Consider the following 72,089-nt stretch of genomic DNA (forward strand, 5'->3'; position numbering starts at 1 on the left):
ACTATATATATATATGACAAATACATTAAATAAATAAGATATTTCTCGAAAGTTGAAAAAAAGTTATTTCTCTATATTTATATTTCAAATGTATGTTAAGCTGGTTAGTGTCTTCTTAAGTTGTGTGAGGCTTCAGATTTTGGACATCCTTTGGGTTTATGATCAATGTGAGGATTTGTTTTGTTTGTAATCATATGGGGTAGAGTAAATGAAATAAATGACGAGGATAGAAAATCCTATGCATGGTCTTGTACCATGGTCCATCTTTGTGCTTAGTGATTCCCATTGTAAATAATAGAAACAATTTTTTTAAAGCTATATTGTCCTCTAGTTGTGGTGGTACATTTTGGCATGATATTGGCTGCTATATTTCGTTGTAGAACACAAATTGAGGATGCTCTCGTACAACAATCAATAAAGAGGCTTGGGGTAGTTATTTGATTGATTCGGTTGATTCAACACTTCTTTATGACCAAGAATCACATTTGCATAGGTCACATAAGAGAGCATAGACCTATATATAATGGAATGGCTATCAATATGTGTGGTAGGGAACTAATGGTTTTGGAAAAACTCAGAATATATTGTGGTGTAGATAAATACCTCACAGTATACCTCACCTAAGAAAGGAAGGGCGAGGCCCTTATTGCTATTACGAAAGAATTGGAAATTCTCAAGAATTAGTATGCAAGAGAAGTGAAGAGCTCCCATATCTTGTGTATATGTATGGGTTAGTCTGCTAGATGGATGGGCGTTCCTTGCCCAATGCTGGCCTGTGCGGATAAATATGGGTAGTTTGGTATTATTCTTATGTTTCGTTTAAGCAATTTTGCGGGGTGGTCTAAGCAACATAGTACAACAAGAAAATACAAATATTGAAATAAGAAGCAAAACCAAATATGAAAACGTGCTAAGTGACACCATATAGCCTTCCTAAGTGGAATCGTTCTATGATGCAAGCGTTGTGGTAATGGCTCATCAATGGTTCCATCTGATTTGGCCCCGTAATTTGATGCCAAATGGTTTGATTAATTGATTGCAAGTGGCACAATAGCTCACTTGGCAATGGGGTTAGATTTGATGCCAAGTGGTCCTCTGTTTTGGATGCCAAGTAAGTGGACCATACTTAAGTGTTAAGGGCATATTCATGCTTCAAACTAAGATTGCCTTCAAATATCTAACTATACCAAGTCTGCTAAAGGTGTTCCCCACTTTTGTAGGGGTTTCTAAGTTATCAACCTTATTAGGTGCTTCCAACCCCTAAGGGGAGGTGACATTTCCAAGGTTAATCCTTCAATCAATAGGTGTTGGCATAGGTAAATGGCAATGGAGGGGAAAAATTTCATGACCAAGAGGCATGTTCAAGTGGGATCAACAAATGGGAATCCACATCTTGAGAGTATATATGTAATGGAAGCAACAATTGTGGATGCCTGAGTTACTTTGTTTGGCTCGCTTTTTCTACCAAAAATAAAGGCTCTAGTGGGCTTTTTATTTCTTTTTGATAATGCTTTGTATTTTGGTGCATAACTCAAGGATCAAAACTCGCTCTTTATGATATAGCATTTAATTACCCCTTAAGATGAAGCAATTTATTGGTCATCAAGGTTGGGACATGCAAGTGTTCCTTTTGATGAGATGAAGCATCAAGTGCTCAGGAACTGGGTGATTGCTAATGAGAAGGGTAGAGGTCATGTTAGGATTTTGCTCACATGCTAACTTATGTCTCGACCATGTTTTGCATTTCAATCTTCTTTTTCTTTCATTGTGGCCAACTATGATGTTACATTCTTTAAGGCGTTGACTTCTAGGTCAATGTTTTTTGGCCCTACTCAAGTATGTGGATAAGAGAGTGCCAAATCCTAATGAACTAGTAACATTTGAACCCGAAGCATGGAGATGATGTCAAGGGCTAATAATGTGACATGGAAAGTGTTAAGTATGCTAAAAGGGAGAATATACACGCTATTTCAATCTAGGTCTTCTACATAGTGCCCCTTCTATACCCTAATGTCTTAGGGGAGGTCCCACTTGACTAGGGCTAAAGATTAACCCTTTGGTAAGGTGATAGAAGAAACTTACAATCATGATCAATCAATAATCTAGATTACCCTTTTATCCATACTAAATGCCCAAAACATTAAATGCACCCTATTGCACAATGCTCAAAGTACTTGTTGAGTGGTAGTCTATCTTTAACCTATTTGGTAAGGTGAGAGAATAAACTTACAATCAAGATCAATTAATCATCCAGATTATTTTTTTATCCATACTAAATGCCCAAAACATTAAGTACATGTTGAATGGTAGCTCACCTTCACTCAAGAGAAATGCTAGATGGTGAGAGGTGTAATGATTGGGGCAGGTGGTGGAGCTGTCATATCATCATCCTCAAGCTATGTGTAGGATTTCTGGTTACATGGTTGTCCAAAATAGGAGAAAAATTCTCCTCCTAAAGCGACTTTTGCACAACATCAATTTATTGATTTGGTTTGGTACAATAACTCTTATAGCTAAAAAAAGTTCTTAAAAGATTGAATGTTGGTAAAAGTGTATGTGGAATTGCACATTAACAAGTCCCTTTTGCTTCAAAATCAAAGCTTTACGTGAATAAAATAAATCCCCAAGAACAACAATCCATCTAAGGCATAGCTCAAGTGTCAGGGTATTGCTACTTGAACACATCCTCTTTGTTTGAAAATGTATGGCATTTGAGAATGATCACTAATTTAAATGAAATCTCTTCCAACAATTGTATTGAAGTTTTCCAAAAATTCCGTTTTACCTTATGATTGTGTTCCAAATTGTTATTAAGCCAAATATCGATTTCACTAAATATATTTACTTATTCGTTTGTGTTAGATATCTTAAAACGCGACAACTAATCTATTAACTATGCTAAGTAAAGAGTTGAAAACTCAACTTTAACTTCAATCCAAAAATATACAAAGTTTTCTAACTAGCATGCAATGGAACAAATGGAGACCAAGGCACCATAAAATTGTACATAACAAATTTTACCCAGAAAACCCCCAATTGGGTAAAACCTTCCAACATGGTGGCTTTTATTCGGTTGCTTCAACAGAAGTATTTTTTAGAAAAATATTACAAAGAAGGGAAAACATCCCTTTGGCTCTACAAATTCCTCAACATGTTGAGACACCCTCGCTTAGCGTCATGACCTATTCACCTTGCACATTGTAAAAATTTGTACAACTAAATATGGCTTGAGTACGACCCCTTTTGCGCCCTTAATATGTCTTGGCTAATTTAGAATGGATGCTAGGTAATATTTGAGGCTTATATGCCTCCCTTTCTCCCTTAATCTGCGTTGATTTGAAGCCCTATTTCGTTGAAACCCCTTAGCCTGAAGTGTCCTCTTCTTGCTGCGTTTAGCCACCATGTCTCTAGTGTGTGAATGAACCAAGTGAGTGCCCTTTTCCCCTCCTAGAAATTGACGTGAGCCCACCAATCCCACAATTGGTTGAGATTAAGTCTTAGATCACTGAGATCGTTTCACTTTTTGACTACAAGAGAAATTAAATTTCTCCCAAGTCAAATGATAAGATAAAGGTAGACCTGTGCCTTGGTCCACATGTTGGTCCCTTTGCCAAACTTAGTGCACCTCTAACTTTGGCTGAACCATTCCTCCTCTAACTCCATTTAACAATTTGAATCTCCATAGAAAGGCCAAAGCTTTTCTTTTATTGTTTCTCTGGTTGAAGCCTTAGTGACATATAATGCGACAATCTCAACTTTGCCTTAGCTTCAAATGTAAATTGGATATGCGACATGCAAATTGTAATTTGTATTTTTTCTTTTGCTTAGTTTTCTAATAATATTAATTAATATATGAAATTGTTGAATTATTTTTAAATAAAATCATTCACTATTCATTAATAACTAAATTAGTTCTTAACATTGTAAAACATATTCTTAAAACATAAATTAACTATTTTATACTTATTACTCACACACACACAAAATACATTAAATGAATAATATTTTTGTTGAAAGTTTAAAAACTCCTTACATTATCTTGGCATTTTGAGTGCATGTTAAAATGGTCAGTGTCCTCTTAGGTTGTGTGAGGCTTTAGATTTTGGACCTCTTGGGTTTATGATCAATGCAAGGATTTGTGACAAATTTGATTTGTTCGTAAGTAGATGGGGCAAAGTAAACAAAATAAATGAGGAGGATAGAAAATTCTATGCATGCTATAGAACAATCCTACACCACGGTCTATCATTGTGCTTAGTGATTCCCATTGTAAATAACAAAAATGAATTTTTTAAAGCTATACTGTCCTCCAACAGTGGCAATACATTTTGGCATGATATTGGCCGCTATATTTTGTTGTAGAACACAAATTGAGGGTGCTCTTGTACCACAATCAATAGAGAGGCCTCAAGCAATTATTTGATTGATTCAGTGGATTCAACACTTTTTTATGACCAAGAATCACGCCTGCATAGGCCAGAGAAGGGAGTAGGGACCTATATAAAATGGAATGGCTATCCATATGTGTGGTAAGGAAGTAATGGCTCTGGAAAAACTTAGAATGTACGAAGGTCTAAATAATTACATCATAGTATACCTCACTTATACAAGGAAGGGTCCCTATTATTATTATGAAATAAGTGGAAACTCTCAGGAATTAATATCCAAGACAAGTGGAGATCTCCTCTACCTTGTGTATATTTATGGGTAAGTCGGCCAAACAAATAGGTGTTACTTGTGCAACCCTGCCCTGTGCTAATAAATATGGGAAGGTTAGTATTATTCTTAGGTTTCGTTCAAGCAATTTTTTGGGGGGGCCTAAGCAACATAATACAAGTAGGGAAATAAAAATATTGAAACGAGAAGCAAAACCAAGCCCGGAAATGTGCCAAGTGGCATTTGTATGATGCAAGCAATGTGGTAATGGCTCATCAATGGTGACCTTTGGTTTGGCCCCGTAATTTGATGTCAAACAATTTGATTATTTGATTCCAAGTGGCACAATAGCTCACTTGGAAATGGGGTCAGATTTGAAGCCAAATGGTTCCACTATTTGATACCAAGTGGTGTTGTATCTGATGCCAAGTGGTCCTCTGTTTTGGATGCCAAGTAAGTGGATCATACTTAAGTGTTAAGGTCATATTCATGCTTCAAACTGTGATCACCTTCAAATATCTAACTAGACCAAGTGTGGTAAAGGTGTTCACCACTTTTGTAGGGGTGGCTAAGTAGTCAACTCTATTAGGTGCTTCCAACCCCCAAGAGGAGGTGACATTTCCAAGGTTAATCCTTCAATCAATAGGCGTTGGTATAAGTAAGTGGCAATGGAGGGGAAAAATTCCATGGCCAAGAGGCATGGTCAAGTCAGACCAGCGAGTGAGAATCCACATCCTTACTATATAGATGTAATGAAGGCAACAATTGTGGATGCATGAGTTACTCCGTTGGCTCGCTTTTTCTGCCAAAAAGAGGTAAAGGCTTTAATGGGCCTTTTATTTCTATCGATAGTGCTTTCCATTTTGGTGCATAACTCAAGGATCAAAGCTTGATCTTTATGATATAGCATTTAATTACCCCTTTAAGATGAAGCAATTTATTGCTCATTAGGGTTGGGACATGCAAGTGATCCTTTTTATGAGACGAAGCATCAAGTGCTTAGGAATTAGGTGATTGCTAATGAGAAGGGTCGAGATCATGTTAGGCTTTTGCTCACATGCTAACATATGTCTCAACCATGTTTTGCATTTCAATATTCTTTTTCTTTCATTGTGGCCATATTATGCTTTTACATTCTTTTAGTCACATTGACTTCTAGGGCAATGTTTTCTGACCCTACTCAAGAATGTGGATAAGAGAGTGCCAAATCCAAATGAACCAGTGGCAGTTGGACCCGAAGAATGTGTTGAGAAATCTATGGGGCAATAAATAGGATGATTTCTCTTTTTCGTGATATGTGCTTGCGATGTCTTTTTACTTTTTCTTATTAAATTTTTCACTTATTATAATGTTTGTGTATCATCAAACAACTACCAAAACAATAAGAGCAATAGTAGACAAGAACACAAAATGTAGGCTGCGAGCCACGACCAAAACCTCTCCAGAGAAGAGGAAAACCAACATATCTCTTCTCTTCTTATAGATTCTTCTACTGAAGAATTCCAAGACCTCTAGACCAATACCAATACCCTCCAAGGCCAAGTCCAACCCTTAGGAATGATGTGCTTCATTTGTCGAATTCAAACCCAATGAAGTATCTTCCAGCAACACAACTTCGACCCTTAGCTTCAGAATTTCGACCTCTATTGCAAGTCTGAAATTTTCAGCCCTCCCAGTAGTAGTTGATGCCACACATGTGAGCTTATTCTAGCCTCCCAAGGCTTCTTTAGACCTTCGTTTGGATTTCTCCTTCTTCTGGTGCTTGAGGATGACTTAGTGTGACCTTCGCTAAGCTTCTTTCTCTTCTTTCTTCAAGATCGAACTTGGAGAAGAAAAACCCTGATCCAACAACAAAAACCCTAGCCTTCCTTCACACGCGTGAGAGAGAAATAGTCCAGAAAGAGGTCTTCTTCATCCTCTTCCTTCTTTGTTGCCTTCTTGCTCTTCTTCTTCACTTGGATGAGTGAGTGATGAATGTCTTCCAAGGAGGTTGAGTTACCTCCTTTATATAGGCTTCTAAAGGTGGACGTGGCGAGACCAATGATTTATAGACACCATCATCATTGTCTCTCAAGGTACATACCCCACATGGGTGTTCACAGAGTATGTCCTTCCTTGGATTATTGTTATCTTGGATAGCTAGTCCTCAAAGAATAGAGGTCCTTCACTTCTCTTATCTTGGATGCCCTACCCCATCCTCAAAGACTATCGGATGGCAAATGCTTACCCAATCTCCCGTTCTGTCTTCCGAAGTGAAGACAAGAATGATGTGCCTATCTCTCCCTCTCAACTAGGGAGGATATATCAACCAAACCAAGCTTGTCTCTCAAATACACAAGCTTCTTATTAGGAAGAGATTTTGTCAATATGTCAGCGACCTGCTCATCAATGGAGATATACTGTAGCTACAACACACCATCTTGTACTAGCTTTCGAATATAGTTATACTTGTTGTTGATATGCTTTGTCTTTCCATGAGACGCTAGGTCTTCAGACAATCTTATACAACTAGTGTTATCACAATGTATCACTGTAGGGTCCATTGGTCCTTCAAATAAGTCAGACAACAACTTCCTGAACCAAACAACTTCTTTGCTTGTTGTTGACATGCTTTGTCTTTCGATGAAACGCTGGTTCTTTAAACAATCTTATACAACTGGTGTTATCACAATGTATCACTGTAGGGTTAATTGGTCCTTCAAATAAGTCAGACAACAACTTCCTGAAGCAGACAAATTCTCTGCTTGATGTTGATATGCTTTGTCTTTGCATGAAACACTGGGTCTTCAGACAATCTTATACAATTGGTGTTATCACAATGTATCACGGTAGGGTCCATTGGCCCTTCAAATAAGTCGGACAACAACTTCCTGAACTAGATAACTTCTTTGCTTACTTCACAGGTTGCAATATATTTAGCCTCGACGCTACTCAAAGCAACCGTATCTTGTTTTATGCTCATCCATGAGATCATGGAGGATCCAAAACTAAAACATCCTCCTGTAGTTAGTGCTTCTTCGATCTTGCTCATTGCCTCTCCAGTCGGAATTTGTATATCCAATCAAGTGGACATCATTACTCTTATCATATTTTAGGTAGTAGTGGATTGTTCCTTGCATATATCTGAGTATGTGCTTAGCAGCTATCCATTGATCATGTTGTGGTTCCACTTGAAACTAACTGAGAACATTCACTGCAAAACATGTATGTTCGAGTATTCACCAAGTACATTAGTGAGTCAATCAATTGTCTATACTTGGTAGGATCCACTGGGCTAGATTCAAAACTCCTTAGTCTCTTCAAGTTTGTGATCACCGGGGTTGTCATTGGTTTGAAATCTATCATGTCAAACCTCTTCAACATCTCGATGACATACTTCCCTTGAACTAGGTAGATCTCATCAGGTCCCTACTGTTGAGAAATCTAATAGGGTGGAAAGTTAATAGATTTCTCTTATTATGACATTATCTTGTGATGGTTATTATTATTATTCTTTCTTTCGATTTATCTTTTCCTTGTCATCAAGACTAATGCCAAACAACAAATAGAAGAGGACACAAGATGTAGGCACGCAGCCAGGGAAAAACGCCACTCGAGGGGAAAACTCGGTCAATAATTCTTCCTTCAATAGATTCAAAACAAGATGAGATGACCAAGACCTTCACAACCTAGCCTAGAGACTCCCTCCACTAAGTCAACCTTGTTTATTTTTCTCCAGCTCTTAGTCCTTAGCACATGTTCTTTGCAACAATGAGATAACCTCTACAAATTTCCGTGAGATGCGTCTAACATGCTTTGGTTCTTTATGTAATGACACAATTCAATAAACATATGATAACTCAGCCACATAACAAAGATATGTCTCGTTCTTGTAATGATATCCCTATACTTTTAGTGACATCCTTGTATTCGTTCTTGTAGATGTAGCAACACAGTCCTCTAATATTGGCACACACTGTTCTGTAATATGATACTGTGGAGATAACCCAAGCTTCGGTCGAACAATGGTGACCAATATTGCAATACAATCATGCCTTCGGTCTTGTGGTGACAACCCTAACATCAGTACACCGAATTCCCTCAGAAATCTTCACTGAAATTTCCAGACTTCATTACTGATGTACACCGAATTTGTATCTCTGAAATTCACTGAATAATTATCTTCCTTAATAACCGAACTTGTCTTTGAGATATACTGAAACTCTGTCTCTTGGATCCACCGAAATCTTCTCTGCGATTTTGAACAAAGTTACATCTCCACTACATTGTTGTTTCATCGATCTTCTACGAACTAATTCTCTGAAATTGATCTGAACTTTTTCTCATTGTATTTTGAGCGAAGTCCTTATGCTTATATATATAGTTGTTTCCTACTGAAATAAGTCGACATGAGGTTGTTTGGATAAGCCAACTTGTAGATAATTAATCTGAAGGCGGACATGCAAGGAAACTTGATGGAGGAGTCTTTGACCAAACAAAATTTGACTTTGAATTAAATAAACAATCTTAAAGCCTACAATGGAGGCTTGACCTATAACAATTTACCCAAGCATGAAATCCATGCTTTAACAAGTCAATTCAATCAATAATAATTTTTTTTTGCTTTCTTTTGACAAGTATATTTCATTTTGACTCGTACAATTATGAAGACCGAATCTAGTTACATTCTTCAACCCCTGCTAGAATTCTAGTCCCAAATAATAGTGCGTCAACCCAAGATCCTTCATATCGAATTTTGCTGCTAGTTGCTTTTTGCATTCTTCAATTCGACCTTCCACACCTGTCAAGAGAAGATCATCCACTTATAGAAGAATGATTACAGGTTCACCCTTTACAACCTTGAAGTAAAGGTTTGGATCAACAAAACTTTTTGTGAAGCCCTATCTTTGAAGGTATGCATCCATCCTTGCATACCATGCCCTTGGTGCCTGCTTAAGGCCATATAATGCCTTTTTCAATCTACAAACATATGCCTCTATATTTGACTTCAAATCCCAAGGGTTGTTCTATATAGACTTCCTCATCAATTGTGCCATTCAGGAATGTAGTTTTAACATCCATTTGATGTATATTTCATCCCATCGATGCTGACAAAGAGACTAATGATCGAATAGTTGTATACCTTGTTGTTGGAGCAAATGTCTCTTCGTAATCGATGCCTTGTTGTTGAGAGAAGCCTCTAGCCACAAATCTTGTTTTATATTTGTCAATACTTCCATTTGTTGCATGTTTAATCTTGTACAACCACTTGGAAGTTATCACATACTTGTCTTCAAGCCTAGTTATGATTTCTCATATTCCATTCCTCATTATCGATTGGCATTCTTTGTTCATAGCATCTTTCCATTCTTTATGTTTGACAACTTTTTCAAAAGTGAATGGTTCAGTTTCTATTAATTTTGACATATATGTTGCATACCCTGAATACCTATTTCTTTTCTTACTTTCCCTAAATGTGCCCTTAGCAGCGCCATGTCCCTTTGCGTCCAATAGAGTAGATTTTAACTAGTTAGGTCTCTTTCTAGTCTTAGGAATTACCACATGTTGTATAGGTTCAGTGGGACCTTCATATTCATGGCTTGATTCTTCTTCCTCCCCAGTGACTTCTTCTTCAAATATTAGAAGTTCTTCATCATCAAAGTCCATATGAAGATCCTTTAACTTCTTAAATGCAATACTTTCATCAAATATTACATTTTGATTGACTTCTATTTAGTGTCGTTTTATGTAGATCCTATAGGCCTTAGAAGAATTAATGTAGCCAACAAAAGTTCCCTTCATGCCTAATGGATCTAACTTCTTTCTCTTATCGTTTGGTATATGAATATAAACAAGACAACCAAAAATTCTGAGATGATCTATGCTTGGTTTCTTCCCAGTGAATACTTTTTTAGGAGTCAAGTTATCTAGTTACTTGTGGGGACTTAGATTTTGTATATATACAGTTGTTTTTGTTGCTTCACCCCACATGAATTTTGGAAAATCTTGATCATGTAGCTTTGCTTTCATGCTTTCTTCAATGGACCGATTCTTTCGTTTTGCAACTCCATTTTTCTCGGGATTGTTTGGGACTATTAGCTCCCTCTTAATCCCAAACTCCTTACAAAAGGCTATAACTTCTTTCGAAGTATATTCTCCTCCATTATGAAATCTTAATATCTTGATTCTCCTTTCTGTAAGGTTCTCTACTTCAGCTTTGAATTCTTGAAATTTGGTAAATACTTCATCCTTGGATTTCATTAAGTAAACCCAAGTTCTCCTTGAATGGCCATCTATGAATGTTACATAGTATAGATGGCCTCCAAGTGGTTTTGGAGTCATATGACCACAAACATTGAAATGGATAAGATCCAAGATTTATTTTGACCTTGAAGCACTGCTTCCAAATTGTCTCTTGGTGCTTACCCAATGCACATCCCTTGCAAACTCCTTCACAATCTTCTTTCAATTCGGGGATGCCATTTACTATGGTATTTAGGGTTGGAAGGATTTTGTAGTGGAGATGACCAAATATTCTATGCCAAAGTTCACATGGGCTAACTTCAATGTGAACCAAAGCTTGAGTGAGGGGAGTTATCAACCTATAGAGTCTTCCTTCATGAATCCCAATCATTGTAGCATCTTCTATGCTTGATTTTTTACCCCATACTACAACCTTTCCATCAATGAATGTAATTTGATCACCCTTGTCGTTGAAGCATGAAATGGAAAGTAAATTTTTGTGCAAACCTGGAACAAATAAGATATTGTTCAGATGAATGTTTCCTCTATTTTCCAGCTCAATCAAAGTTGATCCAATTCCTCTCACATGGTAGCTTTTATTATCACATTTCCCGTATCCAAGCAAGCTTACTGGAATGATTACCTCTCCCCGAAGAGCACTTTATCCAAAAGAAGGGAAAGCAAGCCTTCAAGCCTTGAGAAACTGAGAGGGTCGCTATCCTTTCATCTATAAGGAAGGGGGTAGTTAGTTATATATGAGCATGTGGTAGTTTAGGTTCAGTGAGTTTCGTGTCTCCTTGACTATAAGGTAAGACCCCAATTACCCCAAACAGATATTGCTGCTCTGCGAAGGCAGAATGACGGGGGTCGAGCGTTCGTTACCTCACCCTCACCATATGAATAGTGAGTGACCCCATGAAAAAGTAGAAGTTCTACAGAGTAAGAGGACTTCCCTTTCGATAATGTCTTCGATTGCTTATGTTGACCAGTAATATGCCTCGATGCTCCACTGTCAATCACCCAAATATCCTCATCTTGAAATGTGCCAATAAGTGTTGAGAATAATCCTTCATCCTTTGTAGATGTCCCGAACAATGCTTAGAGAAAAATAAGAGATCCCATACTTCTTTGATTCCCTTCTTGAGATGACTTGCCACCTTTGAACACTTCTTTAGGAACTTCTTCAGTGTAGTAGAGATCTTCATTATGCCCTTAGCCAACCTTAGAGCTTTGATACCATGTTGAGAAATCCATAGGGCAATAGATAGGATGATTTCTCTTTTTTCTTGATAACTGCTTGTGATGTCTTTTTATTTTTTCTTGCTTATTAGTTTCTTCACTTATTATTATGTTTGTGTATCATCAAACAACTACTAAAACAAGAAGAACAATAGTAGACAAGAACACAGAATGTAGGCTTCAAGCCAGGGCCGAAACCTCTCCACTTGAGAGGAAAACCCACAAATCTATTCTCTTCTTATAGATTCTTCTATTGACGAATTCCAAGACCTCTAGACCAATACCAATATCCTTAGAGACCAAGTCCAACCCTTCTGGATGATGTGCTTCCTTTGTCGAAGTCAAACCTAGTCAAATCTCTTCCAGAAGCACAATTTTGACCTCCAACTTTAGAATTTTGGCCTCTACTGCAGGACCAAAATTTTCGACCCTCCCAACAACAGTTGTTGCCACACGTGTGAGCTTATTCTTGCCTCCCAAGGCTTCTTTAGACCTTCGGTTAGATTTCTCCTTCTTCTGATGCTTGAGGATGGCCTAATGTGACCTTCACTGACCTTCATTCTCTTCTTTCTTCAAGATCTAACCTACAAAATAAAAATGCTAATCCAACAACAAAAACCCTAGTCTTCCTTCACGTGTGAGAAAGAAATAGCCCAGAAACAAGTCTTCTTCGTCCTCTTCCTTCTTCATTGCCTTCTTGCTCTTCTTCTTCACTTGGATGAGTGAGTGATGAATGTCTTCCAAGGAGGTCGAGTTCCCTCCTTTATATAGGCTTCTAAAGGTGGACGTGGCTCCTCAAAATAGGTCGACTTCCTAGCTGCTAGGCCGACTTGGTCTTGAAGGGTATTTTGACACTTTTAATGATAAAAATAATTTTCTTTACAAGTTACAATGTGCCCGATGGGGTCTTCAACTTATGACAATGACTCTTTTGACTTCTTGACCTAGGACAAACCCTAGAAGCACTCAATGGGTGCTTGACCTATAAAATAAAAGACCTTGAGCATGAAACCCATGCTCCAAAAATAATAATAATAATTTTCTTTCATTTTACAATATACAAGAATCAAAAGTACATTTCATATTTATGAAGACCGAACCTAGTTACACATTTTTCAATAGATTTGAAATGATATTACGGGCTAACAATGTGACATGGAAAGTGTCAATTATGGTAAAAGGGAGAATGAACACACTATTTCAATAAATTTCTTCCACGTAGGGCTCCTCTTATAACCCTAAGGCGTTAGGGGAAATCTCACTTGACTAGAGGACTAAAGTTAACTCCTCTGGTAAGGTGAGAGAAGAAAATTACAAACATGATCAATCAATCATGTAGATTACCTGGTTATCTATACTAAATGCCCAAAACATTAAGTAAATGCACCCGATTGCACAATGATCAAAGTACCTGTTGAGTGGTAGCCTATCTTTAACCTCTTTGGTAAGGTGAGAGAATAAACTTATAGTCAAGATCAATCAATCATTTTTTTTTCTTTTATCTATACTAAATGCCCAAAACATTAAGTACCTATTGAGTGGTAAGTCACCATCATTCAAGAGAAATGCCAGATGGTGAGAGGTGTAATGACTGGGGCAGATGTTCGACTTGTCATATCATCATCATCAAGCAATGTGTAGGGTTGTTGGCTAGATGATTGTCCAAAATAGGAGGATTTTTTTCTTGTTATGAAGCAAATTTTGCACATCATCAATTTATTGATTTGGTATCATACAATGAGCCAAAAAAGTTCTTAATGTTAGAAAATCGAAAAGGCATAATATTTTTTCTCTAGTTGATAATTACTTGTGATATTTTTGAATTCTTATTATCTTTCTTATGTTCTTTTATCTTAGTTCACCAAGGACGTCAGATGTAGGCACTCAGCCACATATAAAATCCTTTTATAGGGGAAAAACAAGACCCTAGACCGAGACCATTTGAGATGGGCCAAGACCATTTGTTAGAACTCTTCCTCCAGTGAATTCAATTTGAGATAGACCAAGACCCTATACCAACAAACCTTCCTCCTCAACCAAGTTAGCCTTCCAGGTTGATTTAGTAGTCTTGTTTTATATAACAACTTCAACCCAACAACAACACATAATTTCGGCTTCCCAATGATAGAACTTCGACCCCAACTACAGAATTTCAGCCCAGCTTCAGTGCTGCAGTTTTTAGCCCCTTCAATAGCTTGACAACTTCGCATGTGAGAGAGAGAGAGAGAGAGAGAGAGAGAGAGAGAGAGAGAATTTCAACTTTTTGTACTTGAAAGAGACCCCCTTCTCCTTCTTTAGCCCTTTCCACCTTCTTCCTTGAATTTCACAATTTTTACCGCCCCAACAACTGCAAATAGAACTGGGTGAATGAGAGTGACAAATCAGGTCAAGTCGCTGCCTTTATATAGTGTTTTGGCCACTCAATTTAGGCCAACTTGTCCACTTGGAGGCCGACTTGGTGGAGGAGGCCTAATTGACCAATTTTACAATAAAATAAATTCCTTCTTTGAGAAATATAGCCCAAGAAGGTTCTTTTACATTATGACGATTGAGGACGATAATATATATATATATATATATATATATATATATATATATATGCTAGATGACGATTGAGGACGATAATATATATATATATATATATATATATATATATATGCTAGAATTCAATATTAACAGTTGCAGTTGTTTCAAGCTTGTAAGTATAACAAGCTATACTTACAAGAAGGGTTGAGTGACCATTCATTATTGGCCAATAGGCATGAGCTTTAGTTTTAGGAAACTTAATTGTAACTATTTTCAATTTGTAATAAGGTCTATGAAGGATCTATCATATATAATTCTCTTTATAGCATTTTTTTTCTTCATATTTGTTGCTAAAGATGACTATGTTAAACATAAAAGGCATTCCCTTCTCAATAGATTTTGCATACAATTACAACTATGTTGAAAACCATTATTAAACACTTGGGTTTTTAAAGGTTTTAAATTCTGATCTTAGATTAAGAAGGGGATGGAATAGGAATTTATTTTAAACATTTATTACCCAATCCAAGTCACTCCTATCTGATTGTTTTCACAATGCTTGAGGTTGGGATGGTGGAAGCATTGAACTCGAATGACTCTTTGAAACACACTACTATATATAAGCACTGAGATGATCCAAAATGAGAAAAAGCAAAAGCAATAACCACAAGGATTATCGTTTTAAAATATTGCGTTTTCTGTTTTCTTGAGCATGCTTCTTATAATTTTATCATTGAAAACACAATAGTTAAATCACCAAAGATCCAAATTGAAACCCATCATACAAAATCCAAGTTTGTTCAATCAATGAATGGGAATAATGATCATTACAAAAATAATGGATGGGAAAAATGATCATTTTGTTAAATCATCAATGTCTATGATTGTCAAAATAGAGGTTATATGCTTGGATTATCCTAGAAATCTGCGAAAAACATCCCTGAAATTTGTTTGGAACACCCTTGAAATTTTTTCGAAACGTTTTGGGGATGGCTGCGAGCAATTGATTCACCATCGCTAAGCTAGGTTTCCATGGGCGCATGACCCAAACAAAGGCACGAGGGAACCCCTGACAAATGGGCTGCACGAACGAGCATAAGTCACACGAGCAGTCACAACTTAGCATTTCCGGCACGACCCTGTGTGCCTGGCGCCGATAAGTGATAAGTGACATGACTTGACCCACCCTAATGTGTTTCCATGGGCGCCCACGACACAGTGGACCTGCTTGAAAAATATTTGGGGTTTCCATGGGCGCTCGACCCGAATGAAGGCACGAGGGAGCACCCGACAAATGAGCTGCACGAATGAGCACCAAGCCATCACAACTTTTTGCATTTATGGCACGAACTTGTGTGCTTGGGCGCCTACAAATGACACAACTCGACTCACTCGAACACGTTTCCATGGGCGCCCACACATGACATGCCTTGACCCACCTGCGAGATATTTGGGGTTTCCATGGGCGCACAACCCGAACAAAGGGACGAGGGAGCCCTCGACAGATGACCGGACGAACATGCACAAGGCACACGAGCAGTCACAACTTAGCATTTCTGGCACGACCCTGTGTGCCCGAGCTCCCACACATGACCCGACCCGCCCAAACGCGTTTCCATGGGTGCCAAGCACCCAAAGGGATCAAATTCCATAACTTTCCAGACCTCCTTTATTTGAAAAAAAACAAAATATTTATACTTCAATTAAAGGGGGCTGCCTAATAAATTAGTTGGCATTGCAATGTACCTAAAAATAGCTCCAAAAATTGTAATTGGAACTGCAATGTACCTAAAAATAGCTCCAAAAGTTGTAACTTAAATGCAAAGAAGAAAACTTGGAAGAACATGATGGTATCATTTGACAGGATTTGTATAGATAGGCCTTAAGACCACCTCAAGATTAAGGTAGATGGGCATATGTGTAGAATTTCTAGTTCAAACCTAGTGTTCATGTGTTTTGGAACTAACTACATATTTTCATGTGTTTTGGAACTAACTACATATTTATACTAACCAAGTACATATTTATACTTCAATTGAAGGAGGCTGCCTAATAAATTAGTTGGAACTGCAATGTACCTAAAAATAGCCCCAAAAATTATACTTCAATTGAAGGGGGCTGCCTAATAAATTAGTTGGAACTGCAATGTACCTAAAAATAGCCCCAAAAATTGTAACTTAAATGCAAAGAAAAAATCGGAAGAACATGATGGTATAATTTGACAGGATCCTTAAGACCACTTCAAGATTAAGGTAGATGGGCATATGTGTAGAATTTCTAGTTCAAACGTAGGGTTCATGTGTTTTGGAAACTAACTACATAGAAATAATTGTAGTTTGTAGGTTATATTTTCGACCAAATGCCAAAGAAGACTTGTAAAAAGAGAGGTTGTGATTTTTAAATGCTAAGATTATGCTTTGAACATAGCATATGTGTTGGTCATGGAACCACTATTTGGTTATAACCAGAGATTACACGAGTGAAGATGGGATTACCTATGTAAAAGAATTGGCCTCTAAGGAATATTAAATTGGTTAGGTTGGCAATTCGTGGAGGTATTTTACCTATTAACTCATTGTGGTCCAAATGTATGTTGCACATATTTGCAGAACGCTGGCCGATAGAAAAGGGCAAACGTCCAGTGACTATCATCACAGAGCGAGGGTTTCTTTCGCAAAGGGAAACTCAGAGCTAGGGTTTTCAGCGGCCATCACTTTGGTTTTCGACGAAGCTCTCCATGGCAAAAGACTGAGCTAGACTTCTCACAAACTGGTAGTGGATTTGAGGTAGGATTCTCACAAGCCTGCATCGGCCAAAACACCAGCAACCAAAATCTATAAAACTCTGGCACCAAGATGCCAACAGAACTAGGGATCACCGGCTCCGAATAAGTGATTCACGATCGCTGAATTAGGGATCATCATCACAGAGCAAGGGCTTCGCAGAGGTAGGGAAAACTCGGAGCTAAGGTTGGTCAGAGCTAGGGTTTCCAGAGCTCCATGGCCGTTTGCAAAAGAAGAGGAACTCGAATGAGATCGCTCTCCACTGAATAGCCACGCCCAGAATAAATTACATATGCAGAGGCGGAGCCGGTAATAATCTCGTTGTCCTCTCTGCTTTCCTTGCTAGCCGCTCAATCATTGCAGGAGTCTAGATGACGTACTTCGCACTTGAGGAAGTGCCGTGCCATGCAACTCGCTCTGTAACTGTGTTTTTCTAGATGAAAATTTGGTCATTTCAGCGGATAACAGATAACTTATTTCTGATATCTTATTAAGAATGGATAAACTATCATAGATACGCGATCTGCAGTGGATAAGCTATCGCTGATATTCGATCTTTATTGGATAAGCTGTCACTGGATAAGCAATCGCTGATATTCATAACTTATTTCTGATATCTTATTAAGAATGGATAAACTATCATAGTCCGATATCTTATTAAGAATGGATAAACTATCATAGATACGCGATCTGCAGTGGATAAGCAATCGCTGATATTCTATCTATATTTGATAGCCTATGATGCATAGCCTATCAGTATTTGATAACCTGTGATGGATAGTATATCACTCTTTGATAACCTATATTCGATAGTCTATCAGTATTTGATAACCTATCTTATTGGATAACCTATAAGCTATCGCTGATAGCCTCTCAGTATTTGATAACCTATGATGGATAGCCTCTCAGTATTTGATAACCTATGATGGATAGCCTATCAGTGTTTGATAACCTGTGACAGATAGCCTATCTTGATAACCTGTGACGGATAGCCTATCTGTTTTTGATAACCTATCTTCATAGTCTATAAGTATTTGATAACATATCTTGGATAGCCTATCTCTGATAACTTATCGATGATAAGCAATATTTAATGGATGACTTATCGCTGATAGGCTATTTATATTTGATAACCTGTGTTGATAGCCAATTTATATTTGATAACCACCTATCGCTGATAGACTATCTAAATTTGATAAACTATCCTTGATAGGCCCTTTATATTTGATAACCTATCGCTGATCTAGTTAGATCCGACGGCCTATATTGCCTGATATTGGACGGCCCAGATTTGGCAAGATTGGACGGACCAGATCGCCCGAGATTTGACGGCCGAGATTTGATTATATTGGACGGCTCAGATCTGCCACGATTGGACAGCCGAGATTTGATTATATTGGACGGCTCAGATCTTCCACAATTGGACGGTCGAGATTTGATTGCATTGGACGGCTCAGATCTGCCAGGATTGGACGGCTCAGATCTGCCAGTATTAGACGGCTCAGATCTGCCAATATTGGACAGCCGAGATTTGATTATATTGGACAGCTCAGATCTGCCATGATTGGACGGCCGAGATTTGATTATATTGGACGGCTCAGATTTGCCATGATTGGACGGCTCAGATCTGCCATGATCGGATGGCTCAGATCTGTTCATATTGGACGGCTCAGATCTGCCATGATCGGACGGCTCAGATCTGTTCATATTGGACGGCTTTGATCTGCAAGATCTGACGGTCGAGATCTAGTTAGATCCGACGGCCCATATCACCTGTTATTGGACGGCCCAGATCTGTTTATATTAGACGGCCTAGATCTGCAAGATCTGACGGCTCATATTTTCCTGATCTGACGGTCGAGATCTAGTTAGATCCGACGGCCCAGATCTGCTCAATCTGATGGCTCAGATCTGTTCCTATTGGACGGCCTAGATCTGCAAGATCTGACGGCTCATATTTTCCGGCCCAGATCTGCTCAATCTGATGGCTCAGATCTGTTCCTATTGGACGGCCTAGATCTGCAAGATCTGACGGCTCATATTTTCCGGATCTTACGGTCAAGATTTAGTTATATTGGACGGCCCAGATCTGCCAAGATCCGACGGTCCAGATCGGCCAGATCGGACGGCCCAGATTTTCCAGATCCAACGGCTCAAATTGGCGGAATCCGACGGCCCAAATTTTCGTCATCCGACGGTGCCGACCTAGATCGGCTTATGAGGTGCTTGCATGTGATCCTACCATTCTGAAACCTGCAAACCATCCCAGGACGCCTGCTCCAACACTGGCGATCGAGATATTGCTGAAAGATTTGACCCGACTTCCCCGCCTGTGCCGTACTAGGTAACAGAGACTGAAAGATATGACCCGACTTCTCCGCCTGTGCCGATCTAGGTAACAGAGGCCGAAAGATGTGACCCGACTTCCCTGCCTGTGCCGAACCAGGTAACAGAGGCGAATCCTCGCCAAGCAGAGAGAGAGTCGCCCTCGTGCCTGCTTAATACGCCCGATAACTTCAGTAAATCAGAGTGTCCAATTTTAGGCAATTTTAAATTGATTAGCTCATAGCTTATAACTTACCTATGCAAATTGAGGCGTGCCTTAATTTTGTTGGAATTCCTTGCGAATGGATGCCTGAGATGACGGGACAGATGATTGGTAGTGTACAATGACTGCTCTTTTATTAGGATATTGCAAAGTTTGGCCTCATCAATTCGAGAAGGATCTCTCTCCATTTATTCATTTGTCTGCAAATATAAGTCTTATCACACGAACTGTGCCACAGGTTGAACTGTTAATATTTCCAGAATTTATGTGCTACAGGTTGAACTGTTAATATTTCCAGAATTTATGTTGCCGCAGGTTGAACTGTTAATATTTCCAGAATTTATTTGCCACAGGTTGAACTGTTAATATTTCCAGAATTTATCTGGAAGGATCGTTTGCATGGTTCTACTGAGCGTTAGTGGATATTGAGTGAGGGATCCGAAAAATATTTTGATAGACTGGCAGAAGAAGAACGAAAGAAACTAAAGTGTTCCTTGTATTTCAAAAATTTATATAGAGGACATGTTTTACTTCATCACAACAATGGCTTTATTTCTGACTTAAATAGGCATTTCAGGACTCGCTTAGAGACATTGAACTTGTCCTCTTATTCACCCCAGTGGAATAATACATCATGTTTCTTATACTAATTAAGATGAAGTTTAAGTTTATAGAAATTATGAGATTACTTATAATGTATTAACATGAAGTTTAGAGACATGGCAAGCCTAACATGGACATGTTATTCACACACTATCGATCACATGGATGATTAACAATTTATCACATCATAGGGTCACAACTTTATAATCACAACCTTGTGAAGAGTGATCTTGCACTAGAAGGATTAATTAAAATTAATCTTAAATTTGAAAATGAAATTTTATAACAATATTAAAATCTTTAATTTTACTAAATATTAAAATCTTTAATTTTACTAATTTTACAATAAAAATGATTATTAATTAATCAAAATTAATTAATAATAACAATGATTATTAATTAATCAAAATTGATTTTAATATCAAAATATAAAAGTGAATTGATAATTTATATAGTTCTGATTACGAAAAATTGATTTTAATATCAAAATATAAAAGTGAATTGATAATTTATATAGTTCTGATTACGAAAGTGATTTATAAAAAATAAAGTAGAAAAGTGAGTATTCTAAGTTCCTCGAAGTTTTGCCTAAGATGGACATGTTATTCACACACTATTTATCACATGGATGCTTAACTATTTATCACATCAATCTTAAATTTGAAATTGAAATTTTTATAACAATATTAAAATCTTTAATTTTACCAATTTACGATAATAATGATTATTAATTAATCAAAATTAATTTTAATATTAATTTTGATGCTTAATTATTTATCACATCAATCTTAAATTTGAAATTGAAAATTTTATAACAATATTAAAATCTTTAATTTTACCAATTTACAATAACAATGATTATTAATTAATCAAAATTAATTTTAATATTAATTTTGATTATCGAAATTGAAAATTTTATAACAATATTAAAATCTTTAATTTTACCAATTTACAATAACAATGATTATTAATTAATAAAAATTATTTTTAATATTAATTTTGATTATAAATTTGATAGGTAAAATTTTTGTATAGTAAATAGAAATTATAGCTGGTTTTTAAAAGTTATCTGACAAAGGAGAGAGTTGATTTATAGCCATATGATATGTATGTGCACTGTAATATAAAATTGTTGTAAATATATTATTGTTGGGATCATTCCCATAGCCCAATTCACAAAGTATATTTTTTTTTTTTAAGTATTTTTTTTTAATCTTTCACTTCCGCACTTTATTTTGGCTTTCTATTATAGAGTATGTTACACTCTCCTTTCCTATCATGTATTGTTTCTATGTTGTCCAATTTTTTCCATTTTGTTTGGTTAGTAGCCTCAGAAAAATAAGAACATTAGGGGATCTCGGCTATGACAAAAGCTTGTGTTGAAGCCGTATTTGTAGAAATGCTTAGAATTGCCTTAAAGAATATTTTCTAAAGACAACTAGGATAGGAGGAAATATAGTTGTATATCATGATTTTTTCATGGGCCATTGATACATTTCGATTAGATGTTTGGAGCCACAAATTTAAATGAGTTTTATAGTACAAAGTGCATGAGAGTAATTACTTAAAACAATTTAGTGGTAATGATTCATTGATACTAGTACTTTCTCAAGAATAAAGTTCCATCCAAAATAGAAAAAAATAATAGTAATGTTTGTAGTGAGTTGTTTTTAATATAGGATTTATTGTTAGTATTTCTTATCTTATTATAATATGAAGTAATTTATTAATGGATAATATTTAAATAATGTATTTTTCCAATCATTATTAAAAATAAAATTCATTTTATGTTATTTGTTGTTATAAAATAAGATAAAGTTTAGAGATACAATTATAATTACTAATAGTGAAGTTATAAAGTATGAGTCTTAGTTTTCATTTTATGACAAGTTGTAGTTTGTTTTGATGTAGAAAAATTGATATTATAAGCTCTTCAGTGCGACTTGGCAAAGCCACAATGGACATTATATTCACACACACATGAAATTAAGATGAAGTTTAGAGAAATAATGAAATTGCTCATAATGAAGTTATAATGTTTGGGTTTTAGTTTTCATTTTATGAGAAGTTGCAATTTGCTTGTGAAAGTGATTTATAAAAACCAAACAAAATAGGAAAACAAGTATTCTAAGCTCCTCAAAGTATGTCTTGGCAAGGCTAACATGAACATGGTATTTCCACGCTATGGATGACATGGATGCTTATCAATTTATCACATCATATGGTCATGAAGGGTGATCTTGCAATAGAGGAATTAGTAAAGTTATAATGTTTGGGTTTTAGTTTTCATTTTATGACAAGTTGCTATTTGCTTGCGAAAGTGATTTATAAAAACCAAAGAAAGTAGAAAAATGAGTATTCTAAGCTCCTCAAAGTGTGTCTTGGCCAGGCTAACATGGACATGCTATTCACACACTATGGATGACATGGATGCTTATCAATTTATCACATCATATGGTCACAACCTTGAAGGGTTATCTTGCAATAGAGGAATTAGTAAAGTTATAATGTTTGGGTTTTAGTTTTCATTTTACGACAAGTTGCAATTTAGCTTTGCTTGCTAAAGTGATTTATAAAAACCAAAGAAAGTAGAAAAATGAATATTCTAAGCTCCTCAAAGTGTGTCTTGGCAAGGCTAACATGGACATGCTATTCACACACTATGTATGACATGGATGCTTATCAATTTATCACATCATATGGTCACAACCTTGAAGGGTGATCTTGCAATAGAGGAATTAAGAGTTGTGGATCCACCATCTAACCATATTTTTTGGTACCAATAAAGCATTAATTAAGTCAATACGTTGTCACTATCATCATTTAGTCCACATTCATGTTGAAAATCTAGTTGGCTAATGGTCTAACCATGACACATAAGAAGAGCATGTTTCCCAATATTTCAAAAGGTTTATGTCCTATTGCTACGTCATCTTGTTTTGGCTAAAGACGGTCTTGTTTTGTGCTAAAAACGGTTTGTGTTAAGTCATTCTTAATAAAGAATCTCATGTTAATAAAATACAATCTCATTTGCAAATGATGTTGAGGCTATTACTTGTATGAAAAAAATATATGCATGTTATCAATTGCAACATGGTAAGGCATTACGATAGTGGCCCAATAAACAGATTGATAGGTTGTGGTTGGCTAAACATAATCATTTTGAAAATAGTATAAAGTGTAGTAATGTGACCAAGCATGGTGAATAAAGCAATAATTTTAGAAAAGTTTCCCTTAAGGGGGGCATTGTGGTAGTGGTAATAAAAACTAAACTTATTTAAAATAAATAATAGTAATGATTCAAGGATAAGCCAATATTAGGGAGAAATAAAATTCATGCACATGGAACATTTGCAATCATCGTTTTGGTATTCATCTATTCAAAACATCATAATTTTGATATTTATCTATTAATGTCATTTAATATGTTATTAATAATTAATTTTCATTTGGTTATATCAGAACATTTTTCAATTAGCAATGTTGAAATGGCATTTTTGAAATGCATTTATAAATTTAATAGGTTGATTACAAAACATTACTATGCATACTTACTATTAAAATGTTAATAGTAGCTTTTGAAGAAATAAAATATCCATTTTTATTTAACCCTACTTCAATTTAAGTTCGATAATAATAGTAATGTAAAATGTTGACTTGATAGGTCAATTCAACAAGCACTCTAATCCATTGCAAGATACTATATTATTATGGACTATGCTACCCAAACTAATTGTAAAAATCTAATATAAAATTGCTGTGATGCATCTCTTAAATGGGTCACTTAACAAAATTCAAATTCAAAACATATATTCTAAATAAAATTTAAAATCGCTGTGATGTTTCAAATTCAAAATGTAAAATATAAATAAAATTTAAAATTTTTGTGATGTCTTAAATAACTCACTTAACGAAATTCAGATTAACAAAATTCAAATTCCAAGCATAAAATTTAAAATTCCTAGAAAATTAAACATTATCAAAACATAGAATATAAATAAAATTTAAAATTGCTGTGATGTCTTAGATGGCTCACTTAACAAAATTCAAATTCAAAATATAAAATTTAAATAAGATTCCTAGAAAATTGAACATTAAATATAATGCTAAAATGTTTCCACCACATAATTAATATTATATAATACTAGCAATTGTCCCAAAAGGTACAAAGAGAGGCCGATAGGATTATTAATTTGGAATTGTAAAATTTAGTAGCAAATATTGTAGAGGGAAATCCCATGATATTACAAAATGAAATCCCATCCTATTACAAGTAAAACTGAGAAATTTCATATACCACAATACAAGTAAAACTGAAACCAATCTTGTAGAGTGAAATCCCATCATATTACAAAATGAAATCTCATTATATAGGATTTATTAGGGTCATTACAGAGAAAATTAACATAAGTGGAGCGCTGATTCAGAAGGTATGACATGGACTCTGTAGAGTGAATCCCCTAATCTTGTAGAGTGAATCCCACCATATTACAGAATGAAATAGAAGTCTAAAGGATTTATTAGAGACATTACAAAGAACGCTATCAAAGTGGAGAGCTGCTTCACAAAGCAGGACATGGATTCTGCTTATTCACCACAAAAACTCTTGTTGTTGAAGATGAGAAGCAGCACAAAAGTAAGTCATTCCACAACTACTACAAACTTACAACAATATTAACATCCTGCAAATATTCTCATCTATGAGGAGCTTTGGGGGCCTATAGATTACAAGAGAATAGCAGAAATTCTTCACTAAACATATTAGTAGCGTACTGATCATCTTGGCGGTTGGAGACAGAACTGGTGTTGAAGCTCTCTTTCCTCACAAACCCAGTAGGGGCTTTCTTGTCATAATTCTGAGTACAAAATTTGACTGTCATTTTCTGCATCTTTCTATTTATATACATTGTTTGAACTCCTGTACAAAATTTCCCACAGAAGAGAAACAAAAGATATTACAATCATATTGTAAGAGAAACATATGCATATTGCCGCTCTACCCCTCACATCATCTGGCTTTGTATTCCTTCAAAAAAAAAACTGCAAGGTTGATGACTCAATCATTGGGAGATGCATGCCTGTTACCATCTCCTTAGGATTGAGTATCCCAATTCATGCCACAGAGGAGAAACAAAAGATATTACAATCATATTGTAAGAGAAACATATGCATATTGCCGCTCTACCCCTCACATCATCTGGCTTTGTATTCCTTCAAAAAAAAAAAACTGCAAGGTTGATGACTCAATCATTGGGAGATGCATGCCTGTTACCATCTCCTTAGGATTGAGTATCCCAATTCATGAACCAATTGGAAATATCATAATGATACATTCAGTTGACAATTTGCTGGTGGGCATTATCCAATCTTACAACAGATCCTCAAAATCATGTTGGGGGAAAAACTTATTGAGATTGAATGGTAGAGTGTAGAACTCCTCATTCCGACTGTCCCCTCTGAATGTTCTAAATTTTACCCACCATGGCATCCCTCTATCCTTCTTGGAATTCTCAACTTCTAGAGTGTTATCTAGAAATAATGCAATAATTAGTGCAACCGTCGGCGGTGACGAGAATATGGTGTTTAGGAAGTCATTAAACTGCAACAGATGACAAATTAAATTAGGCACAAAACCTTGTATCAAGTTATTACATCCTACATTGAAAATCAAAACAATGCATGCTTCAGAATTCCTTTTGAACTTACCCATCCTGCATTTGTATGGACAGGGCCCACTCTGGAAGTAGCATAAAACTCATTGAAGTATTGTGGGATAGACAGGCCCAGAAATAAGGAAACTCCCAAGAAGTATTGTGGGATAGACAGGCCCAGAAATAAGGAAACTCCCAAGATGAACAGGTTTCTCATTGAGTTCATGTTAGTGAATTGGATGAATGAAACACCAACAGCCCCTGGGAAAAATGGCAGTAAATAGAAACACTCGGAAACCCACAGGCCTAAAATTCCAAATATGTTTTATTTCATTCAGATTGATTGAAATCACTTACCAACCAGCGCGAAGAGCACACAGTATAATGCAGCAAATATGGGAAATGGTATTGATGCAAAAAGAGCTCCAAATTTCCCTAAATGTAAGTAAATACAGGAATACATTAATATCAAAGACTCTGAAAAGATTCTAAACATTTCTCTCAAACAACTAAGTATATATATCACAAGAAAAGAGAAGTCTCCAACCTAATATTGAAAAGAAGATCATAAAGCCAGCTGATATTTGCACAACACGCCTGCTGCCTACTCTAGTAATACCAAGAAGCCCAACATTCTCTCTGAAATAACAACATCGCCTGAATTAAAAGTTAAAACAGAATTTCTAAAAATGCAGTACTCTTAATAGTAATATTTTCATAAAAACTGCAATGAGCAGAGAATACTCACACTGAAACAGTGGAGCCGGTTCCTGTCCCAAAAAGGCCATCTAATAGTATGCCAATACCCTGGAGCATAACAACGCTAGTAAGTTCCATCCAGTTTTCCAAATAAACGCATCTACGTGAATTATGTCAATTCAAATAAAATGAAATTCAATCTAATCCAATCAGCCCAGCCAGTTCACCTGCCATCCAATACCCCGGCTAAGAACATATGCAGGAGGAGGTGTGGCACTCGCAAGTCGTGAAGCTGCCTTATATGCTCCAGTTGACTGCAGTTCATTGTTAAATTTTCATGATAAGTTATTGTCAAATTACAACTGCATTTACTGGAAGAACCATGTCTGCCTCATTTGAAAACACAAGGTAAAAATGTGGCAGCAGTATATAACCTCAATAAGAGAAACAAGAACTGCAGACATCATTCCAAACGTATGGCCAGCATCAAAAGTCGGGGCACCCCATTGCAGAGGATAGGGTAACTTTATCCTGCATAGAAAATTTTGAAACATGATCTTATTACATGGAAAACTTCATCCGATATATCTGTATGTAAACAATGATCCAAATTATTGCGTTCAATGTTTATAGAATCTTCCGGATATACCACATCCATTTTTAAATGATGATTCAAATCATTGCATTCAATTATATTCAACAAATTAATCAAATCATAGCTATCAATGAATCAACTATTCTTTTAGCAATCAGTAACTTGCAGGCACTCCTTTTTCATTTACATTGGTCATAAAACCACATACCAAGGAGCAGATGATATAAGGTGAGCTCTATCAGTGCGGCAGTTGATTTTTGTCCTCTCGGGCACATGCTTGTAAGCTCCACTTGCAGTAAGCAGATGAGCATAAGCCCACACAAGAGTAATGCAAATAAGCACCGGAAAGCGCTCAAAAACAGGTAGATCTCGTGCCTGGATATGCTTCAAATACTGCATCACACGGGAGGATCAAAACCAGTCAAGCAATGACCATAAATCGTAATGCATCCAAAGCTGCTTAATTAAGTAATTTACTGAAAAACATCATTAATACCTGTGCAAATCCAACAAATATAATGAGCATTGGCAAACCAATTTCCACGCATTTACCAACCTGAAATGTTAAAAACCATGCTTTAGAATTACAACTCTTACATGAATATTTGTACGTGACTGTGCCTGTGTCTATCTGTGTATCAACCAAGCAAGGCCTGGACTACAAACAGGAAAGTAACAAAACCCGACCATAGCACCAAAATATTTACATTATTGCTAAATGCATTGAGCAGAAATACCATCTGGACAGTTGCTACTAATTAACTTCATTGAGAACAGGAAAGATGGTGTTCCTTACCCCAGGAAAACCACGCTCAAATAATCCAAATCCAACCAAAGCTATAACTGGCGTCATACCAAGTGGACTGAAAAACCTGATGCAGATCCCCAGGAGTGTCAAAATTAGAAACCATGGCATATATGAAAAGACCTATGATGTATACTAAAGCTGATAGTGCAGTGACATACCGAGAAACAATACCCCAAAGTTGGCTGTAACCAAGGATGATCTGCAAGCTTGACGAAGCAATCAATGCTCCTTGGATAGCTCGCATGGTATGAACAAATCTCTGCAATGACAAACCTGAAATGTTATGGCCCTGGTGGTGTTCAGCTTATTAATCATCATGAGAACGTACTTTCTTTTGTTCACAATCAATATCATCTGTACTGTATCAGTATTGACTGATAACCACACATGCCTACCTCATGGTCATCGGGAATACTCCGAAGGGATGAATCATTTATAATAGATGTTATTGGTATAATAAATGCAAATGAACCACCAACAACTGTTGGCAAACGTGTTCCAAATAATGACTGCAGAAGCGTATTGAGCCCAGCAACAAATAACAATGTCTGTATTACTCGCACCTTGTCATGCTGTTTCAGATGAATAATCAATTGAGGCTACAGTCCACCCAAATTTCACAAAACTAAAGAAATTTAAAATCAAAGATATTATGAGGAGGCACTTACATCATTTCCTCCCATCGCTGGAACAAGAAAAGTTGGAACCATGACTGTAGTTCCCAACATCAAAATGTAGTGTTGAAAACCCAAAATAATTGTCTCCGCTGCACCAAGTTAATTACAATTACTCTCAGATAATTGAAGCATTTTGTGTCAGGATACACAGCCAGAAATATTACAGGACAACGTTCTCACTAAATTCAAACATAGAACACAGGTTATCTACATGCAAGTGCTTACATAGAAATTGCATGCTTGGAAAACCCTAAAGCAGCTGTAGGGTCATGTATGCAAAGAGTGGCATAAAGCAACGATTCAAAAAAAGAGGGATAGTTTTGACAGCTTGATACAGAATGGAGCTTGCAGGCATGCTGACTTTAAGACTCAGGTTTTACAAGACTTGAATTTTTCATACAGCAAGCATAACCACCTCCCCTCTCAACTCTAGGCATTTGAAGTTTAAATGATTTCATTAAACAAGTTCGATAAAGGGAAGAGGTTTCAAGCATAGAACATAAATTGCATGCAGGGAAAACCCTAAAGTAGCTGGAGGATCATGTATGGAAATAACTTTCTAAACTAAAGATCGAAAAAGGGGATATTCCTGACAGCTCTATACAGGGTGGAGCTGTCAACTCTCGGCATTTGAAGTTTAAATGATGCCTATAAACAAGTTCGATAAAGAGAAGAGATTTCAACAATGTGCCTAGGCCTAATCAAAGACAAACACAACAGACCAATTATTCAGACTCGTACCAGTCCTCCTAACTAACCTAGCTGAACATGCCAGGATTCGATCAAACCCAGGACATCTTTTCTGACAGGACACCTTTTAAAGTTCAATATTGAACTGTGGTTTCTTATGATTTATCTCTCACAATGGGTATACCATAACCAAGAAACTTATGACAACGTAATCCCCCTCACATACCAACTACATCATCTCCTCAGGTAACCAGTGGTTAGCGTGTAATTCTACTCAGCTAACAGAAAAGTAAAATGATTGATCAGACATTTTGCAAAAGAGAACTGTGGATTCTACAAGAAGCCTATTGAATGACGGATGAACTGCAACATATACTAATATGCATACAGTGGAACATAAAGAGGGCACTTGTTATTAGTACTTACAGCAAGCCCAACAGCCCCCAGGCCAAATACTGCTACTATCGAACCCTTCTTGGGTTTGCCTGCGTTCAAAGTAGCACCCATCCCTGATTCCACAACAGAGAAGAATTTTACACAACAATTCCAGTCAAAGAAACCATTATGAATGATTTTATAATTATTAACAGTACAGCGAGCAAAAGTCCTCGCAATTGACATGCCCACTTTGTAAAACACTATACATTGTCAACGAGGTCAATTATTTCATTTCTTCAGTCAAACTTAATATATTATCATCTCAAAATTACTTATAAAATCTTCTACAATTCAGGAAAGTAGTTTTTGCATAAATGGCAGGCTGCATCCAGACTTGGAGTCGCTCTGCATTGAGTAAATTCTGTTTTGATAGGAGATCCAAGGGCAATATAGGCCTTGCGGGGCAGGGGGTGTTTAGAGATGAGCATGGTAACATTCCAGGGAGGTTAGACAAGTTTAAAATAATCAATATTTAATTTAGAAAACACTTGAAAGTAAGTTGAAACCTTTAAAACTTAATGCATTTAACTCACAGTTTAGTTAGTGTATCTGATGCAACAATAACCCTTTACTAACCCTCCAGTTCAATTGATTTACAGTTAATTTTGCAGAACCACAGTGTTAAGCTTACTAATCTCTTTCGCTAACAATTAAACATTAGATTACAGAAGTGCACTTCAGCATAGCAGATCCAGTTTAGTGAGAAAAAGAAAAAGGAAATGAAATAACTGCCACATTTAGCGGATTAGTAAAATCACCCAATCATATTAAACAAGAATGGAGCAAAAGCAGTCCATATTTTAGTGTAATAAAAGAAATTACAATACATTCCATATTTTAGTGTAATAAAAGAAATTACAATACTTGACACTGCACACAAGCAGCTGGTAACTTGAAACTCCAAGATAATGTAAAATTTATCCATCTATGGGCTGGTTCATCATCATGGATAACATGAGAATGAGGAACTTGTCCATTTATGGCACCTCAGTCTAACACAAGCTGGGTTTCTCATCTAATACTGTAGGATGAAGAATAATAGAATTTTTTTTTTAGTATTAATGCCCATTGTGTTTAACAAATTCTTCTTAGTCAAAGCTTTGAACGCCTAAATTACAATTATATTCACGCTGATACAATTGTTATCGATGTCTGAAAATCATGTCCATTCGATATATAATACTGTGATTTATGAAAGCCTACACAGTGAATACCATCAATTGTTCAAACAGTAAACCTCGAGAAGGAAATTCCTCTGAAATACATTTGAACACTGTAAAATAAAATATATGAATATGTATCTTCCATTATTATATGTTTAATCAACGGTTACTAAAGTGAGTATCTTTCAGCGGCTCCTATGGTACCACTCTTTGTGTATCCTTGTCTGCGTGGAAGCTCTCCCCAATTCCGATATCCTTTCCAAAAACTTTATATACTGTGTCTTCGCATATTCCTCTGGTAAGCTGAAGTCCATAATTTTAAGAGCAGGAGTGCTCTGAAGCAAGCAACCTACCACGGCGATTTCCCTATCATCTAATTGAACTAAATCTACCCCTAAGAATTGAAGATTAATCAACGGAATGCTTAAGCGTGCTGGTACTGGATCTCTGGCTAGCTCCTGCATTAAATTAGAAAGCATATCAGTCAACTCTGCCCTAGATGAGATTTTAGCCCTAGCCTTTGCTGATGCACACCAACGATGCACATAAATAAAGAGCGGGTCAGTTTGCCCACGATGCACATAAATAAAGAGCGGGTCAGTTTGCCCACGATGCACATAAATACACAACACAGCTTTGGACTCCATATTGTCATCATACCATGGGAAGCAAGGCTTTAACATTATACATGCATAATGAGAATAAGAGTAAGAAGAAATTAGCATAAAAATGAATTCCTTACCCGAATAGACATGCAACGAACCTCCAAACGCTCGAGATTGGGAAGTCTCTCGAGTAGCTTGTAGAAAGGAACCAACATCTTTTCAAGCGATGGCCAAAGTCCAATGTCAAATTCCTTCAAAGTTTCGAAACTCCCCACTATCCCAAGAAACCTCTCTGCCGATAAATTGTTTGCTTCCTCTTGCCACAAAAACATTGACAATTTGATCAGATTAGTGCCAAGCTGCATTTTAAGTTGAGATACCGCATAGGAAAACTCATGAAGCAACACCCCGTAAATAACCGCCACATTTAGCGGATTAGTAAAATCACCCAATCATATTAAACAAGAATGGAGCAAAAGCAGTCCGAAAGACTTAGTATAGCATTCACAGAGCCAAAAAATTGTGAAGATTACAGAGTGTCTGTCAAAAATCAGAAAGATTGCCAAATACCTAAAACAAATAGTAATAGAAAAATCAAATAGCAGCCAAAAATAAACCCTTCGGATCTGCCAAGCACGACATCGTCATCTAACGTAAATCCGATGCTCAAATTCCATCTATTATACAAATCCAGGCCCTTTCTTTCGTCTCTGTCAAGAAACTGATAGTCTCTGTCAAGAAACGGATAACGGATCTCCAGCAGCTCAGAAAAGATTGTAAGGGAAGGCGTCCAGGGGATGGATGAGGTAGGTCAAAGCCACCGCCAGGAACATGAGCACTTATGCTATCCCTTGGTCGATGGCGGTGCCTGCAACATCAAGATACATTCCTTCAATCCTGTTATAAATCCCGTGACGAATCCCCTAATGAATTGAACCGAACAGAACTTTAATGTCGGAAAAAGCAGAAAAAAAAAGAATAAAAGACCGAGATCTTACCGTCGGACGAGGGAGCAGGAGCGGGAGCCTCTGCATTGGCGGAAGGTGCGAAGAGATTAATCAACAGGAAGGCGACAGAGAGCATCAACACCGTCACAGAGACAGACGAGAAGGCCATCTCTGCTGAAGAATAACAAGAAATGTCGATGTCGGCAAACAAGAAAATCAAGAGAGGAAGAAAAGAGGAGCTGCGGCAACGAACCTCAGAGAACAGACCTCTAAACCCTATCGAATGCAGAGGGAGGAGTGAGTTTGTGCAGACAGGTGTATGCACCTGGACTTGGGATTGTGCTGCACCCAAGTGGTGTACTGGAACTCCGGCGTAAAATGGGTAACAACTGACTGTAAAATCGGCTGCAGAAACCACTCCGCCAGGTGTCAGCGTGATAATCAACCCTGAACAAATACGAAGCAAATTGCCCATTCCGCCAGGTGTCAGCATGAGGAACAAAGAGACGACGAAAGTCTCTTTCAAAGGAAGGCCTATCGGCCTAAAAATTAAAGCCTCCTATTAAAACCTCCAAAATGTGACCTCCCATTAAGTTGATATCCAAAGAAGTGTGATATTAAACTTCAGAAGGTAAGGATCTCATCTCTCCCCTCAACAAGTCCATAAAAAAACACAAAGCTCCAAAATGTAACATCCCATTAAGTTGGTATCCAAAAATGTGTGATATTAAACTTTACAAGGTAAGGATCTCATCTCTCCCCTCAACAAGTCCATAAAAAAAAAACACAAAGGCTGTATCAATATGAGCATTATCACATCAATTAAAAGGCTGCAGTAATATGAACATTACCACATCAATTGCAAGGCTACAACAATATAAGGATTATCCGATTAAGTTGATATATCCAAAATGTGTGATGTTACAACTTCACAAGGTAAGGATCTCATCTCTCCTCTCAACAAGTCCATAAAAAAAAACACAAAAGCTGCAGCAATACAAACATTATCACATCAATTGAAAGGCTACAACAATATGAAGATTATCACATCAATTGAAAGGCTACAAACATTATCACGTCAATTGAAAGGCTACAACAATATGAAGATTATCACATCAATTGAAAGGCTACAGCAATATGAGGATTATCACATCAATTGAAGGCTACAGCAATATGAAGATTATCACATCAATTAAAAGGCTACAGCAATATGAGGATTATCACATCAATTGAAAGTTAAGGCTGCAGCAATATAAGCATTATCACATCAATTGAAAGGCTGCAGTAATATGAGCATTATCACATCAATTGAAAGGCTACAAAAATATATGGAATATCACATCAATTCAAAGTTTTTTTTTCAATTTAATTTAATTACTTCCATCTAAGCTCCAATAGTACTCGACCCAAAAATACTGATTCAGTTAATAAAAATAATATTCACAAACCTGACAAAGCTTATCCATAAACCAGATTTGTCTGAATGCACATGAACATATGAAAAAAACTCATGCGGTAGAAATAAGGATGTCAAAAATGCTGATTCAGTTAATAAATATAATATTCCCGAGCCTGACAAAGCTCATGCATAAACCGGGTTTGTCTGAATGCACATGAACATATGAAAAAAACTCATGTGGTACTAAGAAGGGTTTAAAAAATGCTGATTCAGTTAATAAATATAATAATATAATATTCCCGAGTCTGACAAAAAGCTTCTGCATAAACTAGGTGTCTCTGAATGCACATGAATGAGTTTCAAAAATAGACACTGAGAAACCCTCGGAAAGAACATTCATAAATTATGCTCCAATGACAGACTTTCAATTTTTACACGACCTAAGATCCAATGACAGATTTTCAATTTTTACACGACCTAAGCTCCAATGACGGACTTTCAATTTTTACATGACCCAGTAAAAATTGGGAGCAGGATTGCACCTAGATACTCATTTTCATTTACATATCATTTACATTTGCTGAACAATATCTGATGAAAATTACAATCTTGATAGAATGTCTCAACAACTGGAACACAAGGGAGGCATTTCACTGACAAGACGCTGCCATTATTCATGGTATTCTTGTAAATAAAGAGTGCACTTCAAATTGTTCTTATGTTTCCATTGAACTACCTTGAGGGTGGTGCCGAACCTTGGTTACTTAATGATGGATTTAATCCGACAGTTCCATTATTTGGGGGAGGTCCAACACCCCATTTCCCTTCTTACTCTGAAGGCTCAATAACATGAACTCCATCTGTTTTTCCAAGAGCAAATTGATTCGGTTCAGATGTATGTGATGCAACGACAGTGACGCTTCCATTATTAATGGTATTCTTGTAAATAAAGAGGGCACTTCAAATTGTTCTTATGTTTCCAAGAACTAACTTGAGGGTGGTGCCGAACCTTGGTTACTTAATGATGGATTTAATCCGACAGTCCCATTATTTGGGGGAGGTCCAACACCCCATTTCCCTTCTTACTCTGAAGGCTCAATAACATGAACTCCATCTGTTTTTCCAAGAGCAAATTGATTCGGTTCGGATGGATGTGATGCAACGACGGGAGAATAGGCATTACTGCCGAATAAATAACCAAACAATAAATTAAATCATAATATGCCTGTCAAAATCCAAATCTAAAAAACAGATGCATGAACCATGACAGAATGAAAGAGCCCATTTACCTGTTCATTCCTGATGGTAATATGCAGAAGGTGCAATGAGCAGTGAGGCCTCAAGCGTTCTACATCAAACACTCCAACTGCACTTTAACAGAAGCTCAGAAGCCCGCATAAACTAGGACGCTGTCGCATGAGTATAAGGCACTTGAAATAGGAGCAGATATTCTGCATCAAACACTCCAACTGCACTATCACAGAAGCTCAGAAGCTCGCATAAACTAGGACACTGACAGAATGAAAGAGCCCATTTACCAGTTCATTCCTGATGGTAAATATGTAGAAGGTGCAATGGGCAGTGAGGCCTCAAGCGTTCTACATCAAACACTCCAACTGCACTTTAACAGAAGCTCAGAAGCCCGCATAAACTAGGATGCTGTCGCATGAGTATAAGGCACTTGAAATAGGAGCAGATATTCTGCATCAAACACTCCAACTGCACTATCACAGAAGCTCGCATAAACTAGGACGCTGTCACATGGGTATATGGCACTTGAAATAGGAGCAGATAGGGGATCACGAGGAGACCACTGCAAATGCAACCATGTAACAAGGTCATCCAATCAGATACAGAAAGTAAGTAACATTATACTATTTTCAATGTTTCATTTCAACACTGCTTACAAGTACTTACATAGGCACTTGAAATAGGAGCAGATATTCTGCATCAAACACTCCAACTGCACTATCACAGACGCTCGCATAAACTAGGACGCTGTCACATGGGTATATGGCACTTGAAATAGGAGCAGATAGGGGATCACGAAGAGACCACTGCAAATGCAACCATGTAACAAGGTCATCCAATCAGATACAAAAGGTAAGTAACATTATATTATTGTCAATGTTTCATTTCAACACTGCTTACAAGTACTTACATAGGCACTTGAAATAGGAGCAGATATTCTGCATCAAACACTCCAACTGCACTATCACAGAAGCTCGCATAAACTAGGATGCTGTCACGTGGGTATATGGCACTTGAAATAGGAGCAGATAGGGGATCACAAGGAGACCACTGCAAATGCAACCATGTAACAAGGTCATCCAATCAGATACAGAAGGTAAGTGACATTATATTATTGTCAATGTTTCATTTCAACACTGCTTACAAGTACTTAGATAGGCACTTGAAATAGGAGCAGATATTCTGCATCAAACACTCCAACTGCACTATCACAGAAGCTCGCATAGACTAGGACTAGGACGTTGTCACACGGGTATATGGCACTTGAAATAGGAGCAGATAGGGGATCACGAGGAGACCACTGCAAATGCAACCATGTAACAAGGTCGGTCATCCAATCAGATACAGAAGATAAGTGACATTATATTATTGTCAATGTTTCATTTCAACACTGCTTACAAGTACTTACATAGCAGAAGCGCTCCAACTTTCCAACTTGGAAGCATCATATATAGCAAAGCCGACTCTCATGCACAACCAACGAGTGAATTCGATCATTATGGAACTGTACTCTTGTATCCCCCACTGGTGGTGAAGATCTTCCTGGTTGTACAACTTGTGACTTTCGCTTGTCCTACCCATCTATGCCCCAGGGATATATTTGACAAAAGACGTGGTTGTGAGTACATGAACATTTCTACTCTGGATATTAGCTCCAGAAGATACCAACAAATTCATAAACATGTGAAAAGGCCCTGGTGAAAAAGCCAGGCCTGTGATTTTCTTTTGGTGAACCTTGAGCTTTGCTTTTACCCGTAAAAATTACAGCAAGTTCAGAGAATGCCACTTAAAGGTGAGTTTTGGTAAAAGGGCACAATGAAGAAAAATGATAAGGATTGAAAGAGATATTCACAGGTAGCACCTCATCAACCTGAACATTGTATATTTGAAATGATGAATCCTCCATGCCAATTGCAATGGTGTTATTGTCCTGATGGTGGAAAGCCACAAAAGTGGCTGCAGGAGGAGGTGGCATAAAAGTTGAGTTGTCATGACCTGCGATGAATCACTAATTAACATCCCATGAAACCGACGATTTAGATAAATTGGGAGACTTTGGATAGAACATTACACAAGAAACTTATAGAGTAATTGAACCCCATTATCCACATAATTTGAAAGTTGAAGGTGAGACAGTAGAGAATAAACCCTAAGCAGACCAATGTACCAAAACTGAAATTATATATATCATCCGAAACATTAGAGTGAAACTGGTCTTTAGGTAAAAGGCTCTCTTACCTTAAATGTCATCATATTGAATAAGGAGACCTTGCCACCGGAAGCAGGCCAAACGCGATATATCTGCCAAATGGTTTTTTCCACGTTTGTATTCGCTTTTAGCTTTTTACCTTCAACCTTCATCACCAAGTGCACCAGAAGCCATTAGCCAGAAGGAATCCGGAAGCCTTCAGCTTTTTCCAGAAGCATGTAATCAGGAACCGCAAACAGTAAACAGATAATCTATAAACTCTTACCACTAGCCATACGCCTATAGAAAGAACCTTTCAATAGGAGCCTCTCAGCAGAAGTCATTCACCAGGAAGGAGCCTCAAACCTAGCAACAGAAGCTAGGTAAAATAGAATTAACGACAAGATTAGAAAGGCAGGCTGTCCAGTTTGGATGCCTATTCAAAAGTGTTTTCTCTATTATGTTCTCCCAATTTCGATAACTATGGCTTTATAGTCTAGAAGTGAAAGGCAGTACCTAAGGATCTCTCCACGGAAGGGATATATCTACATCTAGTAATTGTACCTAAACAAAACAAAATGTCTTCTTTCCGCATTGTTTTTACCAGATCAACCTTTCGGGCGAATAAAAAAGAAGCAAACAACAACTACTAAAGAACCCCACCTTTCCGGATGGATTCCGTTCACTCTACAACCATTTCCATAGCTTATGGGGAGCACTGGATGTCAATGCTAAGACAACAATTTTACCACCCGCAAGAAATAGCATATTGCTTGTTTGGATCAATATCGACAGAATTTGTAGAACCTAAAATTGTAAAGTATGCCAACCTTTAGTGTTTTCTGTAATAGAGGGGGATGATTGCATACCTTGCTCGCATGCATTCTGTCAGGAAACCTGGGAGACCTACACTGACCCAAATCAGTGATATCAGTCAATTTTCAGTTGTTCTCTTGTCTGTGACCTCATCTAGAAGCCTTCGTTTAACATCTGGGGTCCAATTGTCTGTCTATAGTACTCTGCACACATGTTGTCTCGAGTGTCACATAATTTGTAGCACAGAAAATTGTAAAGTATGCCAACCTTTAATGTTTTCTGTAATAGAGGGATGATTGCATACCTTGCTTGCATGCATTCTGTCAGGCAACCTGAGAGACCTACACTGACCCGAATTAGTGATATCAGTGAATATCCAATTGTTGCTCTTGTCTGTGACCTCATCTAGAAGCCTTCGTTTAACATCTGGGGTCCGACTGTCTGTTTATAGTATATACTACTCTGACCTACACTGACCCAAATCAGTGATATCAGTCAATTTTCAGTTGTTCTCTTGTCTGTGACCTCATCTAGAAGCCTTCGTTTAACATCTGGGGTCCAATTGTCTATCTATAGTACTCTGCACACATGTTGTCTCGAGTGTCACATAATTTGTAGCACAGAAAATTGTAAAGTATGCCAACCTTTAATGTTTTCTGTAATAGAGGGATGATTGCATACCTTGCTTGCATGCATTTTGTCAGGCAACCTGAGAGACCTACACTGACCCGAATTAGTGATATCAGTGAATATCCAATTGTTGCTCTTGTCTGTGACCTCATCTAGAAGCCTTCGTTTAACATCTGGGGTCCGACTGTCTGTCTATAGTATATACTACTCTGCACATATGTTGTCTTGAGTGTCACATAATTGTTATCATTCATTGATCATATCATCCTATTCCGATAAAAGATATGCCAAAATAATGGCTAACAGAGAACGTGAAAGGGGAAAAGAACAAAATCCTATGCCACAAGGAATCTTGAAAGCAACAATATTTAGACTCTTGAGTGAAAGTTTGGAAAATGATAAGATATATGTAACAAACTAAACTGAATAATGCTGGACCAATATTGTAGATCCTAAAGAAATAATTCTAGGAGAAAGCTCTTACAAAATTGGTCATTGACAATGTAGGTGGAAGTCTTTCCAAACGTTCTATAGCACTAAGAAGGGAACCAGGAGCAGTGACTGCAGGAGGCATGGCATTCACAATTGGAGTCTGCGCATAAAAATGATCTAGTTAGAGTTTAAAATTTAGCATTAATTAGCAGTGCATGTACACAGTAAATGTGCATGGACTAAACAATTTACCTTTGTTGCCATTGTCTTTGGTGGCACCCTCGTTCCTTCGAAGGATCTAATCTCTAGCATACAAATTAAGGGAAATGTGAAATCCCTCTGCGTTGGGTAAGTTCTTTATGCCATTGTCATTCATTGTGACTGCCAATAGGGAACCATCTTTGCTAAAAGAGTAGATTGGTGGTCAAAGTTGTTGACACAAAACCCTACTTTGTATTACTTGTATCAGTGATTGCATGAGCGCCATGATCCCTGGTACAAGTGCCCTAAACAATGGTATTATAGTTTGTTAATATAACGAAGTTGGGTTGTTAAAAAAATTGTAAAATGTTGTATATATTTGTGTAGTAGTTGATTTACTGTCCTTTATATTCCGTTGAGCAAAGTAGTCTGTTGTGGTATTTGGATTGGTAGTGTTAGTGATTCTAAGACCCTAACTTAGATTCTAGTATCGTGGAAAAACAACATGGTATCAGAACTACTTTGAAGGGACAGTGAATCAGAGTGTCCACAACGAAGCAACTCAAAGGGAGTTGAGATTGTCTAGATCATGGACCATATGTTTCAGCTGAAGACAAGGAGATGTGGTCTTGACTGACTTGGCAACGAGATTGGTTGGGAAGTGCATGTGTTGTGTTTGACCTACGAGGATGAGTGCTTGCCGGATTAAGTTGCAGTGATGATGGCTGTATTTAAACATAGCTCAGACTGACCTTGTAGGGCACGAGATTAGTGACAGGTTGAGCCAATGGAGATTGTGCATACTCAGAGGCAGTCTAGCTTCAAAGGGAGCAACCCTATAGAAGTGTTGAGATCTTTAAGTTCAAATGAGATGAGGCAGAGGCAATATTGAGATAGTGTGGTTCATTCTACAGAGTATGCTACAGTGGAGATGTGGTTTTGACTGGCTTGGCTGGGATGTGCATGTGTTGTGTTTGACCTACGAAGATGAGCGCTTGCAAGATTAAGTTGCATGGATGATGGCCGTATTCGATCATAGCTCAAACTGACCTTGTAGGGCACGAGATCAATGACAGGTTGAGCCAATGTAGATTGTGCAGACTTAGAGGGAGTCTAGCTTCAAAGGGAGCAACCCTATAGAATTGTTGAGATCTTTAGGTTCAAATGAGATGAGGGAGAGGCAATATTGAGATAGTGTGGTTCATTTTACAGAGTATGCTACAGTGGCGAACGTTAGATGGGCTCGTGTCGCCGGTGATGATGATGGATACTTCCAAGTGTTGGAAGTACCTCCCTTGCTAAGAGGGAGTGTTGAGATTGGTAGCTTTGGAGGTACTCCAAACCCTAGGCTATAGGGTTGTGGAGGAGTTGGCACCACAACGTCACTTTTGGATGACAAACCCAAGGGTGTGGGCTTTGCACCCAAGCTTGTGGGTGTGAAACTGTGTATGGATTTGGACACTTGGCACTTGGAGATTGTAGGGAACCCTTAAAGGAACAAGGGGCTGCTTGTAGCACCAAGAGAGGCCTTGTGGGTTGAGAGAAAATAATTTTTATGTGATTACGTGGGTGAATTTGTATTAAGTTTAAAGTCAACCTTGACTTGAGGAGACCATTAGAGAATGTTAGACGTCATCCTAAGGAATGATATAAATAGGAGTGAGGAGGAGCCCCATTCCTCACCCAATCAAGTCATTTATTTCTCATCTGAAGATTGAAATAGGAGGCCAATTCCACAACCAAGGAGAAAGGGTCGAGTCTGGTTAGGGCTGGTTTTGGGATGTGGTTATGCATGTAAAGGCAATGAGTAGAAGGAGACTAGGTTGTGACTTTTTAGGAAGAAATATGAGCATGAAAAAAGAAGCAATTTCTCTCTAACAGACCGATATTTATGAAGTATTGCAGGTGGACAAAAGTATGATTCTTGGAAGGCCAAGTAGCCTACTTAGCAACCAAGGATAGGTGGGTTGGACCTACTTTAGGTTGCCCTAGTTAGGGATGAGTTCTTCAGAAAACGTCTCACTGAAATCCAAGTGTTTTGGAGCGCAGAAGTGGATGTCTACAAGGACAAAAAGTGCAAGATTGGTGTCTTAGTCTAGGACAGTATTTGGAGCAACCAAAAGAACAATTTTGCGAGGGCTATAGTGGCTAGCTCCAAGCCCTAAGTACAATCACTTGAGAAGGAATTTAAGGATTGTTAGAAGGGAAAAAGAAGGGATGCTCAGGAAAAGGAGGAGGTCAAGGGAATAGTTTGACTATCCCAAGTTTGTTGTTGAATGACTTTTGACAGTGATATGTGGCAGCCATCCATTCCCTAAGTTTGTCTCATTGAAGCAACACATATAGGAAATACAGGGAAGTATTCCCTAAGAGTTGTGTTCTTGAAAGACTAAGGAGCAGCTAGTGGGCAAGAAGTCCCAAAGGAGCCGAGGAGCAACAGTCGACAGTTTAGAGTTGTTTGCAAACAGAGTTGTGTCATGTTCAGAGTGTTAAGCTAGAGGGCAAATTGGCGTTGTGTTCAGTGACCTAAAGGAGCAGGATCATTCATAGAGGCAAATTGGTGTTGCTGCAAATTGGGAGACAATGAACTGGGCAGATGTGTTCAGGAAACGACCAATGGAGTTGTGAAGTGCACTAGATCATCTAGTAAGTTAGTGTATCTTTTTCAATGTACTTTGGTGGTCAAAGTTGTTGACATCAAACCCTACTTTGTATTCCTTGTATCAATGATTGTATGAGAGCGATGATCCCTAGTGCGGGAGCCTTAGTTGTATTACAGCTTGTTAATATCACGAAGTTGGGTTATTAAAAAAATTATAAAAAGTTGTCTATATTTGTGCACTAATTGATTACTGTTGTTTATATTTCATTATGCAAAGTAGTTTGTTGTGGTATTTGGATTGGTAGTGTCAGTGATTTTATGACTCTAACACAAATTCCAGTACCGTGGAAAAACAACAAAACACCCAAAATCCTCGTGTTGTCCACTAGCACAATGGTTGATTTGTTGAAGGCTCAGTATGCTTGCTTGACCTTACCATCCTCCTCTCTAAAGCACGTTGTGTGGGGTTTTGCGTGTGATGTTGACCAAATTAGCATATAATTTTAAACATACCATTTTATGTATATGTCAAACCATTATTTAAGTGGTACTACCCGAGAACCATGCTAGAAGGAGAAAACGCTGAAATAACAAATAATAATAACAATATTTTGTTGGAAAACAACATGACTCACCCATCCTCTGCGCTGCATGTATCTTTCCTAAGCTATCTTGCCCACTCGATCCTCCCAGACGCTACAATTCTAGTCACTCGTTGCACAAAGTAATATTATATATCAGATCACAGATAAACCATTGGACATTAAAGGATAAATATACAAAGTGATGAATTAACCATACACATACCTGCCCTCCATACACATACCTACCCTCCCTTGCTAATATTATAACATCAACAATCATGAAAAATAATCCAATGTGACATTTCCATTTCTTTCATATCAAAGTTCTAGGAAATATATTGAATGTCACACCCATAAACAAGAGCATACTACCTCGAAACAATGACAAAATGATAAATCATTGTGCAACTAACAAATATTTCAGTGTATTAAAGGACTAGTATTGTGCATGAGAAAAGTATGTTTCACCCTTCTTTTGTGCCATGTTTGTAGAATGTCTAATGCATCTTCATCACTTCACCTTTGTAGACCATACAATTGTAGTTGTTCACTACATAAAAAGATCCATATACTTAAAGGACTAGTATTGTGCATGAGAAAAGTATGTTTCACCCTTCTTTTGTGCCATGTTTGTAGAATGTCTAATGCATCCTCACCACTTCACCTTTGTAGACCATACAATTGTAGTTGTTCACTACATAAAAAGATCAATATACTTGACTATCAGAGCATAGATAAAACATATAATAATTTGAATAGCAAACAAATGGATCCACAAATAAGTGAAAAATGCTTTTAAGTGAACTGCATTTCATGTAGATATGTTGACTCACCTTCATTCATGAACAATTACCTCAATTTTCTCTGTCCGCGTCATTCATTTCCATTTGTGCACCCAACAAACGAAACCAAAACAAATTTACAAGAAACATTAAAGAAATAAAAAAACAATATAAAGCAAGAGTACAACACACTCAACAAATGAAACCAAGACCAAGCTACAAAAAGACAAAAAGAAATTCAAAACAAAGGAAAATGAGTACAACACAACATGGCCATGCTCAAACTCAACAAAACAAAACATGCACACAAGAACAAAGAAAAAATTTCAAACATCCCCTCCGCACATCATCTCTCCTGCAATGTGTTGTCCTCCGCTGAAAGGGAAAAACATGGGTTGAATATGGTTCAAATGCACACACAATTAGTAATGTTAAACATATTTCAAAAGCAATAATTATTCACAATAGGAAACACACCTCCCCTAGAGTTTGTTTTATAACAATGGACACTCTCTTGTATTCCACTTGCTTTTGCTCATCAAAACCAACCATCTACAAAAGATACACAATAAGCTATTAGAATCGTTATATAAGTTAAACTAAAGAGTACGCGATAATTGATCATAATAAGAAACACATCTTTATTTGAGATTGTTATATAAAATGGGAGAGTCCATTTTGTATTTCACGTATTCATGCTCATTGAAAAATGGCATCTACAATAGATATACAATAAAGTATCATATTTATAATAAAAGTCAAACTAGAGAGATTGAAGGCATGGACTTCAACAAAAACAAATCTTGTAGACAACAACAAACAAAAAATTGCAAACTTCCCTTTAGAACATTATATCTATTGTAGTGTCCTCTCCTTTGCTGAAAGGGAAAAAAGTGGTGTGAATAAGGTTAAAATAAAGACACAAATAGTAATAGCAAGCATAATTCAAAACAAATAACTATTAGTAATTGCAAACATACCTCGTCTTGAGTTTGCTATATAAAGATAGACATTCCATTTTGTATTCCACTTACACATGCTCACCCGAACAAGCCATCTACAACAGATACATAATAAGATATTAGTATCATTATACAAGTTAAACTGTAGAGTTGAATGCAACAATCAATCATAATGTGAAACATACCTTGCTTTGAACTTTTTTTATATAAAGGGGGGTAATCCATTTTGTATTTTATGTAATTCTATTCACTGGAATCAACCATCTGTGGTAGATAGAAAATAAAATATTAGTATTCTAATAAAAAATATATAGAGAATTGAAGGCATGAACTTGTTAAACAACTTAATTCCAACCCATTTATATTTCATGCTACATCTCAGTTTATAAATTTCTAAACTAGACATAATTCTAGTAGGAATAATGCAATCAATGTTATTAGAAGATAAATAATCCTTTTTGGAAGAGGGATCCAATCAAGTTTAAACATATTGAACATGTTGAGATTGGTAACTTGGGAGGTACTCCAAACCCTAGGCTACAGGGCTTTGGAGGATTGGCATCACAAAGTCATTTATGGCCGAAGAACCCAAGTGTGTCGACTTTGCACCCAAGCTTGCAGGTGTGAAACCGTGTATGGATTTGGACACTTGGCACTTGGAGATTGTAGGGCACCCCTAAAGGAATAAGGGGTCGCTTGTAGCACCAACAGAGGCCTTGTGGATTGAGTGAAAATAATTTTTATTTGATTATGTGGATGAACTTGTCTTAAGTTTCAAGTCGGCCTTCAATTGAGGAGATAATTTGAGAAGTTTAAATTTCAACCTAAGGAATGATATAAATAGACGTGAGGAGGAGCCTCATTCCTCACCCAATCAAGACACTTATTCCTCACATGAAGATTGAAATAGGAGGACGAGTCCGCAACCAAGAAGGAGAAAGGATCAAGTCTAGTTAGGGTTGGTTTTGAGACTGTTTTGGGTTGTGGTTATGTAGGTAAAGGCAACGACTAAAAGGGGACTAGGCTGAGAATTTTGAGGACGAAATCTGAGCATGAAAATAGAAGCAAGCTTACTTGGCAGCCAAGGTTACGCTGCATTCATCTACAATAGGAGCGAAAAATAAAAGGTTCTTGGAGTGGTTTGAATGTAGGTTGGATCTGGTTAAGGTCACTGTAGTTAGGGTTGAGTTCTTCCAAAAAAGTCTCACTTCGATCCAAGGATTTTGGAGAGAAAAAGTGGACGTCTACAAGGAGGAAAAGTACAGGATTGGTGTCCTCGTTTAGGTGAGTATAAGGAGTAGCGAAAAGAACAGTTTTTGGAGGGTTGTAGTGGCTTGCTCCACGCTCTAAGTAAATTCACTTCAGGAGGAATTTGAGGACTGTTAGAACGACAAAAGAAGGGATGCTCAGGGAAAGGAGGAGGTTAAGGGAGTAGTTCGACAAGACGAAGTTTGTTGTTGAAGTAGGACTTTTAACAATGATAAGTGGAAGCCCTCCATGCCATAACTTTGTCTCATTGAAGCAACACAACTAGGAAAAAGAAGAAGTCCCTAAGAGTTGTGTTCTTGAATGACTAAGTTGCAGCTAGTTTACAAGAACTCCCAAAGGAGATGACGAGAAGTAGTCGATAGTCTAGAGTTGTTCACAGACTGAATTGTTAACAACTCAACAAAAGATCCTATGTCTTGGTTGTTAATATACTAATGATCAACTAGAGCGCAGATTGGAGTTGTGTTCAGTCACCAAAAGGAACAATAACATTGATAGAGGCAAATTGGTGTTGATGCAGATTGGGAGCTAAAGGGCTAGGAAGATGTGTTCAAGATATGACTAGTGGAGCTGTGACGTACACTAGATCAACTAGTAACTTAGTGCAACTTGTTAAGGGTATATTAGTGGTCAAAGTTGTTGACACCAAACCCTACTTTGTATTACTTGTATTAGTGATTGTATGAGGGCCATGATCCTTGGTACAAAAGCACAAAACAATTATATTACAGTTCGTTAATATAACGAAGTTAGGTTGTTAAAAAATTGTAAAAAGTTGTATATATTTGTTCAGTAATTGATTTACTGTCGTTTATATTTCTTTGAGCAAAGTAGTGTGTTGTGGTATTTGGACCATTGTTTTACAACCAGGCCGAGTTGACTCGGAAACGACCTGGTCAAACCGAGCCGATAAAAAAAATTACGACCAGGCCAAGTAACCGGCTAGGTTGGCCGAGTCAACTATGACTAGGCCTAGTCATCCAATGACCAGGCCGAGTCATAGTTGACTCGATCAACCAGGCCGAGTCCGTATTGACCAGGCCTAGTCATTAAGAAACGACTGGGCAGCATAAAAAATAAATTTTATTCACTTTTTTTTGGATTTGTGGTGTGAAATTAATCTGTTTGGATGTCTGTAATTTTATTATGAAGTACACAATGCATAAAGTATGCCATGAACCATGGTATGAAGCAATAATGGGAAAATGATAATTATAAATCTTACGAGCCATGTCTGAGAAATGTCAAATCTGAAGTTGATATTTTCGAAATATATCAGGACTGAGGGCCAGCTGAATGCCCTTCTCCTGCTCAGAATATTGGATCTGAAAATGAGTTATTTCAACTCAAAATGACCTCGGAAACTTAACAAAAATGCTGCCCTAGCAATGAAAAACTTGGTTGTGAAGAAACCAACGCTGAAAATATGCTTAAAGTGTTCTATAGCTGTGCTTTCTGGTGAAAAATCAGGTCTGAAAGTGTGCTCTAGCTGCCATAGAAGTGACAAGATGAAGCTTGATTCTTTGAAAATCAGATCATAAAGTTTTGCCTTAACAGCTAGCTGGTGAAAACAGCCTGAGAAGTGCAAATTTGTGCCCTAGCTCCCCAAATTAGTTCAACAAAAATCACAAAATGTGCCTGAGATGCTATTGCTGTTGAAAATCTGCAGTATTTAGTTTACCCTAAAAATAGTAGAGGTATGTTGTAGTTGTGTCCTAGCTGCTTGTTGGAGTTTGGTCTCACCAATCAAAAATCCCTTCACAAAAACAGAAAAAGAGCTGAAATGGACAACTTTGGCATTCTACTGGAGAGTGTCCAGTTGACAGTGGTCTGTGGGTCAGACCACATATGTCTTGACTTGACCTGGTTTTTAGGTCATTTGTGTCTGAGTGCCAGCTGTGGTTTGAATTTTTGAATGACTTTAATCATTGCATAGAGGATCAATGGTAAATCTCTAGATACCAAGTTTGTGACCTTCCGTGGAAGAGATGGAAGGTTTAGGTATTTCACCTCTTGGAAATTGAAGCTCCATGAGCCTACTTTGATCATATGTTGTCTTCCATCTATATTATAATGCTATGTGTTTGGAAACATGAATGAAAATCTTTAAAATTATGTTTAAAATATTTAAAATTATGTTTTTTATAAAAAAAATAAATATTTAATGTATTTTTTACAACGACCGAGTCATTGAAATCGACTAGGCCGAGTCATTACCGATTCGGAGTCGGAGTCGGAGTCGATCCTCGGCCGAGTCGGAGTCCTGGTCGGAGTCGTAAAACACTGATTTGGACTACTTCCCTTTTTCACATTATATCTAATGTGGTGTCCTCTCCTTTGCTGAAAGGGAAAAAAGTGGTGTGAATAAGGTTAAAATAAAGACACAAATAGTAATAGCAAGCATAATTCAAAACAAATAACTATTAGTAATTGCAAACATACCTCGTCTTGAGCTTGCTATATAAAGATAGACATTCCATTTTGTATTCCACTTACACATGCTCACCCAAACTAGCCATCTACAGAAGATACATAATAAGATATTAGTATCATTATACAAGTTAAACTGTAGAGTTGAATGCAACAATCAATCATAATGTGAAACATACCTTGCTTTGAACTTTTTTGTATAAAGGGGGATAATCCATTTTGTATTTTACGTAATTCTACTCACTGGAATCAACCATCTGTGGTAGATAGAAAATAAAATATTAGTATTCTAATAAAAAATAAATAGAGAATTGAAGGCATGAACTTGTGAAACAACCTAATTCCAACCCATTTATATTTCATGCTACATCTCAGTTTATAAATTTCTAAACTAGACATAATTCTAGTAGGAATAATGCAATCAATGTTATCACAAGATAAATAATCCGTTTTCTAAGAGGGATCCAATCAAATTTAAACATATTGAACATGTTGAGATTGGTAACTTGGGAGGTACTCCAAACCCTAGGCTACAGGGTTTTGGAGGAGTTGGCACCACAAAGTCATTTATGGGCAAAGAATCCAAGTGTGTCGACTTTGCACCCAAGCTTGCATCTATGAAACCGTGTATGGATTTGGACACTTGGAACTTGCAGATTGTAGGCCACCCCTAAAGGAATAAGGGGTCGCTTGTAGCACCAATAGAGGCCTTGTGGATTGAGTGAAAATAATTTTTATTTGATTATGTGGATGAACTTGTCTTAAGTTTCAAGTCGGCCTTGAATTGAGGAGATAATTTGAGAAGTTTAAATGTCACCCTAAGGAATGATATAAATAGGAGTGAGGAGGAGCCTCATTCCTCACCCAATCAAGACACTTATTCCTCACGTGAAGATTGAAATAGGAGGACGAGTTTGAAACCAAGAAGGAGAAAGGATCAAGTCTAGTTAGAGTTGGTTTTGAGACTGTCTTGGGTTGTGGTTATGCAGGTAAAGACAACGAGTAGAAGGGGACTAGGCCGAGACTTTTGAGGACGAAATCTGAGCATGAAAACATAAGCAAGCTCTACCTAACAGGCCAATATTTTTGAAGTATTGTCGGTGGATGAAATTATGACTATTGGAGGGTTGAGTAGCTTACTTGGCAGCCAAGGTTAGGTTGCATTCATCTACAGTAGGAGCAAAAAATAAAAGGTTCTTGGAGTGGTTTGAATGTAGGTTGGATCTGGTTAAGGTTACCGTAGTTAGGGTTGAGTTCTTCCAAAAAAGTCTCACTTAGATCCAAGGGTTTTGGAGAGAAAATGTGGACGTCTACAAGGAGGAAAAGTACAGGATTGGTGTCCTCGTTTAGGTGAGTATTAGGAGTAGCCAAAAGAACAGTTTTCAGAGGGTTGTAGTGGCTTGCTCCACGCTCTAAGTAAATTCACTTCAGGAGTAATTTGAGGACTGTTAGAACGACAAAAGAAGGGATGCTCAGGGAAAGGAGGAGGTTAAGGGAGTAGTTTGACAAGACCAAGTTTGTTGTTGAAGAAGGACTTATGACAATGATAAGTGGAAGCCCTCCATGCCATAACTTTGTCTCATTGAAGCAACACAACTAGGAAAAAGAAGAAGTCCCTAAGAGTTGTGTTCTTGAATGACTAAGGAGCAGCTAGTTTACAAAAACTACCAAAGGAGATTAGGAGAAGTAGTCGACAATCTAGAGTTGTTCACAGACTGAATTGTCAACAACTCAACAAAAGATCCCATGTCTTGGTTGTTAATATACTAATGATCAACTGGACCGCAGATTGGAGCTATGTTCAATCACCAGTAGGAACAATAACATTGATAGAGGCAGATTGGTGTTGACGCAGATTGGGAGCTAAAGGGCTGGGAAGATGTGTTCAAGATATGACTAGTGGAGTTGTGACGTACACTAGATCAACTAGTAAGTCAGTGCAACTTGTTAAGGGTATATTAGTGGTCAAAGTTGTTGACACCAAACCCTACATTGCATTACATGTATCAGTGATTGTATGAGGGCCATGATCCTTGGTACAGAAGCCTGAAACAATTGTATTATAGTTTATTAATATAATGAAGTTGGGTCGTTAAAAAAAATTGTAAAAAGTTGTATATATTTGTTCAGTAATTGATTTACAGTGGTTTATATTTCGTTGTTCAAAGTAGTTTGTTGTGGTATTTGGATTGGTAGTGTTAGTGATTCTAAGACCTTAACCTAGATTCCAGTACCGTGGAAAAACAACATGGTATCATAACTACTTTGAAGGGCCATTGAATCAGCATGCCCACAGTGAAGCAACTCAGAGGGAGTTGAGATTGTCTAGATCATGGAGCATATGTTTCAGCTGAAGACATGGAGATGTGGTCTTGACTGGCTTGGCAAAGAGATTGGCTGGAATGTGCATGTGTTGTGTTTGACCTACGAGGATGAGTGCTTGCAGGATTGAGTTGCAGTGATGACGATCGTGTTCGACCGGAGCTCAGACTGACCTTGTAGGGCACGAGATCAGTAACAGGTTGAGCCAATGGAGATCGTGGAGACTCAGAGGGAGTCTAGCTTCAAAGGGAGCAACCCTATGGAAGTGTTGAGATATTTCGGTTCAAATGAGATGGGGCAGAGGCACTAATGAGATAGTGTTGTTCATTCTACAGAGTATGTTACAGGGGTAGATGTTAGATGGGCTAGTGTCGCCGGTGATGATGATGGAGACTTCCTTGTGTTGGAAGTACCCCCTTGCTAAGAGGGAGTGTTAAGATTGGTAGCTTTGGAGGTACTCCAAACCCTAGGCTACAGGGTTGTGGAGGAATCAACACCACAAAGTCACTTCTAGGCTACAGGGTTGTGGAGGAATCAACACCACAAAGTCACTTTTGGACTAAGAACCCAAGGGTGTGGGCATTGCACCCAAGCTTGTGGGTGTGAAACCGTGTTTGGATTTGGACACTTGGCACTTGGAGATTGTAGGGAACCCTTAAAGAAACAATGAGCCGCTTGTAGCACCAAGATAGGCCTTGTGGGTTGAGAGATTTTTTTTTTTTTTTTTTTTTAATGTGATTATGTGCATGAATTTGTCTGAAGTTTCAAGTCGTCCTTGACATGAGGAGACTATTAAAGAATGTTAGATGTCATCCTAAGGAATGACATAAATAGGAGTGAGGAGGAGCCTCATTCCTCACCCAATCAAGTCATTTATTTCTCATCTTAAGATTGAAATAGGAGGCCAATTCCGCAACCAAGAAGGAAAAAGGGTCAAGTCTGGTTAGGGTTGGAACCACTATTTGGTTATAACTAGAGATTACACGAGTGAATATGGGATTACCTGTGTAAAAAAATTGGCCTCTAAGGAATATTAAATTGGTTAGGTTGGCGATTTGTGGAGGTATTTTACCTATTAACTCATTGTGGTCCAAATGTATGTCGCACATATTTGCAGAAAGCTGGCTGATAGAAAAGGGCAAACGTCCAGTGACTATCATCACAGAGCGAGGGTTTCTTTCGCAAATGGAAACTCAGAGCTAGGGTTTTCAGCGGCCATCACTTTGGTTTTCGACAAAGCTCTCCATGGCAAAAGACTGAGCTAGACTTCTCACAAACTGGTAGCGGATTTGAGGTAGGATTCTCACTTTGGTGGTAAAAGTTGTTGACATCAAATGCTAGTTTGTATTCTTTGTATCAATGATTGTATGAGAGCGATGATCCCTCGTACGGGAGCCTTAGACAGTTGTATTACAGTTTGTTAATATCACGAAGTTGGGTTATTAAAAAAATTGTAAAAAATTGTCTATATTTTTGCACTAATTGATTACTGTTGTTTATATTTCATTGTGCAAAGTAGTTTGTTGTGGTATTTGGATTGGTAGTGTCAGAGATTTTACGACTCTAACCTAGATTCCAATACCGTGGAAAAACAACAAAACACCCAAAATCCTAGTTTTGTCCACTAGCACAATGGTTGATTTGTTGAAGGCTTAGTATGCTTGCTTGCTCGACCTTACCATCCTCCTATCTAAGGCACGTTGTGTGGGGTTTTTCGTGTGATGTTGACCAAATTAGCATATAATTTTAAACATACCATTTTATGTATATGTCAAACCATTATTTAAGTGGTACTACCTCAGAACCATGCTAAAAGGAGAAAACTCCGAAATAACAAATAATAATAATAATATTTTGTTGGAAAACAACATGACTCACCCATCCTCTACGCTGCATGGATATTTCCTACGCTATCTTGCCCACTCGATCCTCTCAGACACTACAATTCTAGTCACTCGCTGCACAAAGTAATATTATATATGAGATCACGAATAAACCATTGGAGCTTAAAGGACAAATATACAAAGTGATGAATTGACCATACACATACCTACTCTCCATAGACATACCTACCCGCCCTTGCTAATATTATAACAACAACAATCATGAAAACTAATCCCTAAACATGTGAACACCAATGTGGCATTTCCATATCTTTCATATCAAAGCTCTAGGAAAAATATTGAATGTAACACCCATGAACAAGAGCATACTACCTCAAAACAATGACAAAATGATAAATCATTGTGCAACTAACGAATATTTCAGCGTATTAAAGGACTAGTATTGTGCATGAGAAAAGTAAGTTTCACCCTTCTTTTGTGCCATTTTTGTAGAATGTCTAATGCATCTTCACCACTTCACCTCTGTAGACCATACAATTGTAGTTGTTCACTACATAAAAAGATCAATATACTTGACTATCAAAGCATAGATAAAACTATAATAATTTGAATAGCAAATAAATGGATCCACAAATAAGTGAAAAATGCTTTTAAGTGAACTGCATTTCATATAGATATGTTGACTCACCTTCATTTATGAACAATTACCTCAATTTTCTCTGTCTGCTTCATTCATTTCCATTTCCGCACCCAACAAACGAAACCAAGACAAATTTACAAGAAACATTAAAGAAATAAAAAAAACAAAACAAAGCAAGAGTACAACACACTCGACAAACGAAACCAAGACCAAACTACAAAAAAACAAAAACAAATTCAAAACAAAGGAAAATCAGTACAACACAGCATGGCCATGCCAAAACTCAACAAAACAAAAAATGCACACAAGAACAAACACAAAATTGCAAACATCCCCTCCGCACATCATCTCTCCTGCAATGTGTTGTCCTCCGCTGAAAGGGGAAAAAAGTGGGTTGAATATGGTTAAAATAAACACACAATTAGTAATGTTAAACATATTTCAAAAGCAATAATTATTCATAATAGGAAACACACCTCCCCTAGAGTTTGTTTTATAAGAATGGACACTCTCCTGTATTCCACTTGCTTTTGCTCATCAAAACCAACCATCTACAAAAGATACACGATAAGCTGTTAGAATTGTTTCACAAGTTAAACTAAAGAGTACGCGATAATTGATCATAATAAGAAACACACCTTTATTTGAGATTGTTATATAAAATGGGAGAGTCCATTTTGTATTTCACGTATTCATGCTCATTGAAAAATGGCATCTACAATAGATATACAATAGAATATTAGATTTCTAATAAAAGTCAAACTAGAGAGATTGAAGGCATGGACTTCAACAAAAACAAATCATGTAGACAACAACAAACAAAAAATTGCAAACTTCCCTTTTGCACATTATATCTAATGTAGTGTCCTCTCCTTTGCTGAAAGGGAAAAAAGTGGTGTGAACAAGGTTAAAATAAAGACACAAATAGTAATAGCAAGCATAATTCAAAAGAAATAACTATTAGTAATTGCAAACATACCTCGTCTTGAGCTTGCTATATAAAGATAGACATTCCATTTTGTATTCCACTTACACATGCTCACCCAAACTAGCCATCTACAGCAGATACATAATAAGATATTAGTATCATTATACAAGTTAAACTGTAGAGTTGAATGCAACAATCAATCATAATGTGAAACATACCTTGCTTTGAATTTTTTTTGTATAAAGGGGGATAATCCATTTTGTATTTTATGTAATTCTACACACTGGAATCAACCATCTGCGGTAGATAGAAAATAAAATATTAGTATTCTAATTAAAAAAAATAGAGAATTGAAGGCATGAACTTGTGAAGCACCTTAATTCCAACCCATTTATATTTCATGCTACATCTCAGTTTATAAATTTCTAAACTAGACATAATTTTAGTAGGAATAATGTAATCAATGTTATCACAAGATAAATAATCCTTTTTGTAAGAGGGGTCCAATCAAATTTAAACATATTGAACATGTTGAGATTGGTAACTTGGGAGGTACTCCAAACCCTAGGCTGTAGTTTTGGAGGAGTTGGCACAACAAAGTCATTTATGGGCGAAGAACCCAAGTGTGTCGACTTCGCATCCAAGCTTGCATGTGTGAAATCGTGTATGGATTTGAACACTTGGCACATACAAATTGTAGGCCACCCCTAAAGGAATAAGGGGTCGCTTGTAGCACCAACAAAGGCCTTGTGGATTGAGTGAAAATAATTCTTATTTGATTATGTGGATGAACTTGTCTTAAGTTTCAAGTCGGCCTTGAATTGAGGAGATAATTTGAGAAGTTTAAATGTCACCCTAAGGAATGATATAAATAGGAGTGAGGAGGAGCCTCATTCCTCACCCAATCAAGACACTTGTTCCTCACGTGAAGATTGAAATAGGAGGACGAGTCCGAAACCAAGAAGGAGAAAGGATCAAATCTAGTTAGGGTTGGTTTTGAGACTGTTTTGGGTTGTGGTTATGCAAGTAAAGACAATGAGTAAAAGGGGAATAGGCCAAGACTTTTGAGGACGAAATCTGAGCATGAAAACAGAAGCAAGCTCTCTCTAACAGGCCAATATTTTTAAAGTATTGCAGGTGGATGAAATTATGACTATTGGAGGGTTGAGTAGCTTACTTGGCAGCCAGAGTTAGGCTGCATTCATCTATAGTAGGAGCGAAAAATAAAAGGTTCTTGGAGTGGTTTGAATGTAGGTTGGATCTGGTTAAGGTTACCATAGTTGGGGTTGAGTTCTTCCAAAAAAGTCTCACTTAGATACAAGGGTTTTGGAGAGAAAAAGTGGACGTCTACAAGGAGGAAAAGTACGAGATTGGTGTCCTCGTTTAGGTGAGTATTAGGAGTAGCCAAAAGAAAAATTTTCAGAGGGTTGTAGTAGCTTGCTCCACGCTCTAAGTAAATTCACTTCAGGAGGAATTTGAGGACTGTTAAAACGACAAAAGAAGGGATGCTCAGGGAAAGGAGGAGGTTAAGGGAGTAGTTTGACAAGACCAAGTTTGTTGTTGAAGAAGAACTTATGACAATGATAAGTGGAAGACCTCCATGCCATAACTTTGTCTCATTGAAGCAACACAACTAGGAAAAAGAAGAAGTCCCTAAGAGATGTGTTCTTGAATGACTAAGGAGCAGCTAGTTTACAAGAACTCCCAAAGGAGATGAGGAGAAGTAGTTGACAGTCTAGAGTTGTTCACAGACTGAATTGTCAACAACCCAACAAAAGATCCTATGTCTTGGTTTTTAATATACTAATGATCAACTGGAGCGCAGATTGGAGTTGTGTTCAGTCAACAAAAGGAACAATAACATTGATAGAGGAAGATTGGTGTTGATGCAGATTGGGAGCTAAAGGGCTGGGAAGATGTGTTCAAGATATGACTAGTGGAGCTGTGACGTACACTAGATCAACTAGTAACTCAGTGCAACATGTTAAGGGTATATTAGTGGTCAAAGTTGCTGACACCAAACCCTACTTTGCATTACTTGTATCAATGATTGTATGAGGGCCATGATCCTTAGTACATAAGCCCTAAACAATTGTATTACAGTTTGTTAATATAACGAAATTGGGTCGTTAAAAAAATTGTAAAAAGTTGTATATATTTGTTCAGTAATTGATTTACTGTCGTTTATATTTCGTTGAGCAAAGTAGTTTGTTGTGGTATTTGGATTGGTAGTGTCAGTGATTCTAAGACCTTAACCAGGATTCCAGTACCGTGGAAAAACAACATGGTATCATAACTACTTTAAAGGGCCATTGAATCAGCGTGCCCACAGCGAAGCAACTCAGAGGGAGTTGAGATTGTCTAGATCATGCAGCGTATGTTTCAGCTGAAGACATGGAGATGTGGTCTTGACTGGCTTGGCAACGAGATTGGCTGGAATGTGCATGTGTTGTGTTTGACCTACGAGGATGAGTGCTTGCAGGATTAAGGTGAAGTGATGACGGTCGTGTTCGATCAAAGCTCATACTGACCTTGTAGGGCACGAGATCAGTAATAGGTTGAGCCAATGGAGATCGTGGAGACTCAGAGGGAGTCTAGCTTCAAAGGGAGCAACCCTATGGAAGTGTTGAGATATTTCGGTTCAAATGAGAAGAGGTAGAGGCAGAGGCAGAGGCACTAATGAGATAGTGTTGTTCATTCTACAGAGTATGCTACAGGGGCAGACGTTACATGGGCTAGCGTCGCCGATGATGATGATGGAGACTTCCTAGTGTTGAAAGTACCTCCCTTGCTAAGAGGGAGTGTTAAGATTGGTAGCTTTGGAGGTACTCCAAACCCTAGGCTACAGGGTTGTGGAGGAATCAACACCACAAAGTCAGCACCAAGACAGGCCTTGTGGGTTGAGAGAATTTTTTCTTTTATTTTATGTGAATATGTGGGTGAATTTGTCTTAAGTTTCAAGTCGTCCTTGACTTGAGGAGACTATTAAAGAATGTTAGATGTCATCCGAAGGAATGATATAAATAGGAGTGAGGAGGAGCCTCATTCCTCACCAAATCAAGTCATTTATTTCTCATCTTAAGATTGAAATAGGAGGCCAATTCCACAACCAAAAAGGAGAAAGGGTCAAGTTTGGTTAGGGCTGGTTTTGGGTTGTAGTTATGCAAGTAAAGGCAACGAGTAGAAGGAGACTAGGCCGCGAATTTTTAGGAAGAAATATGAGCATGAAAACAAAAGCAATCTCTCTAACAGTTCGATATTTCTGAAGTATTGCAGATGGACTAAAGTATGGTTATTGGAGGGCCAAGTCGCCTACTTAGCAGCCAAAGGCATGCCAAATTCATCTATAGTACAAGAGAATAAATCAGAGGTTGTTGGAGTGGTTTGCAAGTGGGTTGGACCTACTACAGGTTGCCCTAGTTAGGGGTGAGTTCTCAAGAAAAGGTCTTATTGAAATCCAAGTGTTTTGGAGAGCAGAAGTGGATGTCTACAAGGAGGAAAAGTGTAGGATTGGTGTCTTAGTTTAGGATAGTAGTTGGAGTAGCCAAAAGAGCTGTTTTGGGAGGGCTGGAGTGGCTTGCTCCAAGCCCTAAGTACAATCACTTGAGAAGGAATTTGAGGATTGTTAAAAGGGAAAAAGAAGGGATGCTCAAGAAACGGAGGTCAAGGGAACAGTTTGAGTAGCCCAAGTTTGTTGTTGAAGGACTTTTGACAGTGATAGGTGGCATTCCCTAAGTTTGCCTCATTGATGCAGAACAAATAGGCAATACAGGGAAGAATTCCCTAAGAGTTGTGTTCTTGAACGACTAAGGAGCAGCTAGTGGGAAAGAAGTCAGTGGGCAGTCTAGAGTTGTTCGCAAACAAAGTTGTGTACAACTCAATAGAAGGCCATATGTCTTGGTTGTTAATGGACTAATGCTAAGCTAGAGGGCAAATTGGCGTTGTGTTCAGTGACCTAAAGGAGCAGGATCATTCATGGAGGCAAATTGGTGTTGCGGCAAATTGGGAGACAATGAACCAGGCAGATGTGTTCAGGAAACGACCAATGGAGTCGTCAAGTGCACTAGATCATCTAGTAAGTTAGTGTATCTTTTTCAACGTACTTTGGTGGTCAAAGTTGTTGACATCAAACGCTAGTTTGTATTCTTTGTATCAATGATTGTATGAGAGCGATGATCCCTAGTACGAGAGCCTTAGACAGTTGTATTACAGTTTGTTAATATCCCGAAGTTGGGTTATTAAAAAGATTGTAAAAAATTGTTTATATTTGTGTACTAATTGATTACTGTTGTTTATAGTTCATTGGGCAAAGTAGTTTGTTGTGGTATTTGGACTGGTAGTGTCACAGATTTTACGACTCTAACCTAGATTCCAGTACCGTGGAAAAACAACAAAACACCCAAAATCCTAGTTTTGTCCACTAGCATAATGGTTGATTTGTTGAAGGCTCAGTATGCTTGCTTGCTCGACCTTACCATCCTCCTCTCTAAGGCACGTTGTGTGGGGTTTTGCGTGTGATGTTGACCAAATTAGCATATAATTTTAAACATACCATTTTATGTATATGTCAAACAACTATTTAAGTGGTACTACCTGAGAACCATGCTAAAAGGAGAAAACTTCGAAATAACAAACAATAATAACAATATTTTGTTGGAAAACAACATGACTCACCCATCCTCTACGCTGCATGTATATTTCCTAAGCTATCTTGCCCACCCGATCCTCCCAGACACTACAATTCTAGTCACTCTCTGCACAAAGTAATATTATATATGAGATCACGAATAATCCATTGGAGCTTAAAGGATAAATATACAAAGTGATGAATTAACCATACACATACCTGCTCTCCATAGACATACCCGCCCGCCCTTGCTAATATTATAACAACAACAATCATGAAAAATAATACCTAAACATGTGAACACCAATGTGGCATTTCCATTTCTTTCATATCAAAGTTCTAGGAAAAATATTGAATGTAACACCCATGAACAAGAGCATACTACCTCAAAACAATGACAAAATGATAAATCATTGTGCAACTAACGAATATTTCAATGTATTAAAGGACTAGTATTGTGCATGAGAAAAGTATGTTTCACCCTTCTTTTGTGCCATGTTTGTAGAATGTCTAATGCATCTTCACCACATCACCTTTGTAGACCATACAATTGTAGTTGTTCACTACATAAAAAGATCAATGTACTTGACTATCAGAGCATAGAAAAAACATTTAATAATTTGAATAGCAAACAAATGGATCCACAAATAAGTGAAAAATGCTTTTAAGTGAACTGCATTTCATGTAGATATGTTGACTCACCTTCATTTATGAACAATTACCTCAATTTTCTCTGTCTGCTTCATTCATTTCCATTTCCGCACCCAACAAACGAAACCAAGACAAATTTACAAGAAAAATTAAAGAAATAAAAAAACAAAACAAAGCAAGAGTACAACACACTCGACAAACGAAACCAAGACCAAACTACAAAAAAACAAAAACAAATTCAAAACAAAGGAAAATCAGTACAACACAGCATGGCCATGCTAAAACTCAACAAAACAAAAAATGCACACAAGAACAAACAAAAAATTGCAAACATCCCCTCCGCACATCATCTCTCCTGCAATGTGTTGTCCTCCGCTGAAAGGGAAAAAAAGGTGAGTTGAATATGGTTAAAATAAACACACAATTAGTAATGTTAAACATATTTCAAAAGCAATAATTATTCATAATAGGAAACACACCTCCCCTAGAGTTTGTTTTATAAGAATGGACACTCTCCTGTATTCCACTTGCTTTTGCTCATCAAAACCAACTATCTACAAAAGATACACGATAAGCTGTTAGAATCGTTTCACAAGTTAAACTAAAGAGTACGCGATAATTGATCATAATAAGAAACACACCTTTATTTGAGATTGTTATATAAAATGGGAGAGTCCATTTTGTATTTCACGTATTCATGCTCATTGATAAATGGCATCTACAATAGATATACAATAAAATATTAGATTTCTAATAAAAGTCAAACTAGAGAAATTGAAGGCATGGACTTCAACAAAAACAAATCATGTAGACAACAACAAACAAAAAATTGCAAACTTCCCTTTTGCACATTATATCTAATGTAGTGTCCTCTCCTTTGCTAAAAGGGAAAAAAGTGGTGTGAATAAGGTTAAAATAAAGACACAAATAGTAATAGCAAGCATAATTCAAAAGAAATAACTATTAGTAATTGCAAACATACCTCGTCTTGAGCTTGCTATTTAAAGATAGACATTCCATTTTGTATTCCACTTACACATGCTCACCCAAACTAGCCATCTACAGCAGATACATAATAAGATATTAGTATCATTATACAAGTTAAATTGTAGAGTTGAATGCAACAATCAATCATAATGTGAAACATACCTTGCTTTGAACTTTTTTTATATAAACGAGGATAATCCATTTTGTATTTTATGTAATTCTACTCACTAGAATCAACCATCTGCGGTAGATAGAAAATAAAATATTAGTATTCTAATAAAAAATAAATAGAGAATTGAAGGCATGAACTTGTGAAGCAACTTAATTCCAACCCATTTATATTTCATGCTACATCTCAGTTTATAAATTTCTAAACTAGACATTATTCTAACTTGGGAGGTACTCCAAACCCTAGGCTACAGGGTTTTGGAGGAGTTGTCACCACAAAGTCATTTATGGGCGAACAACCCAAGTGTGTCGAATTTGCACCCAAGATTGCAGGTGTGAAACCGTGTATGGATTTGGACACTTGGCACATGCAAATTGTAGGCCACCCCTAAAGGAATAAGTGGTCGCTTGTAGCACCAACAGAGGCCTTGTGGATTGAGTGAAAATAATTTCTATTTGATTATGTGGATGAACTTGTCTTAAGTTTCAAGTCGGCCTTGAATTGAGGGGATAATTTGAGAAGTTTAAATGTCACCCTAAGGAATGATATAAATAGGAGTGAGGGGGGGCCTCATTCCTCACCCAATCAAGACACTTATTCCTCACATGAAGATTTAAATAGGAGGACGAGTCCAAAACCAAGAAGGAGAAAGGATCAAGTCTAGTTAGGGTTGGTTTTGAGACTGTTTTGGGTTGTGGTTATGCAAGTAAAGACAACGAGTAAAAGGGGACTAGGCCGAGACTTTTGAGGACGAAATCTGAGCATGAAAACATAAAGCAAGCTCTCTCTAACAGGCCAATATTTTTGAAGTATTGCAGGTGGATGAAATTATGACTATTGGAGGGTCGAGTAGCTTACTTGGCAGCAAAGGTTAGGCTGCATTCATCTACAGTAGGAGCGAAAAATAAAAGGTTCTTGGAGTGGTTTGAACGTAGGTAGGATCTGGTTAATGTTACTGTAGTTAGGGTTGAGTTCTTCCAAAAAAGTCTCACATAGATCCAAGGGTTTTAGAGAGAAAAAGTGGACGTCTACAAGGACGAAAAGTACAAGATTGTTGTCCTCGTTTAGGTGGGTATTAGGAGTAGCCAAAAGAACAGTTTTCAGATGGTTGTAGTGGCTTGCTCCACACTCTAAGTAAATTCATCTCAGGAGGAATGTTAAATTGGCAACTAGGGCCAAATTCCATGTGGGTCAGCTTATTTATGGCAGCTGATAATTTTATTGGATCCCTCTCGTCGAGAGGTGTAGGATTGATCCAAAGATCATCCGATTCCAATAAGTATTTATGGAGATATGAATTTATTTTGTTTATGTAATTATAGTCAAGCCGACCAGCTCTTATGTAGGCTCTAGAAGCCCAACCGACGTGTCTATTCAACCTCTACATTTTTAGTATAAATAAGAGAGGATTTGATGTCATTTGTAGCACATTCTCCATGTGAACTCCTCCTCTCCACGTCTTGGGTTTTTGGAGAAGGAGAAGACACAAAAGAGAATACGTTGGATGCCCTAGCTGCAGTAGAAAGAGCCGCAGTCAATAAAGGTTGTAATGATACGCAGGTCAGAGGATCTATCTGTCACCTAGCCGCAGTCTCAAAGGAACAAAGAACAGTGGCAGTAAACCGCAGTTAACAGGAGTTAAGAAGTCATAGATCAGTGGATCCAAGGTAACCGCAGTAAGCCGTAGAAGCCGCAATCATGTAAGGTAACTGCAGTGAGCCACAGTAGCCGCAGTCACGTAAGGTAACCACAGTGAGCCGCAGTAGCCGCAGTCACGTAAGGTAGCCGCAGTCATGCATCAAAGGTCTGTCTGCACATCAGATGGTTTAAGGACAGAAAGCTCGGATGGCTTGAAGGAGCTAGAAAGTGACTTCGCATCTCAGGAAGCAAACATACTTGAAGTGGCATAAAACAGTAAGACAAACTTGGCATATTGGTGAGACGCAGCATCAATGGTGACAGTGATAATGAGTCTCATATTCATGACAGAGGCAGTAACCATCACAGTCTCGGCCTAGATGGAAGGTAAGATCACAATCTCATTAGATCTACTTCATAAGCAATCTATGTGATGTAAAGAACTTAGAACCCTTGATGTTCTCCCTGTCTCGGATTAATGGAGATCACTATGATCCTTAAGGTACAACCTCAGTCTCAGCATAAATATCTTACACAATCATGTTGATAAGGATTGTTGGAAATTACTGGAAGTCTGGGCACCATGAGAAGCAGTTACGAAGGTTTCAAGCAATGTCAAGAGCTGTTATAGTAATGACAGTGATAGTTATAGCATAATGGAAGAAGCTATGCCAAGAATGATCAGTGACAAAGTCATGATCTAGTTCTTGTAAGATCACGATCTCCTTGAAGATGCAGAGATCACCTCTGTGGTAATTTCAAGGGACAGTCATGGTACAATAATGATGTTATCAATGATGGTAGCTGTACTGAAAACATCAGTGATGCAGTAGTAAGACAGTGATGATGGATGTTGTAGGATGAGGACAGCATAACATACATTAAATGCAGACCAGCAATATTAGGTGCAAATCTGGGACAAAGAGTAGCTCAATGATAGGAGCAACCCAATGTCAGTTGAGCGAGTCACCTTAGAGAATCAGTTGAAGCAATATGTCTTCAACTGATCTCATGCGGATATCAAAAGTCAAAGTGTTGACTTCTATTGTAATTGTTCTCTCTCTCTCTCTCTCTCTCTCTTTCTCTGCTGAACTTTGAAGATAAAAGAAGATTTGATCAAAGGGTTTCCCCACACATTGTGGGGTTTGTCCCTGGCTCGTGCCATATCTTGTGTCCTCTTGTCTTGGCTTGTCTTCTGCGTTTTATATTTATGTTCTATCTGCAGTTTATCGTAATGATGATGTGATTGATAACTGTGAAAATTTAAATAAATTGCTCTAGCATAGAACATACCAAAAATTAACATGGTATCAGAGCCAAGTTGAAGACAATGCCCAAGCAAGAGTGAAAGAGCAATCACCGAAGACAGTTGGGACAGGACAGAAGGATCAATGGGTTCCTCATAATTCACCTAGGGTGAAGTCAAAGCAGAGAATGTTATCAGAATGGCGCAGCGAAAGATTCTGATGGTCCATCTAAGGATCACTTCATTGGGAAGTTCGGATCTAAGGGTGAAAGGCGGATGCCTTGTTGAAATAAGTTCAGTCGTTATGCGAAGGAGTGTCTGAATGGCAGAGACACATCTCCAGATGAAGATAACAATCATTCCTGATCCAAGGAATGACTGGTAATGCAGGTCATCGAGGAAATGGTCGATTCTTCCACGAAAGCAAGGAACCCCTGAATCTCTTTTATGTACCTGATCGAACTTGATGTCCATCTTGGAAATGGAAGTCAAAGGTTACACAGTGGCACTTATCGATGAAAAGGTACATGTTTGAAAATAGATCTTTTAAATATGTTTTTGAGTTCAGGGTTGTATCAAGTTGGGGGAAGTCCACTGGGGACCATGTCCATTGACTCAACACCGGAGGTCTGTGAGTCAGATGGTGACTAGGATGCCTGAATTCAAAAAGAAGCATGAAGGTACATGTTTGAAATGTACCGAAGGAAAATATTATAAGGGGACCATTCCCCTCATGCAGCAAGTTCACAGGTTTGGAACAACCCGAGGTGTTTGAGACTCATGTATACAGGTGGAAGAAAGCCCTCTATGGCTTGAAGAAAAACACCTCGGGCGTAGTATGAGAGGATTGATAGCTGTCTAATGCAGCTGAGGTTCACTATAGACAGCTGAGGTTCACTAGGAGTGAAACCGATCCAAACCATTACTTGAAGGTTGTGGATGATAAACCTCTCGTACTGGCACCTATGTCTGACAGGTGCAGTCCCTCTCATTTATAGGAGACAGAGGGAGTTGGATTCTGAATATGGAAAGATAAGTTGCAAGCCTGTGACTACCTCAAGGATCTTAACTTTAAGAAGTTATATGGTAGTGATGTCGGACCTTATTTGGGAAATGCCTCTGAGTTTCATAAACTCATTCGCATTGATGTTCTTGGAGAACCTCCGTCCGGACATCTATGTTGCAGTTAGCATGGTGAGCTCATATTTGGTTGAGCCTCACTGGATTGGTGCCAAGAATCTTCTGAGATATCTTCAGGGCACAATCTCTCATGAATTGAGATACACTGCCGGAAATATGAAACCACATGATTATTCGAATGATGAGTGGGCAGGCAGTATGGAGGATCACTAGAGCACTTCTCAGTGCTGTTTCTCTTTGGAATCTACCTCGATATCCTGGATGAGCAGGAAGCAGAAGTCGGTGACTCTGAGCACCACCAAGGCAGAATATATTGCTGATAGTATGGCCTTCTGTGAGGTAGTCTGGTTGCTGAAGCTCTTCAGTGAGCTGTTTGCACACATGATGAATACCACTGTGATTCTCTGTGACAACCAGAGATGGGATTCGATTATTGAGGAATCCCGTATTTTGACAGTTGCTCCGGCAGATAGACATCAAATACTGCCTTATCTGGGATATGGTAAGTCGATGATCAAGGAGGCTTCATCACTCTGAGATGATGTACAGGACAGAGCCCTGAGGAAAGATCAAATTTGTGATTTTCCCGAACGACTTGGAGTCTTCGAGAGACCTTCGTAAAAGGGTCCTGCATGCTGCATACATTGAGCTCTAGGAGCTTCGGGGGGCTTGCAGTTCTATTGGAGCAACATACGACCACAGGGTGACTCACCCTCCCCTGGTGGTGCGCTCTGAAACAAGATGATTCGCTCTCTTGTGGGACAAGATGATTCGCTCTCTTGTGGGACAAGATGATTTGCTCTCTTGTGTAGCAGGATGATTAGTTCTCCTGTGAGGCCTGGATTGATGTGTTCTCCATGGCGATTGTAGCAGGATTGATGTGTTCTCCTGTGAGGCCTGGATTGATGTGTTCTCCATGGCAGCCTGGATTGATGTGTTCTCCATGGCGATTGTAGCAGGATTGATGTGTTCTCCTGCGAGGAAAGGATTGATTAAGTTCTCCTGTCGAGGCATTCTACCCATGCAGTCTGGGACTCATGGGAAGTACCTCTCATCTGACCAATGAGTAGGGAAATGAAGTTAGGGACCATAGTAGTACCGATGGACGCATCGTTGTATCTACCGTACTCCCTATGCTAGGATGTCCTCCATTGATCTGGGATCAATGATACTGGTCTGGGACCAGTGGTAGGAGTTGTACACATAGTTTTCAAAACCGGTGGAAAAAACCGGTTACCGGCCTAACCGGCCGGTTGGAAGGCTGGCCGGTCGGAACCGGTGGAAAAACCCGGTTTACAGCACCATTTGCCCGGAAATATGCCCTAACCGGTAAAAACCGGCCGGTTTAGGGCGGAACCGGCCGGTTTATTGCTAACCGGCCGGTTTATGGACAGGCCGCCGGTCAAGCAAAAAGCGCAGCGGTTTTTTGGAAATGAGGGCGGTTTAGGGGTTTTGGGGGTGAGGGAAAGGGATTTTCCCTCCAAAAACACCCTCACACTTGCTATAAGACACCCCTCTCACTCTCATTTGTCTCACACAACTGATTTGGAGTGTTTGTGAGTGTTTGTGAGTTTGTTTGTGAGCTTGGAGAGTGTGGAGTTTTTGCTGAAGTAGTCATCTTGGAGTTGGAGTTGGAGCTATTTTGGAGATAGTGTGTAGCTGTCAGTGGAGTTGCCATCATCAAGAGGAGGCTAAGGGAGCTACTTTGCATTTCCAGGTAAGGATTTGCACTTGATAATTCCTCATTTGGGTCTGCTGTCCATGAATTATTTTTTTTGTGCTATAAACTTCTCACTTCAATGATCTATCATCTATGCTAAGCCTATGAACTCTCTAGCTCTATGCTATCAAATTTTGTAGCTTGCATGTGCATTTTTTTTCCTACATTTATCATTGGTTTTCCATGTTCCTTAGCTGCAATTTTTTTTTTAAATCGCAGATTTATTTGCAAATTGTTATTATTTCAAGCAAACATGGCTCGAAAAGGAAAGGACAGTGCATGGGCTCATTGTGATGTAATTGAGGGAAAAATGATATGCAAATTATGCCATAAATCTATTGGAGGTGGGGGTATTCTTAGGTTGAAACAACACTTGGCTGGGGTAAGAGGCCAAGTAAAGCCATGTGATGCACCAAAAGAACTGTTAGGTCCTATTAGGGCAGAATACATTGCCAAGCTTGAAAAATTTTATGAGGATAAGGCTAGGGAGAAGGCCATCCAAGATGAAATTGCAAGGAAGAGGGAATTAATGGAAACCATGAATCTTATGAAACAGAGTGGGTATGATGATTATGAGATTCAAGACTCCACTTCTATCCCTTCCACCAATGACCCCTTTCACTATGTTCATCCTTCTGTTGGAGTTGGCCAACCATCAAAAGGACCAAAGAGACCAAACATCCAAAGTTATTTCTCATCTTCTGCCACCATTGCTTCTTCTAAATCTAATCCCACTTCCTCCCAGCCAAGTTCTCAACCCACTTTGGATCAGCATTGGAAAAAACAATGCAAAGAAACTTCTCACCAATACATTGCTAGATGGTGGTATGATTCAGATATCCCATTTAATGCTGCTTGCTCACCTTATTACCAAGCTATGTGGGACTCTGTTATAGCTGCAGAAAAGGGCTTCAAAGGCCCTAGTATGCATGACTTGAGGGGAGCTCTTTTGCAAAAAGAGATATCTTCCATTGATGAGTATTTGACTGAGTTTAGAGAGTCATGGGTCAAAACAGGTTGTTCCATTATGTCAGATGGATGGACCGATGGAAAGAACCGCACTATCATTAATTTCCTTGTTTCTTGCCCTCAAGGAACCATGTTTTTGAAATCAGTTGATGCATCTGATAGGGTAAAGGATGCAAGCCTTCTATTTGAGCTTTTGGATAACATTATTCAGGAAGTTGGGGAGCAACATGTTGTGCAGGTCATCACTGATAATGCCTCAAACTATGTTCTTGCTGGAAAGATGCTTGAGGCCAAATATAAGACCATATTTTGGACTCCATGTGCTGCACATTGCATAGACCTCATGCTTGAGGATATAGGCAAGGTGGAGTGGGTAAAAAACACTGTAGAGCATGCCAAGTGCATTACAAAATACATTTACAACCACTCATGGGTATTGAGCCTAATGAGGAAACACACTGGAGGCAAAGAGCTTGTTAGGCCTGCAATTACGAGATTTGCAACTCACTTCCTCACGTTGCAATGTCTCAATGGTCAACATAGAAACTTGCAGAAAATGTTTTCCTCTGATGAATGGTCTGAATCTCGGTGGGCTCGTAGACCAGATGGAAAAGACACCAAAAAGAAAGTGTTAGACACTTATTTTTGGAAAAGGTCTGTAGAGCTTGTGAAAATTACCGAGCCCCTTGTTAAGGTGCTAAGGTTGGTGGATGGGGAAAGATTGGCCATGGGCTACATTTATGAAGCTATGGATCAGGCAAAGGAGCAGATACGGGCAGCTTACAATGACAGGTTAGCTAAATATGGCCGTATATGGGAGATCATTGATAACAGATGGAACAATCAACTCCATCGTCCTATACATGCAGCCGGGTATTTTTTGAACCCAAGGTATCACTATAAAAATCGGCTAGGAGATCAGCATGATGGGGAGGTCAGAGCTGGATTGATTGATTGCTTGGAGCGCATGGTCCCTAACCATGTAGACCAGTTGGATATACATAGACAGCTTACTATTTTCAATCAAGCAAGTGGTACTTTTGGCAAAAACTTGGCAAAGATGGCAAGAGATGTGGACCAACCAGGTAAGCAATTCCAATTTCCATTTTGTTTTTCATTTCAAGTTAAAATTGTTTACGTTCTTTACAATTCAAATTATAAACTAAGTTACTAATTATTGTCTTTTTCTTTGCAGCACATTGGTGGGAATCATTTGGTGGCCAGTGTCCTCAATTGCAAAGGTTTGCAATTAGACTCCTCAGTCAAACTTGCAGTGCTTCAGGTTGTGAGCGCAATTGGTCTGTTTTTGAGCGCATACACACGAAGAAGAGAAACCGTTTGGAACAAAAATGGTTAAATGATCTTGTTTTTGTGCAATACAACCTTCGACTGAGGAGGAACCAAATGATGAGCAAATCACCTGATCTAGATCCCATTGTGTTGGACGATATTGATCCAACATCAGAATGGGTGGAGGAGACTAAAGATCCTGTGTTTGAGGCTGATTTTGATATCGACATGGCTTTAGCGGAGGATGAGGCAGATTATGTGGCGGCATCAGAACCAGGATCAGTAGCGGCATCAAGGAAAGGCAAGGAACCAATGGAAGGCACTAGTCGTGCAGGTCGACAAACTCGTGCTTCCACTAGGTCCACTTCTATTGTCATTGGTGGCATTGATACTGATGTTGCAGATGAGGCAGAGGCATCCTCAGACTCTGAACCAGATGATGTCTATGCAGCTCCTGATGATGATCCTGTGTCTAGTAGTGGTGATGGACTTGATGAATGATCATGTGTACACTGTAGACTTGTAGTAGGCCAATGGCTTCATAGCTTGCAGCATTGTTTTTGGACTTTATAGGCCATTTAGAGCCTCATTTCTTATGTATTTTGCTATTTTGTCGATGATATGTATTGCACTCGGTGCCATTTTGATATATTCTCCTTTGCATGGTATATAAATGAGCAAACTTTGCATATTTTGTCTCTATTGGCTTGGAATCATGGTTTTACATCTTAAAAATAGTTTTGTTTCATTAAAAATTAATTATTTAATGTATTTTTTAAAAACCGGTTCGTTTAGACCAAACCAGTCCCGGTTAGACCGGTTCCGGTCGGTAAACCGGTTAGCTAGGTGGACCGGTTCGGTCACCGGTTCCTGTTTTAAAAACACTGGTTGTACATGCTATGACGCTGACTTCGGGTCGGCTGAAGCCTGAGACTGGTCTGGGACCAGTGGTACATACTCCGAGACTGACTTCGTGTCAGTGCAGTACTGGTCTGGGACCAGTGAGAGTGGTACATACTATGACACTGACTTCGGGTCGGTTGAGACTGGTCTAGGACCAGTGGTACACTCTCTGAGACTGCGATACTGGTCTGGGACCAGTGAGAGTGGTACATACTATGACACTGACTTCGGGTCGGTTGAGACTGGTCTAGGACCAGTGGTACACTCTCTGAGACTGCGATACTGGTCTGGGACTAGTGAGAGTGGTACATACTATGACGCTGACTTTGGGTCGGTTGAGACTGGTCTGGGACCAGTGGTATGCACTCTGAGACTGACTTCAAGTCAGTGGAGAATGATATGACTCATTCTCGATCAATTCTTCTTCTTCATAGTTCAGCGGAGATGAGCAGAGCAGAGCAGAGCCAGCAGAGCAACTAGCAGAGCTGAGCTGAGCAGAGCAGAGCCAGTAGAGCTGAGCAGAGCCAGCAGCGCTGAGCAGAGCAGAGCCGAGCCAGCAGAGCTGAGCAGAGCCAGCAGAGCTAGGCAGAGTAGTGCAAGGCACTAATGGCAGAGATAGTACAGTCGTACATATGGATCAGTGGATGGAGTTCTCCCTAGTTGAGAGGGAGTGTTAAATTGGCAACTAGGGCCAAACTCCATGTGGGTCAGCTTATTTATGGCAGCTGATAATTTTATTGGATCCCTCTCGTCGAGAGGTGTAGGATTGATCCAAAGATCATCCGATTCCAATAAGTATTTATGGAGATATGAATTTATTTTGTTTATGTAATTATAGTCAAGCCGACCAGCTCTTATGTAGGCTCTAGAAGCCCAACCGACGTGTCTATTCAACCTCTACATTTTTAGTATAAATAAGAGAGGATTTGATGTCATTTGTAGCACATTCTCCATGTGAACTCCTCCTCTCCACGTCTTGGGTTTTTGGAGAAGGAGAAGACACAAAAGAGAATACGTTGGATGCCCTAGCTGCAGTAGAAAGAGCCGCAGTCAATAAAGGTTGTAATGATACGCAGGTCAGAGGATCTATCTGTCACCTAGCCGCAGTCTCAAAGGAACAAAGAACAGTGGCAGTAAACCGCAGTCAACAGGAGTTAAGAAGTCATAGATCAGTGGATCCAAGGTAACCGCAGTAAGCCGTAGAAGTCGCAGTCATGTAAGGTAACTGCAGTGAGCCACAGTAGCCGCAGTCACGTAAGGTAACCACAGTGAGCCGCAGTAGCCGCAGTCACGTAAGGTAGCCGCAGTCATGCATCAAAGGTTTGTCTGCACATCAGATGGTTTAAGGACATAAAGCTCGGATGGCTTGAAGGAGCTAGAAAGTGACTTCGCATCTCAGGAAGCAAACATACTTGAAGTGGCATAAAACAGTAAGACAAACATGGCATATTGGTGAGACGCAGCATCAATGGTGACAGTGATAATGAGTCTCATATTCATGACAGAGGCAGTAACCATCACAGTCTCGGCCTAGATGGAAGGTAAGATCACAATCTCATTAGATCTACTTCATAAGCAATCTATGTGATGTAAAGAACTTAGAACCCTTGATGTTCTCCCTGTCTCGGATTAATGGAGATCACTATGATCCTTAAGGTACAACCTCAGTCTCAGCATAAATATCTTACACAATCATGTTGATAAGGATTGTTGGAAATTACTGGAAGTTTGGGCACCATGAGAAGCAGTTACGAAGGTTTCAAGCAATGTCAAGAGCTGCTATAGTAATGACAGTGATAGTTATAGCATAATGGAAGAAGCTATGCCAAGAATGATCAGTGACAAAGTCATGATCTAGTTCTTGTAAGATCACGATCTCCTTGAAGATGTAGAGATCACCTCTGTGGTAATTTCAAGGGACAGTCATGGTACAATAATGATGTTATCAATGATGGTAGCTGTACTGAAAACATCAGTGATGTAGCAGTAAGACAGTGATGATGGATGTTGTAGGATGAGGACAGCATAACATACATTAAATGCAGACCAACAATATTAGGTGCAAATCTGGGACAAAGAGTAGCTCAATGATAGGAGCAACCCAATGTCAGTTGAGCGAGTCACCTTAGAGAATCAGTTGAAGCAATATGTCTTCAACTGATCTCATGCGGATATCAAAAGTCAAAGTGTTGACTTCTATTGTAATTGTTCTCTCTCTCTCTCTCTCTTTCTCTGCTGAACTTTGAAGATAAAAGAAGATTTGATCAAAGGGTTTCCCCACACATTGTGGGGTTTGTCCCTGGCTCGCGCCATATCTTGTGTCCTCTTGTCTTGGCTTGTCTTCTGCGTTTTATATTTATGTTCTATCTGCAGTTTATCGTAATGATGATGTGATTGCTAACTGTGAAAATTTAAATAAATTGCTCTAGCATAGAACATACCAAAAATTAACAAGGAAGTTGTGTTCTTGAATGACTAAGGAGCAGCTAGTTTACAAGAACTCCGAAAGGAGATGAGGTGAAGTAGTCGACAGTCTAGAGTTGTTCACAAACTGAATTGTCAACAACTCAACAAAAGATCCCATGTCTTGGTTGTTAATATACTAATGATCAACTGGAG

At 38.2% G+C, this 72,089-nt stretch overlaps 2 protein-coding genes and 1 long non-coding RNA gene across 5 annotated transcripts in view; all 3 read right to left on the reverse strand.

The window, feature by feature from the left end:
- Window positions 1–25,835: 25,835 nt before the first annotated feature.
- Window positions 25,836–43,635, reverse strand: LOC149266423 (nucleobase-ascorbate transporter 1-like). Of its 3 annotated transcripts, none has more exons than XM_089430568.1 (15): window positions 43,566–43,635; window positions 30,124–30,206; window positions 28,999–29,096; window positions 28,726–28,902; window positions 28,489–28,589; window positions 28,319–28,394; window positions 28,019–28,078; window positions 27,731–27,915; window positions 27,362–27,458; window positions 27,155–27,241; window positions 26,977–27,035; window positions 26,776–26,867; window positions 26,586–26,663; window positions 26,284–26,489; window positions 25,836–26,176 (listed from the first exon to the last, which is right to left on the reverse strand). In XM_089430568.1, the coding sequence occupies exons 3-15, from the start codon at window positions 29,056–29,058 to the stop codon at window positions 25,946–25,948; spliced, it is 1,509 nt and encodes a 502-aa protein (XP_089286694.1). In that variant the 5' UTR covers window positions 29,059–29,096; window positions 30,124–30,206; window positions 43,566–43,635; the 3' UTR covers window positions 25,836–25,945. The 3 variants fall into 3 exon arrangements, with proteins under 3 accessions (XP_089286694.1, XP_089286690.1, XP_089286687.1); XM_089430564.1 differs by lacking the exon at window positions 43,566–43,635 and adding an exon at window positions 43,005–43,198; XM_089430561.1 differs by lacking the exons at window positions 30,124–30,206; window positions 43,566–43,635 and adding an exon at window positions 43,005–43,199.
- Window positions 30,463–33,017, reverse strand: LOC149266424 (uncharacterized). Its single transcript, XM_089430573.1, has 3 exons — window positions 32,902–33,017; window positions 32,041–32,771; window positions 30,463–31,756 (listed from the first exon to the last, which is right to left on the reverse strand). The coding sequence occupies exons 2-3, from the start codon at window positions 32,266–32,268 to the stop codon at window positions 31,484–31,486; spliced, it is 501 nt and encodes a 166-aa protein (XP_089286699.1). The 5' UTR covers window positions 32,269–32,771; window positions 32,902–33,017; the 3' UTR covers window positions 30,463–31,483.
- A 15,827-nt stretch (window positions 43,636–59,462) lies between the features above and the next one.
- Window positions 59,463–72,089, reverse strand: part of LOC149266425 (uncharacterized) — a 15,552-nt gene continuing 2,925 nt past the window's right edge. The window contains exons 2-6 of the long non-coding RNA XR_016252858.1: window positions 60,558–60,636; window positions 60,391–60,467; window positions 60,050–60,126; window positions 59,888–59,962; window positions 59,463–59,783 (exon numbers count right to left, since the gene is read on the reverse strand). This is a non-coding gene — a long non-coding RNA (uncharacterized LOC149266425). The remainder of the gene's footprint in view (window positions 59,784–59,887; window positions 59,963–60,049; window positions 60,127–60,390; window positions 60,468–60,557; window positions 60,637–72,089) is intronic.

This window comes from Pinus tabuliformis, chromosome 6, assembly GCF_031772625.1.
Source record: "Pinus tabuliformis cultivar Carrire ecotype Pingquan chromosome 6, CPIR1, whole genome shotgun sequence".
NCBI lineage: Eukaryota > Viridiplantae > Streptophyta > Pinopsida > Pinales > Pinaceae > Pinus > Pinus tabuliformis.

What these genes read in the sequence shown, in the direction of transcription:
- LOC149266424 (XM_089430573.1), bottom strand. Translation starts at nt 32,268, where the DNA reads ATGCAGCTTGGCACTAATCTGATCAAATTGTCAATGTTTTTGTGGCAA. An exon ending in TTCGTTGCATGTCTATTCGG is followed by an intron (nt 31,757 to 32,040) that starts GTAAGGAATTCA and finishes AATTTAATGCAG; the next exon opens with GAGCTAGCCAGAGATCCAGT.
- LOC149266423 (XM_089430561.1), bottom strand. An exon ending in CTTATATCATCTGCTCCTTG is followed by an intron (nt 27,459 to 27,730) that starts GTATGTGGTTTT and finishes TTTTCTATGCAG; the next exon opens with GATAAAGTTACCCTATCCTC. An exon ending in TGTGCTCTTCGCGCTGGTTG is followed by an intron (nt 26,490 to 26,585) that starts GTAAGTGATTTC and finishes CATTTTTCCCAG; the next exon opens with GGGCTGTTGGTGTTTCATTC.